Source organism: Taurulus bubalis (assembly GCF_910589615.1).
Source record: "Taurulus bubalis genome assembly, chromosome: 12".
Lineage (NCBI taxonomy): Eukaryota > Metazoa > Chordata > Actinopteri > Perciformes > Cottidae > Taurulus > Taurulus bubalis.
Genome location: NC_136600.1, coordinates 27,916,261 through 27,988,349, shown reverse-complemented (window position 1 = coordinate 27,988,349; position 72,089 = coordinate 27,916,261). Strand labels below are relative to the sequence as shown.

At 46.5% G+C, this 72,089-nt stretch overlaps 2 protein-coding genes across 2 annotated transcripts in view; both read right to left on the bottom strand.

Annotated features, from left to right (window-relative positions):
* Positions 1 to 9,915, bottom strand: part of aldh5a1 (aldehyde dehydrogenase 5 family, member A1 (succinate-semialdehyde dehydrogenase)) — a gene marked incomplete at its 5' end in the record, with an annotated part of 22,405 nt that extends 12,490 nt beyond the window's left edge. The window contains 3 exons of the mRNA XM_079227120.1: positions 2,708 to 2,878; positions 2,999 to 3,082; positions 9,631 to 9,915. Coding sequence (XP_079083246.1) covers positions 2,708 to 2,878; positions 2,999 to 3,082; positions 9,631 to 9,915 — 540 coding nt within the window. The remainder of the gene's footprint in view (positions 1 to 2,707; positions 2,879 to 2,998; positions 3,083 to 9,630) is intronic.
* Positions 9,916 to 34,271: 24,356 nt separating this feature from the next.
* On the bottom strand, positions 34,272 to 63,006 carry atp2c1 (ATPase secretory pathway Ca2+ transporting 1; the record flags this gene model as incomplete). Its single annotated transcript, XM_079227209.1, has 27 exons — positions 34,272 to 34,960; positions 35,218 to 35,359; positions 35,818 to 35,913; positions 36,034 to 36,181; positions 36,602 to 36,718; positions 36,810 to 36,878; positions 37,002 to 37,168; positions 41,434 to 41,484; positions 41,595 to 41,692; positions 42,352 to 42,522; positions 42,602 to 42,758; positions 42,848 to 42,952; positions 44,765 to 44,854; positions 44,997 to 45,092; positions 46,830 to 46,927; positions 47,312 to 47,436; positions 54,688 to 54,754; positions 54,838 to 54,913; positions 55,340 to 55,408; positions 55,869 to 56,018; positions 56,413 to 56,521; positions 56,606 to 56,667; positions 56,756 to 56,791; positions 57,259 to 57,348; positions 59,098 to 59,214; positions 60,384 to 60,485; positions 62,983 to 63,006. The coding sequence occupies 27 exons, from the start codon at positions 63,004 to 63,006 to the stop codon at positions 34,839 to 34,841; spliced, it is 2,754 nt and encodes a 917-aa protein (XP_079083335.1). The 3' UTR covers positions 34,272 to 34,838.
* Positions 63,007 to 72,089: the final 9,083 nt, after the last annotated feature.

Genomic DNA, 72,089 nt, shown 5'->3' with positions numbered 1-72,089 from the left:
GTTTGCGGTGGCCGAGTGCAAATCTTCAAAGAAGATCAAGTACGGGTCCCTATCTTACCCTATAACACATGGGTGTCCACACTGCTTGCTCGGGAGGCCCACCAAGAGAGTCATGATGGAGTGGCTGGAACCCTGCTCAAGATGAGAAGGAGGGCATGGGTCATACGAGGCCGAAGGATTGCCCAAAAGGTTGTTGATGGCTGCATAATCTGCAAAAAGGCAAAGGCAAGGAAATGTCAACAAGTAATGGGTGACTTGCCGCCGGAACGAACAGAACCTGCTGCGCCATTCAAGTTCACGACCATAGACCTCTTCGGACCGTACGAAGTCAAAGATGACGTGAAGAAGAGAGTGAGACTAAAGGTCTGGGGTGTGGTCTTCTGCTGCATGGCCAGTAGAGCTATCCACACAGAGTTGGTAAACACACTATCAACAGAAGGGTTCCTGATGGCCGACCAAAGGTTCACGGCGATCAGGGGGCATCCAAGGAAGATCTGGACAGATCCAGGCACCAACTTCATTGGAGCTAAACAAGTCTTGGAGGAGCTTTACAGATTTCTGGATGGCTTGAACAAACCAGCCTTGCAGGAGAACGCAGCAAAAAATGGGACTGAGTGGATGTGGAAAATCCACCCAGCCGATTCTCCACACAGAAATGGTGCTGCAGAAGCTGCTGTACGCATCGTAAAGAGAGCACTCCAGATTCTTGGAAAGGGGTCGGAGCTCACATACAGTGAGTTCCAGACAACTCTTCACATCGCAGCCAACCTGGCAAATGAGCGCCCAATTGACGCCAGAGTACAGAGCCGGGAAGACTGTATCCAGTACATCACACCCAACATGCTCCTTCTTGGGTGGGCATCTCAAACTGGGGATGTCCAAACATTTGACTTTGCTAGCTACCCCTACAAGAGACTAAGAGCAATGCAGTCAGAGGTGACCAAGTTCTGGAAGCATTGGAGCCAACTTGCTGGTCCCAACTTATTCGTGCGGAGCAAGTGGCATACTACAGAAAGAAATGTTGCTGTTGGGGACGTTGCCTGGCTAAGTGACCAAAATGCGCTAAGAGGGCAGTTCAAGCTTGGAAGGGTCATCAGTACGAATCCAGACAGTAAAGGCGTTGTGAGGGACGTCAACGTCAGAATCTTCCCAAGCTACAATGTTCCTGTGACGAGACCAACAAGGGAAGCAAGAGAAAGTCATCCGACCGTGAGCAAGCAGAACGGGAAGATCCAGGCTACCATCCTTCACAGAGACGTCAGGCGGTTGGTTGTCTTACTACCTGCTGAAGAACAGGACAACATCTCCAGAAGATGAGCGCTGAACTGGAGCAACAAAGTTTGCCTTTTTAAAGTTGGCGATCTTCACAGTGGTTCCATGGGAAGATCGAGTGGGAGGTGTCGAGTCAAACGTGTAGACTTTCTAGCAGAAATAAGATAAATAGAAAGTAAAACATAAAATAGGAACGGACAGGTGGATCGTAAGCAAAGTAATTGAAAACGGAACCGGAAATAACCACGGGGCGCACTTAAGAGGGGAGGAGCAAACGCCGCAAACAAAAAAAAAAGAGTACAAAGCAGATGATCTGCGGCAATAACGGGGCATCGACAAGTCCGGAGAGGCAGCCGGTAAGAGGCAAATTCTGAACGCTGACTGACTGACTTTCACTTTCACCGCCAGTGCGGGAGCGTCAGCGACGTCATGGGGCTCCGCAGCGCGCTCACTCACTTGTGCAGGGGTGAATTGTTTGGGACAGATATCGTTGGGGTTAAATGGTTGAGTTTGTCTTAGGTTGATTGTCTGGTGTCTCGTTATATTGTTTGCAATGTACATGTTGGTGGAAGCACAGCTGGGGATCTGTAGGTGGTGAAGGTAGGTTTTGTGCACGGGTGCAAATTGGAAAGATTTCTTTGCTGGCATATTTGAAATGGGGGTTTTCTGTTTTCCCTCCAAAGGTTTTTCACCTCTTTCGTTACCGTATGGCGTGAATGAAAATGACTGCAGTGGCTTGATTCCAGAATAAAAGGAGAAAGAAAAAAGGAAAAAGTTGTCGTCATTCTGAGTGAAACCCAGTTTAAATCCGGGTAGATGCACCAATCCCTATTAAGTGGGGAGGCGGATAGGTCCAAAGCCATAACTTGACAATCACTCTGCCTGTTTTACATCTATTGTCCACTTGGTGGCGCAGTAGAGCAAATGAAGCTCAATGAAGCTCCGGCCCATGAGCGAACCAATTGGATGGAAAGCTTCAAAGCTTCATCTCTCCCCATAATAACAGCTTATAGTCACTACATCCCATAATAACAGCTTATAGTCACTACATCCCATAATAACAGATAGACTTTAGACCGTTAGTTTCATTTCAAACAAACATGTTTGGTGTAAACTTTAATATTTTGGGGGGAATGACTTCTGATGAGAATGTCAGCGCACATTATGGCTCAATACAGTACACCATGTGACTCACTCTCAACCAATCAGAATGCTTGATTTGATCTACCTGTATTATACTAATATGTAATAATATCATATGATTGATATTAGCTTAGTTTGGGCTTCTGAACACGCTTTCCTGAAAGGTATCACGGTCACACACTAATCTCACTCTGGGGTCACCTCGAGCCCTTAGCATGTTAGCTTAGCATTAGCTAGCAGTCTTTGGTTCTGCAGGCGTTCGGTCAGAAGGAGCTTCTGATTGGCTGCTCACCGGTGTGATGATGGAGGCCACGCCCACCGGCTGCTTTAGCAGCAGGATCTTCCGGTCCTGAGCAGGCGACGGGACCAGGTCTCCGTAGACCCGCCTGGCCTCCTCCGAGAACCACTCCAGGAAGGAGGCGGAGTACGCCACCTCCCCAAGGGACTCCTGCAGGGGCTTACCCTGAGGACAGACAGGCAGGCAGAGAGACAGTTTAGTCCTCGGTGCTGGGGTCCTGGTCCAGGTCCTGGTCTTAGTCCTGGTCCGGGTCCTGGTCTTGGTCCGCCCCTACATGGTACTCACACATTCGAAGGTGATGAGTTGGGCCAGGTCCGCTCGGTGCAGCGTCAGCAGGTCGAACCACCTCCTCAAGACGCCGCCCCGCTCCTGCAGCAACCAATCACAGGACAGCTGGTCAGCTGACCGTGTGTTTGGTCAACAACAACAACCACCACCACCTTCCTCAGGGCGTGTCCCAGCATGTGTTTCATGGCATAACCTGAACTTTCACTGTGTGACGCCACACATGAGGGACTATTTTCTGTTGCTGAAGTGAGGGACTATTTTCTGTTGCTGAAGTGAGGGACTATTGTCTGTTGCTGAAGTGAGGGACTATTTTCTGTTGCTGAAGTGAGGGACTATTTTCTGTTGCTGAAGTGAGGGACTATTTTCTGTTGCTGAAGTGAGGGACTATTTTCTCTGTTGCTGAAGTGAGGGACTATTTTCTCTGTTGCTGAAGTGAGGGACTATTTTCTGTTGCTGAAGTGAGGGACTATTTTCTCTGTTGCTGAAGTGAGGGACTATTTTCTGTTGCTGAAGTGAGGGACTATTTTCTGTTGCTGAAGTGAGGGACTATTTTCTGTTGCTGAAGTGAGGGACTATTTTCTCTGTTGCTGAAGTGAGGGACTATTTTCTCTGTTGCTGAAGTGAGGGACTATTTTCTCTGTTGCTGAAGTGAGGGACTATTTTCTCTGTTGCTGAAGTGAGGGACTATTTTCTCCGTTGCTGAAGTGAGGGACTATTTTCTCTTTTGCTGAAGTGAGGGACTATTTTCTCTTTTGCTGAAGTGAGGGACTATTTTCTCCGTTGCTGAAGTGAGGGACTATTTTCTGTTGCTCAAGTGAGGGACTATTTTCTCTGTTGCTCAAGTGAGGGACTATTTTCTGTTGCTGAAGTGAGGGACTATTTTCTGTTGCTGAAGTGAGGGACTATTTTCTGTTGCTGAAGTGAGGGACTATTTTCTCTGTTGCTGAAGTGAGGGACTATTTTCTCTGTTGCTGAAGTGAGGGACTATTTTCTCCGTTGCTGAAGTGAGGGACTATTTTCTCCGTTGCTGAAGTGAGGGACTATTTTCTCCGTTGCTGAAGTGAGGGACTATTTTCTCTTTTGCTGAAGTGAGGGACTATTTTCTCTGTTGCTGAAGTGAGGGACTATTTTCTCTGTTGCTGAAGTGAGGGACTATTTTCTGTTGCTGAAGTGAGGGACTATTTTCTCTGTTGCTGAAGTGAGGGACTATTTTCTCTGTTGCTGAAGTGAGGGACTATTTTCTCTGTTGCTGAAGTGAGGGACTATTTTCTCCGTTGCTGAAGTGAGGGACTATTTTCTGTTGCTGAAGTGAGGGACTATTTTCTCTGTTGCTGAAGTGAGGGACTATTTTCTCTGTTGCTGAAGTGAGGGACTATTTTCTGTTGCTGAAGTGAGGGACTATTTTCTCCGTTGCTGAAGTGAGGGACTATTTTCTCCGTTGCTGAAGTGAGGGACTATTTTCTCCGTTGCTGAAGTGGGGGACTATTTTCTCCGTTGCTGAAGTGGGGGACTATTTTCTGTTGCTGAAGTGAGGAACTATTTTCTGTTGCTGAAGTGAGGGACTATTTTCTCCGTTGCTGAAGTGGGGGACTATTTTCTCCGTTGCTGAAGTGGGGGACTATTTTCTGTTGCTGAAGTGAGGAACTATTTTCTGTTGCTGAAGTGAGGGACTATTTTCTGTTGCTGAAGTGAAGGACTATTTTCTCTGTTGCTGAAGTGAGGGACTATTTTCTGTTGCTGAAGTGAGGGACTATTTTCTGTTGCTGAAGTGGGGGACTATTTTCTGTTGCTGAAGTGAGGGACTATTTTCTGTTGCTGAAGTGGGGGACTATTTTCTGTTGCTGAAGTGGGGGACTATTTTCTGTTGCTGAAGTGAAGGACTATTTTCTGTTGCTGAAGTGAGGGACTATTTTCTCTGTTGCTGAAGTGAGGGACTATTTTCTCCGTTGCTGAAGTGAGGGACTATTTTCTCCGTTGCTGAAGTGAGGGACTATTTTCTCCGTTGCTGAAGTGAGGGACTATTTTCTCTTTTGCTGAAGTGAGGGACTATTTTCTCCGTTGCTGAAGTGAGGGACTATTTTCTGTTGCTGAAGTGAGGGACTATTTTCTCTGTTGCTCAAGTGAGGGACTATTTTCTGTTGCTGAAGTGAGGGACTATTTTCTGTTGCTGAAGTGAGGGACTATTTTCTGTTGCTGAAGTGAGGGACTATTTTCTCTGTTGCTGAAGTGAGGGACTATTTTCTCTGTTGCTGAAGTGAGGGACTATTTTCTCCGTTGCTGAAGTGAGGGACTATTTTCTCCGTTGCTGAAGTGAGGGACTATTTTCTCCGTTGCTGAAGTGAGGGACTATTTTCTCTTTTGCTGAAGTGAGGGACTATTTTCTCTGTTGCTGAAGTGAGGGACTATTTTCTCTGTTGCTGAAGTGAGGGACTATTTTCTGTTGCTGAAGTGAGGGACTATTTTCTCTGTTGCTGAAGTGAGGGACTATTTTCTCTGTTGCTGAAGTGAGGGACTATTTTCTCTGTTGCTGAAGTGAGGGACTATTTTCTCCGTTGCTGAAGTGAGGGACTATTTTCTGTTGCTGAAGTGAGGGACTATTTTCTCTGTTGCTGAAGTGAGGGACTATTTTCTCTGTTGCTGAAGTGAGGGACTATTTTCTGTTGCTGAAGTGAGGGACTATTTTCTCCGTTGCTAAAGTGAGGGACTATTTTCTCCGTTGCTGAAGTGAGGGACTATTTTCTCCGTTGCTGAAGTGGGGGACTATTTTCTCCGTTGCTGAAGTGGGGGACTATTTTCTGTTGCTGAAGTGAGGAACTATTTTCTGTTGCTGAAGTGAGGGACTATTTTCTCCGTTGCTGAAGTGGGGGACTATTTTCTCCGTTGCTGAAGTGGGGGACTATTTTCTGTTGCTGAAGTGAGGAACTATTTTCTGTTGCTGAAGTGAGGGACTATTTTCTGTTGCTGAAGTGAAGGACTATTTTCTCTGTTGCTGAAGTGAGGGACTATTTTCTGTTGCTGAAGTGAGGGACTATTTTCTGTTGCTGAAGTGGGGGACTATTTTCTGTTGCTGAAGTGAGGGACTATTTTCTGTTGCTGAAGTGGGGGACTATTTTCTGTTGCTGAAGTGGGGGACTATTTTCTGTTGCTGAAGTGAAGGACTATTTTCTGTTGCTGAAGTGAGGGACTATTTTCTCCGTTGCTGAAGTGAGGGACTATTTTCTCCGTTGCTGAAGTGAGGGACTATTTTCTCCGTTGCTGAAGTGAGGGACTATTTTCTCTTTTGCTGAAGTGAGGGACTATTTTCTCTGTTGCTGAAGTGAGGGACTATTTTCTCTGTTGCTGAAGTGAGGGACTATTTTCTGTTGCTGAAGTGAGGGACTATTTTCTCTGTTGCTGAAGTGAGGGACTATTTTCTCTGTTGCTGAAGTGAGGGACTATTTTCTCTGTTGCTGAAGTGAGGGACTATTTTCTCCGTTGCTGAAGTGAGGGACTATTTTCTGTTGCTGAAGTGAGGGACTATTTTCTCTGTTGCTGAAGTGAGGGACTATTTTCTCTGTTGCTGAAGTGAGGGACTATTTTCTGTTGCTGAAGTGAGGGACTATTTTCTCCGTTGCTAAAGTGAGGGACTATTTTCTCCGTTGCTGAAGTGAGGGACTATTTTCTCCGTTGCTGAAGTGGGGGACTATTTTCTCCGTTGCTGAAGTGGGGGACTATTTTCTGTTGCTGAAGTGAGGAACTATTTTCTGTTGCTGAAGTGAGGGACTATTTTCTCCGTTGCTGAAGTGGGGGACTATTTTCTCCGTTGCTGAAGTGGGGGACTATTTTCTGTTGCTGAAGTGAGGAACTATTTTCTGTTGCTGAAGTGAGGGACTATTTTCTGTTGCTGAAGTGAAGGACTATTTTCTCTGTTGCTGAAGTGAGGGACTATTTTCTGTTGCTGAAGTGAGGGACTATTTTCTGTTGCTGAAGTGGGGGACTATTTTCTGTTGCTGAAGTGAGGGACTATTTTCTGTTGCTAAAGTGGGGGACTATTTTCTGTTGCTGAAGTGGGGGACTATTTTCTGTTGCTGAAGTGAAGGACTATTTTCTGTTGCTGAAGTGAGGGACTATTTTCTCCGTTGCTGAAGTGAGGGACTATTTTCTCCGTTGCTGAAGTGAGGGACTATTTTCTGTTGCTGAAGTGAGGGACTATTTTCTGTTGCTGAAGTGAGGGACTATTTTCTGTTGCTGAAGTGAGGGACTATTTTCTCCGTTGCTAAAGTGAGGGACTATTTTCTCCGTTGCTGAAGTGAGGGACTATTTTCTCCGTTGCTGAAGTGAGGGACTATTTTCTGTTGCTGAAGTGAGGGACTATGAGGGACATGGAGGTGACCTGATGGTGAACATGGAGGTGACTTGATGGTAAACATGGAGGTGACCTAATGGTAACCTGATGGTAAACATGGAGGTGACCTGATGGTGAACATGGAGGTGACCTGATGGTGAACATGGAGGTGACCTGATGGTGAACATGGAGGTGACCTGATGGTAACCTGATGGTAAACATGGAGGTGACCTGATGGTGAACATGGAGGTGACCTGATGGTAAACATGGAGGTAACCTGATGGTGAACATGGAGGTGACCTGATGGTAAACATGGAGGTGACCTGATGGTAAACATGGAGGTAACCTGATGGTAAACATGGAGGTGACCTGATGGTAAACATGGAGGTAACCTGATGGTAAACATGGAGGTAACCTGATGGTGAACATGGAGGTGACCTGATGGTAAACATGGAGGTGACCTGATGGTAAACATGGAGGTGACCTGATGGTAAACATGGAGGTGACCTGATGGTAAACATGGAGGTGACCTGATGGTGAACATGGAGGTGACCTGATGGTAAACATGGAGGTGACCTAATGGTGAACATGGAGGTGACCTGATGGTAAACATGGAGGTGACCTGATGGTGAACATGGAGGTGACCTGATGGTAAACATGGAGGTGACCTGATGGTGAACATGGAGGTGACCTGATGGTAAACATGGAGGTGACCTGATGGTAAACATGGAGGTGACCTGATGGTGAACATGGAGGTGACCTGATGGTAAACATGGAGGTAACCTGATGGTGAACATGGAGGTGACCTGATGGTAAACATGGAGGTGACCTGATGGTAAACATGGAGGTGACCTGATGGTAAACATGGAGGTGACCTGATGGTAAACATGGAGGTGACCTGATGGTAAACATGGAGGTGCCTGATGGTAAACATGGAGGTGACCTGATGGTAAACATGGAGGTGACCTGATGGTAAACATGGAGGTGACCTGATGGTAAACATGGAGGTGACCTGATGGTAAACATGGTGGTGACCTGATGGTAAACATGGAGGTAACCTGATGGTAAACATGGAGGTGACCTGATGGTAAACATGGAGGTAACCTGATGGTAAACATGGAGGTGACCTGATGGTAAACATGGAGGTGACCTGATGGTAAACATGGAGGTGACCTGATGGTAAACATGGAGGTGACCTGATGGTAAACATGGAGGTGACCTGATGGTAAACATGGTGGTGACCTGATGGTAAACATGGAGGTAACCTGATGGTAAACATGGAGGTGACCTGATGGTAAACATGGAGGTAACCTGATGGTAAACATGGAGGTGACCTGATGGTAAACATGGAGGTGACCTGATGGTAAACATGGAGGTGACCTGATGGTAAACATGGAGGTGACCTGATGGTGAACATGGAGGTGACCTGATGGTAAACATGGAGGTAACCTGATGGTGAACATGGAGGTGACCTGATGGTAAACATGGAGGTGACCTGATGGTAAACATGGAGGTAACCTGATGGTAAACATGGAGGTGACCTGATGGTGAACATGGAGGTGACCTGATGGTAAACATGGAGGTGACCTGATGGTAAACATGGAGGTGACCTGATGGTAAACATGGAGGTGACCTGATGGTAAACATGGAGGTGATCTGATGGTAAACATGGTGGTGACCTGATGGTAAACATGGAGGTAACCTGATGGTAAACATGGAGGTGACCTGATGGTAAACATGGAGGTAACCTGATGGTAAACATGGAGGTGACCTGATGGTAAACATGGAGGTGACCTGATGGTAAACATGGAGGTGACCTGATGGTAAACATGGAGGTGACCTGATGGTAAACATGGTGGTGACCTGATGGTAAACATGGAGGTGACCTGATGGTAAACATGGTGGTGACCTGATGGTAAACATGGAGGTGACCTGATGGTAAACATGGAGGTGACCTGATGGTAAACATGGAGGTGACCTGATGGTAAACATGGAGGTGACCTGATGGTAAACATGGAGGTGACCTGATGGTAAACATGGAGGTAACCTGATGGTAAACATGGAGATAACCTGATGGTAAACATGGAGGTGACCTGATGGTAAACATGGAGGTAATCTGATGGTGAACATGGAGGTGACCTGATGGTGAACATGGAGGTGACCTGATGGTAAACATGGAGGTAACCTGATGGTGAACATGGAGGTGACCTGATGGTGAACATGGAGGTGACCTGATGGTAAACATGGAGGTGATCTGATGGTAAACATGGTGGTTCTCAGAGAGCAGCCGGGTCAGGAGGCGTACCTTGGCGCTGCACCGCTTCCAGGACTGAAACGCCCGGTGCGCCGCGTCCACGGCCCGCTTGGCCTCCTCGGGGCCGCAGTCGGCCACCCGGGCGATCTCCTCCCCGGTGGCCGGGTCCAGGACCGGGAACTCCGAGGCGGCGGAGACCCAGCAGCCGTCCACGTAGCCCCGCGTCCGGAGCAGCGGCGCGGACACGTCCAGGCTGTAGAGCCGCTGCATGGCGGGGGAACCGGGCACCAGCTGCCGCAGGAAGGAGCGGGGCCTCAGGGCAGCGAGCGCGGACATGGAGGACGAGGTCTGCGGGAGCAGTGTCACTGCGAGCCGCCTGGAGGACGAGGTCTGAGGGACGTGCTTCTCCCGAGGCTCCGCAGCAGAACTCCGGCGCTTTCTGTCGGTTTGAACCGGTCCGGAGGAAGAGGCGTGCACCACGTGACTCCACACAAACAACCGGGCTGATGCGTTCAGGGTCCAACGGTCACACAAACACAACCTGTGTGTGTTTGTGTGTGTGTGTGTGTGTGTGTATAAAATAATGTATTTTCATCATAATACATTTAAAATAAAATAAATACTATGGTATGCTTTTATTATTGAAACATGTAAAATAAAATGAATGTTTACAAACACCAATAGTTTTAAGCTGTTGAAATAATTAAAATACTTTTGTCCAGAAATGTTCATGTTTTATTTTGAAGTGGAGTGCAGCATTAACAGACTTTTATTTTGAAGTGGAGTGCAGAGGAGTTAACAGACTTTTATTTTGAAGTGGAGTGTAGAGGAGGTAACAGACTTTTATTTTGAAGGAGTGCAGAGTTAACAGGATGTTGCATCATCAAGAGACTCACCATCTGCCATCTGTGGCTGAGAGAAAAGATTAGTAGATCTCTGAAATATTGATTAAATATCTACTTTAACTTACAGGTAGGGTGGTACACTTTTCATGTCAAGTCATACAACCAATCTAAAACTATAAATATTGTATTTTATCATAAAACTCTTTATCGTATTAACAAAGTATATGAATGAAGTTGGTAACTGGTAGAGACCCCGGGGAAGACCCAGGACACGCTGGAGGGATCATATCTCCCGGCTGGCCTTGGAACGCCTCGGGATCCCAGAATGAGCTGGAAAGTGTTGCGGGTGAGAGGGAAGCCTGGGTCGGCCTGATGGACCTGCTGCCACCGAGACCCGACCCCGGATAAACGGCTGATAATGGATGGATGGATGGATGAATGAAGTTGCTAGCGAGAACAAAAGCTAATGCTAGCTGCTACTATATACCTCTTTAATTTGAAATTAGTTGCAAAACTCAGGCAACGCAACCAGATGTCAAATGTCACAAGTGCAAGAAATGTCACGATATGAATCGTTATCTGACGCTTGAGATCATTTATTACATGTAAATGTTTAACAGTGTTAAGTTAAATATATTACACACATTCAAACCATTTTCATGATAATATTGAATATTATTTAACTCTTTAAGAAGCCACAGTGAGTCAAGAGGAATCAGCCCACAGGAGATAACATGTCAGGTCTCATTGATGAAGGTCAGGTGGTGCAGCAGATAAAATGTAATTAAACAATAAATAAAAGGTTGAAGTGAAGAAATGGTTGCTGAATATGATTTGAAGAACTATTGTATTGAATGTATTCATTTCTATATTTGTATTATTATGTTTCTCTATTTACTTGTAAAATAAAATGTTAAATATACTAAATACCTAGAGAACGCAATTATCTTACATTATTATATTTATATTAGGGCTGGACAAAGTTGAAAAAAATTAACTGATTAATCGCATTATTTTTCTGAGATTAACTGTGACCTCATTATGCGCCAAATTCAATAAGGACGTAAAAACTAGTGTATCGCACGCTTTTATTTTAAAGTAATGTTATCAGAACAATATAACACTCTGGAGCCACAGCAAGTTAACAACAGAATATAAATCAGTTTTCCTTTTTTTGTGAACAGGTACCAGAAGAAACATTTGTCTTTTATGAGGAACAACATAAACAGTCTGTCCAGTAGTAAGGGTCCCTGTGAGGGATAAGCCCCTCCTTCTTTTGTCATGTTCAGTAGTAAGGGTCCCTGTGAGGGACAAGCCCCTCCTTCTTTTGTCATGTTCAGTAGTAAGGGTCCCTGTGAGGGACAAGCCCCTCCTTCTTGTGTCATGTTCAGTAGTAAGGGTCCCTGTGAGGGACAAGCCCCTCCTTCTTTTGTCATGTTCAGTAGTAAGGGTCCCTGTGAGGGACAAGCCCCTCCTTCTTTTGTCATGTTCAGTAGTAAGGGTCCCTGTGAGGGACAAGCCCCTCCTTCTTTTGTCATGTTCAGTAGTAAGGGTCCCTGTGAGGGACAAGCCCCTCCTTCTTTTGTCATGTTCAGTAGTAAGGGTCCCTGTGAGGGACAAGCCCCTCCTTCTTGTGTCATGTTCAGTAGTAAGGGTCCCTGTGAGGGACAAGCCCCTCCTTCTTTTGTCATGTTCAGTAGTAAGGGTCCCTGTGAGGGACAAGCCACTCCTTCTTTTGTCATGTTCAGTAGTAAGGGTCCCTGTGAGGGACAAGCCCCTCCTTCTTTTGTCATGTTCAGTAGTAAGGGTCCCTGTGAGGGACAAGCCCCTCCTTCTTTTGTCATGTTCAGTAGTAAGGGTCCCTGTGAGGGACAAGCCCCTCCTTCTTTTGTCATGTTCAGTAGTAAGGGTCCCTGTGAGGGACAAGCCCCTCCTTCTTTTGTCATGTTCAGTAGTAAGGGTCCCTGTGAGGGACAAGCCACTCTTTCTTTTGTTATGAACATGGACCCTGTTACAGGATGTCAGTAGTGTCAGTAGATGTGTATGATGTCATAACTTTTTTAACTGTTTTAATGTTTTCTTAAATGTTTTTAAATCCTGTTTTCTCTGCATTATGTTTTGATGGTTTTGATGGTTTCATGTGAAGCACTTTGAATCGCCTTGTTGTTGAAATGTGCTACACATAAACTTGGCTTGCCTTACATTTCCCTTCTTGAGAAGAGCTCTAATTTCCTATTTTCCTCCTGGGCTCCTGAAGGGTTCTCCTGTACTGCATCTCAGAGGTACTGGTGGTACTTGTACTGTTCAGTCTATTCATAGCCTCAGTCCCTGCAGACCTCATGGGGGTTCATCTCCTGACCGCTCTGCTGGACCGGCACCGGGTCTACCGGGACGTCCGCTTCACGGAGAGCCGGCTGCTGATCGACGGCTGCAACCTCCTCTACATGCTGTACCTCGACTCCGGTAGGACACAGCAAGTAGTACCAAGTACTGCAACAAGTACTGGGTGTTTTGTGTTTTAATTGCCTGCTGAGTCTGATCAGTCATCAATAACTATCACGTGTGTCACAACGTCAGGGCCGTGATGATGAAGAAGAAGTCTGATTTCTATGTTTGACAGAAGTTTAAATAGTTTCAACGCTTCTTTCAGATCATATTTCATGAAGATCATTATGATACCATATGCTATTATGATCCCTCAGCAGGGTCTTACAGGCTGTACAGCAGAGAGGGTAAAGTGCAACAAGAGGCACACAATGGTTTGTTGTCTTTGAGCCATGTCATAAACCAGTAAAACATTAGTCAAACTAACACATCCACAGTTTCCACTTCAGGACAAAGAATCATTTGACCAGGTGGTGATTCATCAGTTTTTATTATGCAACAGGAAAAGTTACGCAACAGGAACTTTGACTCTGGTGGTTCTGGCGCCCCCTGGGGACTAAAGTGGTAGTGTCCACCATGCCAACCGCCTTGAGGAGTGAAACAGAAATTAATCCCAATATATATATATTGTAACATATGCAACCCTGTGGACTCACCACCCGCGGGGGGAAGCATCGGGGTCGGGTGCTATGCAGACCGGGCGGCGGGCCAGGCAGGAGACCTGGGCGAGCCGATCGCCGGCAGCATAGACTAGCTCTAGGGACGTGGAACATCACCTCGCTAGCGGGGAAAGAGCCGGAGCTGGTGCAGGAGGTGGAGCGGTACCAGCTAGATTTAGTTGGGCTCACCTCCACGCACAGCATGGGCTCTGGAACCAAGCTCCTGGAGAAGGGTTGGACTTTGTCCTTTTCTGGAGTTGCCCAGGGTGAGAGGCGCCGGGCGGGAGTGGGGATACTCACGAGCCCCCGGCTGAGCGCTGCTATGTTGGAGTTTTCCCCGGAGAACGAGAGGGTCGCCTCCCTGCGCCTACGGGTTGCAGGGAGTAAAGCTCTGACTGTTGTCTGTGCTTATGCACCGAACAGCAGTTCGGAGTATCCGGCCTTCTTGGAGTCGGTGGGAGGGGTCCTGGAAAGGGCGCCGCCTGCCGACTCCATAGTTCTCCTGGGAGACTTCAACGCTCACGTGGGCAATGACAGAGAAACCTGGCGGGGCGTGATTGGGAGGAACGGCTTGCCCGATCTGAACCCGAATGGTGTTTTGTTGTTGGACTTCTGTGCTAGCCACAGTTTGTCCATAACGAACACCATGTTCGAGCATAAGGTGGCTCATAAGTGTACCTGGTACCAGAACACCTTAGGCCGGAGATCAATGATCGACTTTGTAGTCGTATCATCTGATCTGCGGCCGTATGTCTTGGACACTCGGGTGAAGAGAGGAGCAGAGCTGTCAACTGATCACCACCTGGTGGTGAGTTGGATCAGATGGCGGGGGAGTCGGCTAGAAAGACCTGGCAAGCCCAAACGTGTAGTGAGGGTGAACTGGGAACGTCTGGCGGAGGGTCCTGTCCGGGAGGTCTTCAACTCCCACCTCCGGAAGAACTTCTCACAAATCCCGAGGGAGGCTGGGGACATGGAACCCGAGTGGACCATGTTCAAAGCCTCTATTGTGGACGCGGCTGCTCGGAGCTGTGGCCAGAAGGTCATCGGTGCCCGTCGTGGCGGCAACCCAAGAACCCGGTGGTGGACACCGGGGGTGAGGGAAGCCGTCAAACTGAAGAAGGAGGCCTTTCGGGCCTGGCTGGCCCAGGGGTCTCCTGAAGCAGCTGACGGGTACCGGCAGGCCAGAAGGGCTGCAGCTGCGATGGTCGCGGATGCTAAAACTCGGGCATGGGAGGAGTTCGGGGAGGCCATGAGAAGGACTTTCGGTTGGCCTCAAGGAAGTTCTGGCAAACCATCCGACGGCTCAGGAAGGGAAAGCAGGGCCTACCCCAGGCTGTTCTCAGCGGGGGGGGGGGGAACTGCTGACCCGGACTGGGGACATCGTCGGGCGGTGGAAAGAGCACTTTGAGGAACTCCTAAACCCGGCTAACATGTCCCCCGGAGAGGGGGCAGCGCCGGAAGTCTTTGGGGTGGTTTCTCCCATATCCCTGGCAGAGGTCGCTAAGGTAGTCAAAAAGCTCCTTGGTGGCAAGGCGCCAGGGGTGGATGAGATCCGCCCTGAGATGCTGAAAGCGCTGGACATTGTTGGGCTGTCTTGGTTGACACGCCTTTTCAGTGTCGCATGGGGGTCGGGAACAGTGCCCATGGACTGGCAGACCGGGGTGGTGGTTCCCATCTTCAAGAAGGGGGACCGGAGAGTGTGCTCAAACTATCGTGGCATCACACTGCTCAGCCTCCCGGGAAAAGCTTATGCCAGGGTGCTGGAAGGGAGGCTCCGACCGCTTGTCGAACCTCAGATTCAAGACGAGCAGTGCGGATTCCGTCCCGGTCGTGGAACAGTGGACCAGCTCTTTACCCTTGCAAGACTACTGGAGGGGTCCTGGGAGTTTGCCCAACCAGTCTACATGTGCTTTGTGGACTTGGAGAGGGCTTTCGACCGGGTCCCTCGGGGGTTTTTGTGGGGGGTGCTGCGGGAGTATGGGGTGCCGGACCCGTTGGCACGGGCTATCCGGTCTTTGTACGCCTGCAGTAGGAGCTGTGTTTGTATCCTCGGTAGTAAGTCAGACACGTTCCCGGTGGGTGTTGGCCTCCGCCAGGGCTGCCCTTTATCACCGGTCCTGTTCGTGACCTTCATGGACAGGATATCTAGGCGCAGCCAGGGGGCGGAGAGGATCCGGTTCGGGAGTCTCGGGATCGCCTCTCTGCTGTTCGCGGATGATGTTTGCCTCCTCGGATTGTGACGTCCAGCATTCACTGGGGCGTTTTGCAGCCGAGTGTGAAGCGGCAGGGATGAGAGTTAGCGCCTCCAAATCTGAGGCCATGGTGCTCTGCCGGAAACCGGTGGATTGCTCCCTCCAGGTGGGGACAAACTGCCTACCCCAAGCGAAGGAGTTCAAGTATCTCGGGGTCTTGTTCACGAGTGAGGGTAAGGTGGAGCGGGAGATCGACAGACGGATCGGTGCGGCTGCAGCAATAAAACAGGCGCTGTACCGGTCCGTCCTGGTGAAGAGGGAGCTGAGCCGGAAGGCGAAGCTCTCCATTTACTGGTCGGTCTATGTTCCAACCCTCACCTATGGTCACGAACTCTGGGTCGTGACCGAAAGAACGAGATCTCGAATACAAGCGACCGAAATGAGCTTCCTCCGCAGGGTGGCCGGGCTCACCCTTAGAGATAGGGTAAGGAGCTCGGACATCAGGAGGGAGCTTGGAGTCGAGTCGCTGCTCCTTCGTGTCGAAAGGAGTCAGCTGAGGTGGTTCGGGCATCTAGTCAGGATGCCTCCTGGACGCCTCCCATTAGAGGTTTTCCAGGCACGTCCAACTGGTAGGAGACCCCGGGGAAGACCGAGGACACGCTGGAGGGATTATATCTCCCGGCTGGCCTTGGAACGCCTCGGGATCCCCCAGAATGAGCTGGAAAGTGTTGCGGGTGAGAGGGAAGCCTGGGTCGGCCTGCTGAACCTGCTGCCACCGCGACCCGACCCCGGATAAGCGGCTGATAATGGATGGATGGATGGATGCAGAGGTCCTTCATTTAGTCTCTAAAGCTGGAGCCTTGTCCCAGTCTCTAAAGCTGGAGCCTTGTCCCAGTCTCTAAAGCTGGAGTCTTGTCTCTAAAGCTGGAGTCTTGTCTCTAAAGCTGGAGCCTTGTCTCTAAAGCTGGAGTCTTGTCTCTAAAGCTGGAGCCTTGTCTCAGTCTCTAAAGCTGGAACCTTGTCCCAGTTTAAGTCCAGTGTTCCAAAGAACTGGTGGATTCTCTATCCAGACAGCGATCTGGTGAAATCCTCCGTCTCTCCCCTGGGGAGCAGCTGAATAGACACAGAAGCAGTTCACTCCTCTTTTTCACCTGTCACACCTGCATCTACATCCTGTCTCTAAAGTCGACAACAGGAGGTTTGTTGACTTACACGGTAATATTACATGAAGGAAAATCATATATTCATTATGGGTTTCATAATGGACGGTAGAGGATCTGGTTGTAGTTAGTTAAACCTGATGGTTTAGAGCAGTGGTTCTCAACCTTTTTTCAGTGATGGACCCCTGTGACCCCTTGACCAGCACTGGGCTATCAGATTAAATCTGTCTGATTAAATATAGAATATATACAATTCCCTGGTGATCCTGCTTGTTGCCCAGAGGAACAAGAGGAGGTCTTGTTCCTCTGGGCAACAAGCAGGATGTCTGTCTGTTACTAACGTGGTGTTCAATGTGTTCCTGGTTGATTGGTCAGGTCTGGACCAGAACCACGGCGGGGAGTATGCTAAGTTTGAGTTCCTGATTGAGAAGTTCTTCAAAGCCCTCAGAGAATGCCGGATCTCGCCGTACGTGGTGCTGGACGGAGGCTCGGACCACACCGACAAGAAGCTCCAGACACTGACGCAAAAAGCCAAGCAGACGCTGGCCCGGCTGGAGGTCCCACTGGCTCAGTGCTATGAAGAGGCTGACCAGGAGATCGCCGGCCTGGCCAGGGACTGGCGGTGCCCGGTGCTTTCCAACGACAGTGACTTCTACATCTTTGATCTCCCGGCGGGGCTGCTGCCGCTCTCTGGCTTCCGGTGGAAGGCGCTGGGACAGAGTGGCTCGCGGAGCTACATCTCCTGCAAGAACTACACCGCCTCCAGCTTCTGCACCTTCTTCAGTGTGCAGCAGCAGCTGCTGCCCACCTTTGCCACCTTGGCCGGGAACAACTACGTGAAGCTGAGGACCGGCTCCATCGGCTGGGCTCAGTTCGCCCCCGACGGCAGCGGCGGACGGGCCGCCTGGAGGGGCTGCTCTGCTGGCTTGGGGGCTTCAGACGACCTCAGGAGGCCTTTGAGGCGGCGCTGGGGCTGATTGGAAATCTGAGCAGCTAGAGGAAGGCAGAGCTGCTGAAGGACTTGTATCTGGGGATGGAGGAGTACCAGCTACCCCCCTGCTCCCTCAACCAGTTCTTCATCCACGGGGAGGCACCTCCTCTACCACTAGAAGTAATTATAATCTTACGTTACGTTCCCTTTCAGGTAGTAGGTCCTCAGGTAGTAGGTCCTCAGGTATAAAGACCTCAGGTAGTAGGTCCTCAGGTAGTAGGTCCACAGGTGGTAGGTCCACAGGTAGGTCCTCAGGTAGTAGGTCCACAGGTGGTAGGTCCACAGGTAGGTCCTCAGGTAGTAGGTCCTTAGGTAGTAAGTCCTCAGGTATAAAGACGTCAGGTAGTGGGTGTTATAAAGATAGTGTTATAAAGGTAGTAATTGTCCTCTGTCCTCCTGGAGGTGGCAGGTCTCGTTCCAGACTGGATCCGGCTCCCCCTGATTCGGGCCCAGCTGAGTCAGGACCTCCTGGACGTGCTGCTGCTGCAGAGGATGCCGCTCAGCTTCCCCGTGAGCCACGCCCACCTGCCCATCGTTCACCTGGTCTCCAGGCCGCTTCGACAGGTGATGTACGGGCTGCTGCTGGGAGGCGGGAGGCAGGTGATGGAGAGAGACAGAGACGGCCTCCAGCTCACCTTCATCCCCGTCCAGACTGCCTTCACCGGGGCCTCCAGGCAGCTGCTGCTCCTCTACCTGGACCAGGTGAGGTTGCTACACAACTACCTCAGAGACCCAGAAGCAGGCGACCTCAGAGACCTTGAAGCAGGCGTCCTCAGAGACCCAGAAGCAGGCGACCTCAGAGACCTTGAAGCAGGCGTCCTCAGAGACCCAAAAGCAGGCGTCCTCAGAGACCCAAAAGCAGGCGACCTCAGAGACCTAGAAGCAGGCGTCCTCAGAGACCCAGGAGACGGCGTCCTCAGAGACCCAGGAGACGGCGTCCTCAGAGACCCAAAAGCAGGCGACCTCAGAGACCTTGAAGCAGGCGTCCTCAGAGACCCAAAAGCAGGCGTCCTCAGAGACCCAAAAGCAGGCGTCCTCAGAGACCAAGAAGCAGGCGTCCTCAGAGACCCAGGAGACGACGTCCTCAGAGACCCAGAAGCAGGCGTCCTCAGAGACCCAAAAGCAGGCGACCTCAGAGACCCAGAAGCAGGCGTCCTCAGAGACCCAGGAGACGGCGTCCTCAGAGACCCAGGAGACGGCGTCCTCAGAGACCCAGAAGCAGGCGTCCTCAGAGACCTTGAAGCAGGCGTCCTAAGAGACCAAGAAGCAGGCGTCCTCAGAGACCCAGGAGACGACGTCCTCAGAGACCCAGAAGCAGGCGTCCTCAGAGACCCAGGAGACGGCATCCTCAGAGACCCAGAAGCAGGCGTCCTCAGAGACCCAGGAGACGGCGTCCTCAGAGACCCAGGAGACGGCGTCCTCAGAGACCCAGAAGCAGGCGACCTCAGAGACCTTGAAGCAGGCGTCCTAAGAGACCAAGAAGCAGGCGACCTCAGAGACCCAGGAGACGGCGTCTTCAGAGACCAAGGAGACGGCGTCCTCAGAGACCCAGGAGACAGCGTCCTCAGAGACCCAGAAGCAGGCGACCTCAGAGACCTTGAAGCAGGCGTCCTCAGAGACCCAGAAGCAGGTGTCCTCAGAGACCCAGAAACAGGCGTCCTCAGAGACCCAGGAGACGGCGTCCTCAGAGACCCAGAAGCAGGCATCCTCAGAGACCCAGGAACGGCGTCCTCAGAGACCTTGAAGCAGGCGACCTCAGAGACCTTGAAGCAGGCGTCCTCAGAGACCCAGGAGACGGCGTCCTCAGAGACCTTGAAGCAGGCGACTTCAGAGACTTTGAAGAAGACGTCCTCAGGGACCCAGAAGAATGCATTCTCAGGAACCCAGAAAGAGGCGTCCTCAGGGACCCAGAAGGAGGCATCCTCAGGGACCCACAAGGAGGCGTCCTCAGGGACCCACAAGGAGGCATCCTCGGGGACCCAGGAGAAGGCGTCCTCAGGGACCCACAAGGAGGCGTCCTCAGGGACCCAGGAGAAGGCGTCCTCAGGGACCCAGAAGGAGGTGTCCTCAGGGACCCACAAAGAAGCGTCCTTGGGGATCCAGAAGGCGCCCTCAGGGACCCACAAGGAGGCGTCCTCAGGGACCCAGGAGACGGCGTCCTCAGGGACCCAGAAGAAGGCGTCCTCAGGGACCTAGAAGAAGGCGTCCTCAGGGACCCAGGAGAAGGCGTCCTCAGGGACCCAGAAGAAGGCGTCCTCAGGGACCCAGAAGAAGGCGTCCTCAGGGACCCAGGAGAAGGCGTCCTCAGGGACCAAAGAGAGAAAACCACCGGTGCAGGAACCCAGAACTGGCCCGCAAAGAGAAATGCCGGCGCCAGGACCTCCACTGACCTCAGAGTCTTGTTCTCTCTGAACCCGAGACTAACCCCCCCCCATATCTTGATTTGGGTTCAGAACAATCAGAAACCAACGCAGTGCATTCTGGGAAAAACTGTTAAATTGTATTCAATTAAACTGACTAAAGAAGAAGTAAGCGATAAATGAAAGAGATTCCAACTACATTTACTCCAGTAGTGTACTAATTATGATACTACTCTGACTTTGAGGTACTTTATACTTCTTCTCGACTGAATTTCAGAGGGAAATATTGCACTTTATCTTCTTTTAGATGATCTGACCACAAACTCTATTAAAGGACACCTCTTGTTTCCTGTTTTATTGCGAATGTCGACTCCACGACTCTTTTTTAATTATTATATGATGAGAACCTGGTCACTCAAGTATCTGTTTATATGATGTGTGGAGGGAAAATGTTTTATAATAATGTGGAATATTAAGTATTGTGTTTAGATTGTTTTATGCATGAAGTACAACTGCAGACATACCATGAGCTCATGTAACATTACACGTTCATACGAACAGGAGAGCAGGCCGGAGTACACAGTCAGCAGAAGATATGGTTCATGTGAGTTCAACAGGGTGCAGAGAGTCGCAGTGGCCTTGTTCTGCTCCAGGATCAGCCAGGAGAAAGTGGGCTTCAGGTGCCAGAGGAACCAGGACCGGGGAACCCAGACCAGAACAACGATGTGGGAAGACGTCAGCAAGCAGCCACCTTTAAGTCACCGGCTTGGACCAGTCTGCTGAGGAGAGTGGTGACGAGGAATATGTAATGAGGGGGTTGGAGGCAGGGTGGTACCTAAAACTGTTTATTACTGAGGTCCTGAGTGATATATATATAGGATATATATATACATATATACATACATACATACATATATGTCCCTGTGGCGTCTCACGAGCAGTAAGATAGGAGACAGATCCACGTTCATACAGCATCAGGTTTAGAATCATCATCATCGATCCAGAAGAAGGAAATCAGTCACAACATCATCACAACGATGAGGCCTCGATGACCACCACCGTTCGTCATGGAGTTCCACAAGGTTCTGTGCTTGGACCAATTTTTTTTTCACCGTATGTATGCTTCATTTAGGCAATATTATCAGAAAACACTCCATAAACTTTCACTGCTATGCCGATGATACTCAACTATATCTGTGGATCAAGCCAGATGAAACCCACCAGGTCGCTGAACTTCAAGCGTGTCTTAAAGACATCAAGACCTGGATGACCTGCAACTTCCTGCTGCTGAACTCGGACCCTAACCCTAACCCTAACCCCACTAGAGAGCTCATAGTACCATATTACCCCACGAGAGCATTACGCTCACTGAATGCAGGGTTACTTGTGGTTCCCAGAGTCTTAAAAAGTGGGTTGGGGTCTAGAGCTTTCAGTTATCGGGCTCCTCTTCTGTGGAATCAGCTTCCACTTTCAGTCCGAGGGGCAGACAGTCACCTCATTTAAGCGTAGACTTAAGACTTTCCTCTTTGATAGTGCTTATAGTTAGGGCTGTTTCAGGTTTATAGTTAGGGCTGTTTCAGGTTTGCCCTGGTCCAGCCCCAAGATATGCTGCTATAAGCCTAGACTGCTGGGGGATCTTAGGATACACTGAGCTCCATGCGTATACTACTGTCCTCAGCGTCAAAATGACCCGCGTACAAGTGTATATTTATGTGTGAATATCCCTCCCATTGTCTTGGGGTCAAAATGACCCGCGGACGAGTGTATATGTACAGTCATTTGTATGTATGTATGTGTATATATGCAGCCCGTTGTCCTGTGGTCAAAATGACACACGTACGATTCAACGTCTCGCCAACCATAACTCTTGTCCCGGGGGTCAAAATGATCCAGAGTGTATTTCCACATCCTCCCGCGGTCCTCGTGGTCAAAATGACCCGTGTACGAGTGTATATGTATGTGTGTGTGTGTTTATATGTATTTGTATACATGCAGTCTGTTGTCCTGGGGTCAAAATGACCACCTTAAAAGTGTACGTCTCCCCCAACCCTAACTCTTGTCCCGGGGTCCAAATGACCCAGTGTATTTCCACATCCTCCCACGGTGCTTATGGTCAAAATGACCCGCGTACGAGTCAACATCTCCCCAACCCTTAATCTTGTCCCCAGGGGTCAAAATGACCCAGAGTGTATTTCTACATCCTCCCGCGGTCCTCGTGGTCCAAATGACCCACTCACGAGTTTATATGTATGTATATTTACATGCAGCCCATTGTCCTGAGGTCAAAATGACCTGTGTACGAGTGCACATGTATGTGTATGTATACATGCAGCCCATTGTCCTGGGGTCAAAATGACCCACGTACAAGTCAACGTCTCCCCAACTCTTACTCTTGTCCCCGGGGGTCAAAATGACCCAGAGTGTTGAAGTAGATAATTGAACGCCTATTTTGCTGACGATCGGCCTCACCGGGCCGGTGAGCGTCCCGCCAATGGATAACGCTCTCGACTTGTTACTGAGTACTACTCAACCTGAGTCCGACGGGTCACTCAGGAAATCCACATGACTTCACAGATGCACAGAGACAGAATGATGTATATGATCCACGTCAATTTATTCACAAACAGCAAGTTTATGAACAAAACGATTGGTTCCGGCCGGCAACAGAATAACAGAGTACCGGTTCACCCGCAATTCCAATGCCCCAAATTTCGATGTTTTCACAAACACCTAGTTTATACTCAATTGCACGTCACCAAACCCTCCTTCCTTCTTGTGCCAGAACCAACGGCTTTCCTTCTGTCAACCTTAACCAATGCCTGATAACTTAGTTACGGCTTTTCCCGGCAATGTGATCGCCGGCTCACTCCCCCCCAGTTCGTGGAAAACACGCTGTTATTGTGACTCTGCAACCCCTTATCCTGGTGTTTAACCATTGTGCAATTTCCAGATGCTACGGACGTCGCCGAGGCCTGCATTCTTCCCCCGCTAAATCCCTTCATGGCTGTATCGTACCAGGTCACAGTGACCTGGCAGGCTCAGCTGCTTACCTTCTGCCAAAACCCTTTGGGTAAACAGCCTGACTCTCACCAGGCCTGTCGTGGGGAGGCCTGAGTTGCTAGTGTGACCTTCTTCTTCTCTGATATTCAGCCCTTTTCCTTAAACGCCAGTGAATATAGCTTGTGGATTAATGGATCTTCCTATAACTACGGTATAACCCTTGATTACATCAACAATTTCCTCCAACAGTGTATTTGCACATCCTCCTGCGGTCCTCTGGGTCAAAATGACCCGTGTACGAGTGTATGTGTATGTAGACATGTGGCCCGTTCTCCTGGGTCAAAATGACTTGCTTACGAGTCAACGTCTCCCTAACCCCAACTCTCGTACGGTGCTTTCGAGAGTCCGATCGGCTACAGAGGACGTCGAGAAGCCAAAGATTGTTGTACCGCTCAATGAAATAAAACATTTCCTTTTCCAAAACGTACGTCTCAGCAGCCCGTTTGTTTCAACGATTTTATTCATTCTTTATTTTCTCGACCACGAAAAGCTGAGAGTTTCACACCACCCCTGGTCACAGGAAGCCTCTGGCGCCTTTCCGCAAACACTCTGGTTGACTGGGCTGTCACGGAAAGGCGGCAGACGCTCCCGCCGACCGACACGTATCAAGATGTGAAAGCTTTGCACGCAAAAAACAACGATCGCAGGACACAGAGAGTTTTATTTTTTTGAAACCTCGGTTTATTTTATTTAGTCAGCACCTCCAGTGCTTTTACAAGCAACGACACACATCTCAGACACGGGGTCAGGAGTTTAAATGCAGGTGTCCAAGAGTATGTTCGACGCGTCAAGTTTAAATTTAAATTATGCAAATTTAAAAGTTTTGAAAAGTGGGTGTAACTGTATGTATTTTAGAGGTGTGTCATAACATTGGTGTGTCTTTAAATATTTGTATGTATAGGGGTCTGTGACCCATGTAATTTCATTCACTTCTGGACCTTCTGACTGCTACTGCTGCTGCTGCTGCTGCCGCTGTTTTGCCGCTGTTGCTACCGCTACTGCAACTATTGTTACCGCTATTACTATTGCTATTGCTACGGCTGCAGCTGCTGCAATTGCTGTTTGTATTTGTTGTGTTCCTTTGGATGTCGTCTGCCGGTTATCTGGAAAAGACTCCAACAGGCAGTGCTGTAGGTATGTCTGCAGGCCGTAGACCTGACGGGTGTGGAAGCGCCCGTGGCCAAGAGACGCCGGACGGATCTCTCATCACCGGCTCAGGAGGGCGGGACTGCATAGCCATCACAGCAGACCTGCCCCTCATCTCCGCCCCCATCTCAGCAGAGCTCCCCTACATCACCGGCTCAGGAGTGCGGGACAGCACCTCCATCTCTGGCGTCACCTCAACAGAGCACAGCCTCGACCGCAGTCGCCGACTTGCCCGGCCACTGACTCGCCCAGCTGAGAGCGTTCAGCCCTGGTCTAACTTTCTTTTACCCCGGTGGAGCGTGTGACGCGGGAAATTGCTCTTTGCAAGCACTTGATCTCTTCCGCGTCCGCCCTGTGGCGGTAGACCACACGCCGGACAACATGCGTCATGTTTCTCTACGTGAAGAGTAGACCAGGTCATTTAAATTGCATGTAAAACCGATGCTGTTTGGTCTATTTTGTTTGGCCAGTAGGTGGCGCTATGACAATTTGAACATACACTGTGCATCATGTTTCTCTACGTCACAAGTAGACCAGGTCATGTAAATTGCAAGTAAATCCGATGGTGTTTGGCTGATTTAATTTGGCCTGTTGGTGGCGCTATGACAATGTGAATATTTCTTCATGTACATGTACTCAGGCCTGGACCGGCATCATACATGAGGAGTATTGGGTAGATTGCATCATGTATCTAGGAGTTCCAATAGCCTTCTCTCACATAGCGATTAGCACAAATTTGTGTTTGGATCCACGTCACGTCGAGGCCGTTGGCGGCGTTCGCGAAAAAAGCACACCCTATACTCACGAGGGTCTTGGGATCATCCTTGAACAGAAATTAAGTCGATTGCATAAAAATTGTAGGAGTAGGCTTTGGCAGAAAGGCAAATATAGGCAAAAAAGGACAAAACTAGCCCAAAAATCCCAAATTGCCCGAATTACTGTAGCGCCCCCTAATGTTTGATTTACTACAAGTTGGGGGATGCAATGGGCACATATACCCCAAGTTTGGAGTCGCTTGGCCAAATCGTTTTAATGTTATGTGTTTAAAAACAAGACACGCCCCTAAGAGGTTGATTGGTTGATATCTCCTAAACGTAGTGAGATATCTGATAAATCATTAAATTCAAAATGGCGGAAAATATTCATAGGCAGACTTTATGGGTCTGAGAGGCTATTTTTGTAGAGCAGGTGGAGATGGACATGTGTGAATTTTTTTAAGTCAAAAAAACATTCTGGGCGAGGGGCGTCGCCGGTCCAAATTCTAGGGGGCGCTAGAGAGTCATTTTTTTGAACATTTTTTCCAGCTTTAATACATTGCTATTTTCACCAGACCTGACAAGCGTTCCAAATTTGGTGAGTTTTTGAATATGACAAGTCCCCCAAAAAGCAGTCCAATGTACAAAAATAAGGATCATGGAGAAAAATACCCTATACAATATCAATAGGGTCCTCTCGGGACTGACTCTGTCAGTCGCTCGGACCCTAATAATGCATTTCATTTTTATTGCACTCTTCCTTCAAAAGAATCTCAGAGTGCCACACATATAGTAAAAACAAATAAAACCGATTAAAATATAGTTAAAGCAACCCATAATAATAAAAAATAGGAATGTAATAGCTGACAATAAATTAACTTAAGGTAAAAAATGCCTTCCTTAATAAAAAGGTTTTTAGGCCAGTCTTAAAAGAGCTCAGTGTCTGAGTTGCCCTCAGGTGGTCAGGAGACCGTTCCACAAGCATGGCGCCGCTGAGCAAAAGGCCCGGTCGCCCATGGTGGAGCTTGGTGTTGGGGACCCAAAGGAGTGATATGTGAAGGAGTGATAGGTTCTTGCAGGTAGGGGGGTGCATGTCCATTGATGCATTTATAGGTGAGAACTAGGACCTTGTAGTTAATCCGGAATGAAACACGGAGCCAGTGCAGTGATTGGAGAATGGGTGATATGTGGTCATATTTCCGGACTCCGCTCAGGACCCTGGCAGCGCTGTTTTGGATATTCTGTAGTTTCTGGATGTTCTTGTCAGTGATCCCAGTGCAGAGTGAGTTGCAGTAGTCCAGTCTTGAGGAGATAAAGGCGTGGACGAGCTTCTCTGCGTCTGACAGGGTTAAAGTGGGGCGGAGTTTGGAGATGTTTTTTAGATGATAAAAGGAGGTTTTGCACAGGAATTTGATATGGTCAGTAAAGGTCAGGTGAGGGTCAAACCGAACTCCCAGATTGGTGATTGTGGAGGAGAGGGGTATGACCTGCCTGTCAAAGGTGAGATGAGTTATGGAGGATGACTGAACCTGGTGTGGAGTGCCAACAAGGAGGGCTTCAGTTTTGCTGCTGTTTAACTGGAGAAAGTTGTTGCTCATTCACGCCTTTATCTCCCCAAGACAGGCGGTGACACATGACATAGCTGCAGAGGGGTTTGGGGCAGTTTTGATGTAAAGCTGTGTGTCGTCAGCATAACAATGGAAGGACATCCTATGTCTGCTGACGACACGGCCGAGAGGGAGCATGTAGATAATGAAGAGGAGAGGGCCGAGCACCGACCCTTGTGGAACACCACAGGAGACTGGGAGCCGTCTGGACCTGCATCTTCCCAGTGAAACATATTCAGTTCTGCCAGAAAGGTAGGACTGGAACCACTGGAGTGCAGAGTCTGATGTTCACAGGGCTCTCAAGTGTCACGCATTGAGCGTGACTGTCACGCATTTCGGTCTCCCGCCACACATCGTATTTCTCACGCTGAAAAAAAGCTCTAGGCTATTTAATGTGCCGCAGCGCACAAACATGACCTGGTCGCTGCCCTCACCATGGAGGAATCAAGCACGTCTCCCCCGAATCCCCTGCCAATCAAAAAAAAGAAATGGGCTACACGAATAGCCAATCAGAAAAACATATCTGTTGTATCTGGGTGAAATGTATGCCAGCAACCAATGAAAATAAAGCTAATATTAATATGGGGGGGGAGGGGACTGGTCTGTGGGCATACGGCATGGGCGGAGGCGCGGCCGGGGGGGTGAGGGAGGATATGTCACTCTTACCTGTCTTAAAAACTTGAGAGCCCTGTGTTCATGAGTCCAATGGTGGTGTGGAGGCGCTCTAGGAGGATAGTGTGATCCACTGTATCAAATGCAGCAGTCAGGTCAAATAAGTTGTTGTTTTTGAGATGGTCTTGAAGTTGAGAAGCAACTACCTTCTCTAACACCTTGGACAGGAAGGAAAGGTTGGACATAGGCCTGTAGTTGGCTAGAACCTCCGGGTCCAGGGTGGACTTCTTCAGAAGGGGACGGATGACAGCAACCTTGAGAGCAGGTGGGACACAGCCAGAGCGAAGGGAAAGGTTAACAACTTTGGTGATGAAAGGACTGAGAGTGGGGATATGTGACTTGAGCAGAGCAGTGGGAATGGGGTCCAGGGTACAGGTACAGGATGTACACTCTCAAGTCATCATGACAGCGCATCGATTCACCAGAAGTCAGCTTGTCGAAATGTTGGTCGACCCAGTGAGCTATGCGTCACCGTCATTAGCCCTTTGGGGGCGGAGCCCACTTCGAAGCAGCGGCAGACGTTTACGTTTTTAATAAAATCATATTTTAGCAATAATACGTCACAGAGATATGGTTTCAAATCTGGCGGATATGGTTTCCACTTCCGCGTCTGAGCATCTAAACATGGACGTGTCTTACGACGTGTGCAAAGCTTCAGTGTGAGTCAGAAGATGCCAAGCAAAGAGTCCTGAGCAAATATATTGGAGGGGACAGACGGCGCAGCTCCAGTGCCTGAAGGATTCGCTAACAAGGAGCTATCCGGAGCTAACGGGCCAGATAGCTGGCTACAGCGTTTCTGTGAGACTGAACGGTGAGTAATCAATTGTTGCCCCTATCACCGTTAACTTTCTTACAGTGAACTTAGTACGACCAGTAGTGTTGGACCTCCATTATGTGTTTGTAAGACCGTAACTAACGTTTGTTTGTTGACGATATCTTCGTAGCGTTAGCACGTCACTACATAGCCCCGTGTTAGATATTTCCTTCCGTGTCTACGACTGAACGGTGCATACTCAACTGTTGTCTCTATCACCGTTAACTTTCTTTCAGTGAACTCATACTGACTTGTATTAATGTATTTTACAGAGTGGATTCAGAGCTGCGAGGGTCCAGAGGACAACATGCAGCTGCAGCAGTCTCCAGTCCGTCTGCCTGCCAACACATCACCATAGCAGGCCTCAAAGCCAGCCACAGCTCATCATCCCCACCATATAATAATACATTTGGTTTTTGACATTTATTTACATGTGTCTACCATTTTATTGGGACAATGGTGCCTCATTATATAGATAGCTGAGATTGTTCTGTAATGTTTGATATACAACAAATGTATGTATCATATGCAAGTGACTTTAAAAATTATGTAAAATCGAAAAAATGACCCCAGACCCCAGAGTGTTAGAGGAAGAAGAAGAGGAAGAGGAAGAAGAAGAAGAAGAAGAAGGTGGTCGCGGTCGTGGCGGTTCTCTCCACCGCTCTCCCAAAGTCATCACGACAGCGCGTTGTTTCACCAGAAGTTAAGTTGTCAACCTGGTGCCCGATGGACCACCGTCAGGCGAAGAAGAAGAAGAAGAAGAAGAAGAACGTGGTCGCGGTGGTCCTCTCCACCTCTCTCCCAAAGCCGACACAGCTGCACTTCGTTTCGCCAGAATTCAGGTTGTCAGAATGCTGGTAAACCCAGAACAAGAACAAGAGCAAGAAGAACAAGAAGACAATGAAGACGAGTAAGTTGACTATGAAGACGAGGAAGTGGACGATGAAGACGATGATGACGACGAGGAAGTAGACGATGAAGTTGATGGGGGAGGAATCCGGCCAAGTGCACGATACGTCGTCTTTTTCTTCTTCAGAAGAAGAAGACGACGTATCGTGCACTTCTTCAGAAGAAGAAGCAGATGCTGCGGCAGACAGAGACGGCGCATCTCTGTCTGCGGCAAAGACAGACCTTCCCATGAAAATAAAAAAAACAAGAAATAACGCTGTGCTCGACAGCGTACGATCGAGAGGGGTGCACGGTGCGAAACGCTACGCCGACGTCCCACGCCCGTGACGTCGCCTCAACGCATGTTTGTCACGCCGGCCGTAGAAAGAATCGTCCTGGACATGACCAATCTGGAGGGCTCGCGAAAATAGGACGACGACTGGAAAGGGATGGACGAGACCGACCTGCGCGCCTACACAGGACTGCTGATCTTGGCGGCGTGTACAGGTCCCGGGGCGAGGCCGCAGCCAGTCTGTGGGACGCCGTGCCATATTCCGTGCCACGATGTCACTCAAACGCTTTCACACGTACTCTCGACTGCTGCGCTTCGACGACCACGAGACGAGAGCCGCGAGACGCTTGACGGACAAACTGGCAGCCGTGAGAGAGCTCTGGGACGCCTGGGCGGAGCGGCTGCCGCGCCTCTGCAACCCGGGCCCGAAGTGACGGTGGACGAGCAACCGGTTCCGTTCAGAGGTACTTGGCCGGCTCCCGCTTTGCGTAACAATGATAATAATAATAATAATAATAATGATTGTGATGATAATATACATTACCCTCACTCGTGAACAAGACCCCGAGTACAGGAAGTCATCATGATGTGAGCTCATACAGGAAGTCATGATGATGATGTGAGCTCGTACAGGAAGTCATCATGATGATGTGAGCTCATACAGGAAGTCATCATGATGATGTGAGCTCATACAGGAAGTCATCATGATGATGTGAGCTCATACAGGAAGTCATCATGATGATGTGAGCTCGTACAGGAAGTCATCATGATGATGTGAGCTCATACAGGAAGTCATCATGATGATGTGAGCTCGTACAGGAAGTCATCATGATGATGTGAGCTCATACAGGAAGTCATCATGATGATGTGAGCTCATACAGGAAGTCATGATGATGTGAGCTCATACAGGAAGTCATGATGATGTGAGCTCATACAGGAAGTCATCATGATGATGTGAGCTCATACAGGAAGTCATGATGATGTGAGCTCATACAGGAAGTCATCATGATGATGTGAGCTCGTACAGGAAGTCATCATGATGATGTGAGCTCATACAGGAAGTCATCATGATGATGTGAGCTCATACAGGAAGTCATGATGATGTGAGCTCATACAGGAAGTCATGATGATGTGAGCTCATACAGGAAGTCATCATGATGATGTGAGCTCATACAGGAAGTCATGATGATGTGAGCTCGTACAGGAAGTCATCATGATGTGAGCTCATACAGGAAGTCATGATGATGTAAGCTCATACAGGAAGTCATCATGATGTGAGCTCATACAGGAAGTCATCATGATGATGTGAGCTCATACAGGAAGTCATGATGATGTGAGCTCATACAGGAAGTCATGATGATGTGAGCTCATACAGGAAGTCATGATGATGTGAGCTCATACAGGAAGTCATGATGATGTGAGCTCATACAGGAAGTCATGATGATGTGAGCTCATACAGGAAGTCATGTGATGTGAGCTCGTACAGGAAGTCATCATGATGTGAGCTCATACAGGAAGTCATCATGATGATGTGAGCTCATACAGGAAGTCATGATGATGTGAGCTCATACAGGAAGTCATCATGATGTGAGCTCATACAGGAAGTCATCATGATGATGTGAGCTCATACAGGAAGTCATGATGATGTGAGCTCATACAGGAAGTCATGATGATGTGAGCTCATACAGGAAGTCATGATGATGTGAGCTCATACAGGAAGTCATGATGATGCGAGCTCATACAGGAAGTCATGATGATGCGAGCTCATACAGGAAGTCATCATGATGTGAGCTCATACAGGAAGTCATCATGATGATGTGAGCTCATACAGGAAGTCATCATGATGATGTGAGCTCATACAGGAAGTCATCATGATGATGTGAGCTCATACAGGAAGTCATCATGATGTGAGCTCATACAGGAAGTCATCATGATGATGTGAGCTCGTACAGGAAGTCATCATGATGATGTGAGCTCGTACAGGAAGTCATCATGATGATGTGAGCTCTTACAGGAAGTCATCATGATGATGTGAGCTCTTACAGGAAGTCATGATGATGATGTGAGCTCATACAGGAAGTCATGATGATGATGTGAGCTTATACAGGAAGTCATCATGATGATGTGAGCTCATACAGGAAGTCATGATGATGTGAGCTCGTACAGGAAGTCATCATGATGATGTGAGCTCATACAGGAAGTCATCATGATGTGAGCTCATACAGGAAGTCATCATGATGATGTGAGCTCATACAGGAAGTCATCATGATGTGAGCTCATACAGGAAGTCATGATGATGTGAGCTCATACAGGAAGTCATCATGATGTGAGCTCGTACAGGAAGTCATCATGATGATGTGAGCTCATACAGGAAGTCATGATGATGTGAGCTCATACAGGAAGTCATCATGATGATGATGTGAGCTCTTACAGGAAGTCATCATGATGTGAGCTCGTACAGGAAGTCATCATGATGATGTGAGCTCATACAGGAAGTCATCATGATGTGAGCTCATACAGGAAGTCATCATGATGATGTGAGCTCATACAGGAAGTCATCATGATGATGTGAGCTCATACAGGAAGTCATCATGATGTGAGCTCATACAGGAAGTCATCATGATGATGTGAGCTCGTACAGGAAGTCATCATGATGATGTGAGCTCATACAGGAAGTCATCATGATGATGTGAGCTCGTACAGGAAGTCATCATGATGATGTGAGCTCGTACAGGAGGTCATCATGATGTGAGCTCATACAGGAAGTCATCATGATGTGAGCTCATACAGGAAGTCATGATGATGTGAGCTCATACAGGAAGTCATCATCATGATGTGAGCTCATACAGGAAGTCATGATGATGTGAGCTCATACAGGAAGTCATCATGATGATGTGAGCTCATACAGGAAGTCATGATGATGTGAGCTCGTACAGGAAGTCATCATGATGTGAGCTCGTACAGGAAGTCATCATGATGATGTGAGCTCATACAGGAAGTCATGATGATGTGAGCTCGTACAGGAAGTCATCATGATGATGTGAGCTCATACAGGAAGTCATCATCATGATGTGAGCTCATACAGGAAGTCATCATCATGATGTGAGCTCGTACAGGAAGTCATGATGATGTGAGCTCATACAGGAAGTCATCATGATGATGTGAGCTCATACAGGAAGTCATGATGATGTGAGCTCATACAGGAAGTCATCATGATGATGTGAGCTCATACAGGAAGTCATCATGATGATGTGAGCTCATACAGGAAGTCATGATGATGATGTGAGCTCATACAGGAAGTCATGATGATGTGAGCTCATACAGGAAGTCATCATGATGATGTGAGCTCATACAGGAAGTCATGATGATGTGAGCTCATACAGGAAGTCATCATGATGATGTGAGCTCATACAGGAAGTCATGATGATGTGAGCTCATACAGGAAGTCATCATGATGATGTGAGCTCATACAGGAAGTCATCATGATGATGTGAGCTCATACAGGAAGTCATCATGATGATGTGAGCTCGTACAGGAAGTCATCATGATGATGTGAGCTCATACAGGAAGTCATGATGATGTGAGCTCATACAGGAAGTCATCATGATGATGTGAGCTCATACAGGAAGTCATGATGATGTGAGCTCATACAGGAAGTCATCATGATGATGTGAGCTCATACAGGAAGTCATCATGATGATGTGAGCTCATACAGGAAGTCATCATGATGATGTGAGCTCGTACAGGAAGTCATCATGATGATGTGAGCTCAGACAGGAAGTCATGATGATGTGAGCTCGTACAGGAAGTCATGATGATGTGAGCTCATACAGGAAGTCATCATGATGATGTGAGCTCATACAGGAAGTCATCATCATGATGTGAGCTCGTACAGGAAGTCATGATGATGATGTGAGCTCATACAGGAAGTCATCATCATGATGTGAGCTCGTACAGGAAGTCATGATGATGATGTGAGCTCATACAGGAAGTCATCATCATGATGTGAGCTCGTACAGGAAGTCATGATGATGTGAGCTCATACAGGAAGTCATCATGATGTGAGCTCGTACAGGAAGTCATCATGATGATGTGAGCTCATACAGGAAGTCATCATGATGATGTGAGCTCATACAGGAAGTCATCATGATGTGAGCTCATACAGGAAGTCATCATGATGATGTGAGCATATGAGAACATGAGGAGAACCTGGTCACTAAAGTATCTGTTTATATGAGAACATGAGGAGAACCTGGTCACTTTTATTTATATGAGAACATGAGAACCTGATGAGAGAACCTGGTCACTAAAGTGAGGAAAAAAAATCACAACACTTAATTTCAGTGTTTGAAAAAGTATAATTAATGCCAGAATGAAAATTACTTTAATAATCAATTGACAGATATCCTTCATAAACATAGGCCTGGCTTTGTAGTAATAATAATAATCATAGTAAAACAGACTTAAAATGGTCAGATAATACATTTAAATTACAAACTGAATATAAACTGGTTTATTACTCGTTTAAAACCAGCTGCTGCTCCTATTCAGAGAAACTAAACAAAGGAAATAATCAGGAGAAGAGAAACCATCCAGGACCTCGTGGCTTCACTTTGGTTGAATCAACGCTGGTGGAAGAGGGCGGGGCCACGTCGCTCCACTTCCTGTTTTCCACCAGGGCGTTGATCCAATCAAAAGGAAGCCGACAAAGACCTTGTCAAATCTTTAGTGTTTTCTCAGAATCATTTTCATAGACATGAAAATAAATTATATAATATATATATATATATATATATATATATATATATATATATATATATATATATATATATATATATATATATATATACACACATACATACACATACACACACACACACACACACACACACACATTTACCTAGAACGGCTCCACTATGACGTCATGAAGAAACCAGCAGATTAAAGCTCCACATGTTCTAAGTCCATAGACCGCCTCAGGGCCTCAAGGAGGACCAGAAAGAAGCTGAAGCCGTTTGTCCCACTAACCCCAAACCCTAAACCTCTACGGGAACCAAAGCCGGCAGAATAGTGGTCCACACCTCACCAGAAGACTAAAAAACAACCATTGCACAAGTCTCTTCACAGGGTTCCTCCAGAGAGCTGATCCTGAAGAAGGGGGATCCTCCAGAGAGCTGGTCCTGAAGAAGGGGGATCCTCCAGAGAGCTGGTCCTGAAGAAGGGGATCCCCCAGAGAGCTGGTCCTGAAGAAGGGGGATCCCCCAGCAGCTGCTGGGGACCCGGTACTGGCTCAGATCCACCAGGTGCTTCCTCCGGTCCCAGACCAGAGTTTCTCCAGAGGACCTCTCGGTCTCAATGAACCACAACACTCATCCTCCTCTTCATCCTCAGAGTCCCTCAGAGGGGGGCGGGTGGGGTGGGGGTCTGGGGGGGTCATACCTCGTGGAAGCAGTCGGAGGTCGGAGTCCTCTCGGCTCCCCTCCACCTCTCCATCATCTTTATGGCCTCAGAGACCAGACACACCGAGGAGGTCAGCGTCACGAGGAACAGCAGGTCTGAGGAGGATCAGGACCGTTAGAATAAAGACCAGCAGCCTTCATTCTAACGTCTGTTCTATAGAATAAAGGCTGCTGGTCTTGTTATTTGAAAGTCTTATTATAAGAACCTTTAGGGGTCTCTAAGTTGGAGTTTGTTCACCAGATGTCATTCTACACAGAACATTCATGTTTTAGTAGTGCACTAGAAGTAGAAAGTAAGATACATGGAAATACTGAAAGTACTAAAAGTACCTCTAGGTTGTACTAGTACTCACCAAAGATGCTGAGGCTCTCCGTCTGGAAGACCCTCTGCAGAGGAGGGAAGTAGATGACGAGCAGCTGACCCATGATGGAGGCCAGGACGGCGTAGCAGAAGGTCCGGTTGCTGCACAGACCCAGTTCATGGACCATACGGGTCTGAGAGAGACCAGAACCAGAGGTCAGGACTAGTACTGATCATCGGTATCGGGATCAAACAGCTGAACCAGAGACACCATTTCCCTTCCAACATGGCTGCCTGGTTTATTATGGTTTCACAGTTCTAATAATGTTCATGTTCATCCAAACGACAACAAACGAGTTAGGAAAGACAGACTGGAAGCTACCAGCTAACTGAAGGCTACAAGCTAACTGAAGGCTACCAGCTAACTGGAGGCTATCGGCTAACTGAAGGCTACCGGCTAACTGAAGGCTACCGGCTAACTGGAGGCTACCGGCTAACTGGAGGCTACCAGCTAACTGGAGTCTACCAGCTAACTGGAGGCTATCGGCTAACTGGAGGCTACCGGCTAACTGGAGGCTACCGGCTAACTGGAGGCTACCGGCTAACTGGAGGCTACCAGCTAACTGAAGGCTACCAGCTAACTGAAGGCTACCTGTGATCGAGAGCTCAGAGCGTTGAACATGTCGAAGAAGACGAAGCAGGTGAAGGTCATGGTTGTGTCTCGAGGAGTGATTACGTTGTCCTGCAGCTGGAAACCAACAAGCACAACATTCACTGAACCAGTTCAGTATTACTGCGTGACGTCTTCATGTTGTACTATCCCAGTGCTTCCTCATGAACACCAGGAGGTAAACAGGAAGTGACGCACCTCCCTCCAGAAGACGAACAGCGTTCCACAGACGATGACCAGCGCCGACACCAGCACTTTGACCAGCAGGCTGCGGGTGATGATGCTGTCTCGCACGTTGCGCGGCGGCTGCCTGATGACGTCGGGGTCCACCGGCTCCACGCCCAAACTGACACAAACAGGAAGTCATAACACTAGTCGGCCTCAGATGGCCAGAGAACAGAGAGGAAACGTCTGGCGGGCTCCAGATCACAAACATCTACTCATCGGATGGACGCCACCAACCAGAGTTTTAGAAACAGACATTATTTAACATTTTATTCATTGAGAGATGAGTCTCGGATTCTCCTTCTACACATTTAATGAGCATTATTGGTCCGAAAACTACAATTGTGCGACTGATTCTCTGTAAAAGTTGTGGTTATGAAAATAAATGAACGCTTCACCTTTTAGTCGGGAACAGATTACGTCATTAAGGAGCTCAACACGACATTCAGAGGATTTCTATTGCGGCGGCTGATGCTAGCTAGCAGCTAGCTGTAGAGGGCGTTAACTCTTTATCACTACACTTCCCATGATGCCTCTGTACCTCTGAGCAGGGGGCCCGTCCATGATGATGTTGATCCACAGGATCTGCATGGCGTTCAGCGGGTTGGGGAAGTTCATCAGGGTAGCCAAGGAGATGAGCGTCAGCGCGGCGATGCTCCTGAGGGGCAAACCAAGGGCTCAGAGTTTGTTTCACGTGTTTGTTGTGTTACGTTATCTAACAAAGGGAGAACACGTCTGTTTTCACTCACGTGCTCAGCTGGAAGCGCACAAAGTTTTTAATGTTGTTGTAAATTCCTTTTCCTTCCTCGATGGCTGACCTGGAAGCAGAGAACAAACCCTCAGGGATTCACCACCGTACGGCGGCTCTAAGCCGCATGGAGCTGTAATGCTGACCCTAGTGAAGCGTTTGTACTGTCTCTTTAAGGCCAGGACGGACTCACATGATGGTCTGGAAGTCGTCGTCCACCAGGATCATGTCGGCCGCCTCCTTGCAGACGTCGGTCCCCGTCTGGCCCATCGCCACGCCGATGTCAGCGGCCTTCAGGGCCACGGCGTCGTTCACCCCGTCGCCCGTCATGGCGACCACGGCGCCGATGTTCTGGAGCGACTGCAGAGAGGACGCTTCAATGTTTACCACGCACGAGTCATACCACCTGATTAACCTCATACCACCTGATTAACCTCATACCACCTGATTAACCTCATACCACCTGATTAACCTCATACCACCTGATTAACCTCATACCACCTCATTAACCTCATACCGCCTCATTAACCTCATACCACCTGATTAACCTCATACCACCTCATTAACCTCATACCACCTGATTAACCTCATACCGCCTGATTAACCTCATACCACCTCATTAACCTCATACCACCTCATTAACCTCATACCACCTGATTAACCTCATACCGCCTCATTAACCTCATACCACCTGATTAACCTCATACCACCTCATTAACCTCATTCCGCCTGATTAACCTCATACCACCTGATTAACCTCATACCACCTGATTAACCTCATACCACCTCATTAACCTCATACCACCTCATTAACCTCATACCACCTGATTAACCTCATACCACCTGATTAACCTCATACCACCTGATTAACCTCATACCACCTCATTAACCTCATACCACCTCATTAACCTCATACCACCTCATTAACCTCATACCACCTCATACCACCTCATTAACCTCATACCACCTCATTAACCTCATACCACCTGATTAACCTCATACCACCTGATTAACCTCATACCACCTGATTAACCTCATACCACCTGATTAACCTCATACCACCTCATTAACCTCATACCACCTGATTAACCTCATACCGCCTGATTAACCTCATACCACCTCATTAACCTCATACCACCTCATTAACCTCATACCACCTCATTAACCTCATACCACCTCATTAACCTCATACCACCTGATTAACCTCATACCACCTCATTAACCTCATACCACCTCATTAACCTCATACCACCTCATTCTGCCTGATTAACCTCATACCACCTCATTAACCTCATACCACCTCATTAACCTCATACCACCTCATAAACCTCATACCACCTGATTAACCTCATACCACCTCATTAACCTCATACCACCTCATTAACCTCATACCACCTCATACCACCTGATTAACCTCATACCGCCTCATTAACCTCATACCACCTGATTAACCTCATTAGCGTCATGTAACCTCATACCACCTCATTAACCTCATACCGCCTGATTAACCTCATTAACCTCATACCGCCTGATTAACCTCATACCACCTCATTAACCTCATACCACCTGATTAACCTCATACCGCCTCATTAACCTCATACCGCCTGATTAACCTCATACCACCTCATTAACCTCATACCACCTCATTCCGCCTGATTAACCTCATACCACCTCATTAACCTCATACCACCTCATTAACCTCATACCACCTCATTAACCTCATACCGCCTCATTAACCTCATTCCGCCTGATTAACCTCATTCCGCCTGATTAACCTCATACCGCCTCATTAACCTCATACCGCCTCATTAACCTCATACCACCTCATTAACCTCATACCGCCTCATTAACCTCATACCACCTGATTAACCTCATTAGCGTCATGTAACCTCATACCACCTCATTAACCTCATACCACCTCATTAACCTCATACCGCCTCATTAACCTCATACCGCCTCATTAACCTCATACCACCTCATTAACCTCATACCACCTCATTAACCAAATGTAACCTCATGTAGCCTCATTAACCTCATGTAACCTCATTAACCTCATGTAGCCTCATTAACCTCATGTAGCCTCATTAACCTCATACCGCCTCATGTAGCCTCATTAACCTCATGTAGCCTCATTAACCTCATGTAGCCTCAATAACCTCATGTAGCCTCAATAACCTCATGTAGCCTCATGTAGCCTCATGTAGCCTCATGTAGCCTCATTTAACCTCATGTAGCCTCAGTAACCTCATGTAGCCTCATTAGCCTCAGTAACCTCATGTAGCCTCAGTAACCTCATGTAGCCTCAGTAACCTCATGTAACCTCATGTAACCTCATTAACCTCATGTAACCTCATGTCACCTCATTAGCCTCATGTAGCCTCATGTAGCCTCATGTAGCCTCATTTAACCTCATGTAGCCTCATGTAGCCTCATGTAACCTCATGTAGCCTCATGTAGCCTCATGTAACCTCATGTAGCCTCATGTAACCTCATGTAACCTCATGTAGCCTCATTAACCTCATGTAGCCTCATGTAGCCTCATGTAACCTCATGTAGCCTCAGTAACCTCATGTAGCCTCAGTAACCTCATGTAGCCTCAGTAACCTCATGTAGCCTCAGTAACCTCATTAACCTCATGTAACCTCATACCACCTCATGTAACCTCATACCACCTCATTAACCTCATGTAACCTCATTAACCTCATGTAGCCTCATGTAGCCTCATGTAGCCTCAGTAACCTCATGTAGCCTCAGTAACCTCATGTAACCTCATTAACCTCATACCACCTCATTAACCTCATTAACCAAATGTAACCTCATTAACCTCATACCGCCTCATGTAGCCTCATTAACCTCATGTAGTCTCATTAACCTCATGTAGCCTCATTAACCTCATGTAGCCTCATTTAACCTCATGTAGCCTCATGTAACCTCATGTAGCCTCATGTAGCCTCATGTAGCCTCATGTAACCTCATGTAGCCTCAGTAACCTCATGTAGCCTCAGTAACCTCATTAACCTCATTAACCTCATGTAGCCTCATTAACCTCATGTAGCCTCATTAACCTCATGTAGCCTCATTAACCTCATGTAGCCTCATTAACCTCATTAACCTCATGTAGCCTCAGTAACCTCATTAACCTCATTAACCTCATGTAGCCTCATTAACCTCATAACCCCTCATTAACCAAATGTAACCTCATTAACCTCATACCACCTCATTAACCTCATACCACCTAATTAACCTCATTAACCAAATGTAACCTCATTAACCTCATACCACCTCATTAACCAAATGTAACCTCATGTAGCCTCATTAACCTCATGTAACCTCATTAACCTCATGTAGCCTCATTAACCTCATGTAGCCTCATTAACCTCATGTAGCCTCATTAACCTCATACCATCTCATTAACCTCATACCACCTCATGTAGCCTCATGTAGCCTCATTAACCTCATGTAGCTTCAATAACCTCATGTAGCCTCAATAACCTCATGTAGCCTCATGTAGCCTCATGTAGCCTCATTTAACCTCATGTAGCCTCATGTAGCCTCATGTAGCCTCATTAGCCTCAGTAACCTCATGTAGCCTCAGTAACCTCATGTAGCCTCAGTAACCTCATGTAGCCTCAGTAACCTCATGTAGCCTCATGTAACCTCATTAACCTCATGTAGCCTCATTAACCTCATGTAACCTCATGTAACCTCATGTAGCCTCATGTAACCTCATTGGCCTCATGTAACCTCATGTAGCCTCATTTAACCTCATGTAGCCTCATGTAACCTCATGTAACCTCATGTAGCCTCATGTAACCTCATGTAGCCTCATGTAGCCTCATGTAGCCTCATTAACCTCATGTAGCCTCATGTAGCCTCATGTAGCCTCATGTAGCCTCATGTAACCTCATGTAGCCTCATTAACCTCATACCATCTCATTAACCTCATACCGCCTCATGTAGCCTCATGTAGCCTCATTAACCTCATGTAGCCTCAATAACCTCATGTAGCCTCATGTAACCTCATGTAGCCTCATTAACCTCATGTAGCCTCATGTAGCCTCATTTAACCTCATGTAGCCTCATGTAGTCTTATGTAGTCTTATGTAGCCTCATGTAGCCTCATTAGCCTCAGTAACCTCATGTAGCCTCAGTAACCTCATGTAGCCTCATTAGCCTCAGTAACCTCATGTAGCCTCAGTAACCTCATGTAGCCTCATGTAACCTCATGTAACCTCATGTAGCCTCATGTAGCCTCATGTAGCCTCATGTAACCTCATGTAACCTCATGTAACCTCATGTAACCTCATTGGCCTCATGTAACCTCATGTAGCCTCATGTAACCTCATGTAGCCTCATGTAGCCTCATTAACCTCATGTAGCCTCATGTAGCCTCATGTAGCCTCATGTAGCCTCAGTAACCTCATGTAGCCTCAGTAACCTCATGTAGCCTCAGTAACCTCATGTACCTCATTAACCTCATTAACCTCATGTAACCTCATTGGCCTCATTTAACCTCATGTAGCCTCATTTAACCTCATGTAGCCTCAGTAACCTCATTAGCCTCATTAGCCTCATGTAGGCTCATGTAGCCTCGCTGCAGTTTGGCTGCAGGTGTTTCTGCTCACCTTGACGATCTTCAGCTTGTGTCGAGGACTGGCTCGATAAAACACGGCAATCTGTGGAGACACGAGACGACTTTACCTCATGTCCTCTGATAGTTCATGTGAGACTTCGTGTGAGACTCACATGAGACTTCAGAGAGTGTGAGTGTGTGTGTGTGTCTCACTCTGGAGACGATGTGAGACAGCTGCTGCAGGTCCAGTTGGTCCACCTCGTCTCCAGACAAACACTGAGAGCCTTTAGAGAACAGGCCCAGACGACTGGCTGCAGAGAGAGACACGTGTTGTTAGAGGGCAAGGTCATGACGTGTTGATCAGAATATAAGGAAATGTTCTTAAAGTTCATTATAACATCTTAGAGACATTTTCAGGAAGCAAATCAAAGTGAGAAAGTCGTCCTGCAGAAGTTGAAGACAGCTCATTGATTATTGAGTTTTCCTGATCCGATGTCCTGGGACAGGAATGACTTTAAAACTCTGTACTGCTGCTTTTATTATAAAAATACATTATATATATATATATATATATATATATATATATATATATATATATATATATATATATATATATATATTATAATATAAATGGTAAATGGACCCGTAGAGATCTTTTCCAGTCTTGGACCACTCAGAGCTTCAACACTACATGACATCATTCACCCATTCACCCTGATGGGAGGAGCTACATGAAGGAGCCATATCATGATCGACATTCACATAGTAGAACAGGAGACACGGGCTTGAGGAGCGGGGATCGAACCACCGATCCTCTGATTGAAGGACGACCCTGCTCACCACTCAGTAATATTATATATATATATATATATATATATATATATATATATATATATATATATATATATATATATATATATATATATATATATATATATACATATATATATATATATATGCTGTGGCTCACCGATGGACACGGCTGTCTCCTTGGAGTCTCCGGTGATCATCTTGATGGCGACTCCAGAGCTGATGAGCGTCCCCACGGCCTCCTTGACCCCTGACCTGGGGGGGTCGATGATGCCCACCAGACCCAGGAAGGTCAGGCTCCCCATCTGAGACCCGGACGCAAAGGCTAGAACTACAGGAGGACACGGCCAGTGAGCTGGTGTGTGTGTGTGTGTGTGTGTGTGCCCTCTCACACAGTGGGTCTATAGTACCTCTGAGACCAGCAGAGCCCATGTAGCTGATCTGCTGCTGGTACAGCTCCCTCTGCTGGTGGCTCAGAGACAGAGCGCTCCCTCTGCTGTTGTAGGAGCTGCAGAGGCCGATCACCTGCTCGTAAGCTCCCTTCATGAAGAAGACTCCTGGCTTGTCCTGAAGGGGGAGGAGTCAGACATCAATCACTGATCGATGACTCAACGAGCTCACGTCAACACACACGGACGGCGAGAGAGTCACGTGACCTGCAGCGTGCGGTGGACGCAGCGGACAGACATCCACTTCTGCTCCGAGGTGAAGGGACGCTCCTCCAGACGGACGTACTCCTGCTGCAGGCTCTCCAGACCCATCTGCAACGTCATGTATATTATATATATATATATTAACCCCATCTCCAGACCCATCGGCAATGTCATATATATTATATACACTCACCTAAAGGATTATGAGGAACACCATACTAATACTGTGTTTGACCCCCTTTCGCCTTCAGAACTGCCTTAATTCTACGTGGCATTGATTCAACAAGGTGCTGAAAGCATTCTTTAGAAATGTTGGCCCATATTGATAGGAGAGCACCTTGCAGTTGATGGAGATTTGTGGGATGCACATCCAGGACACGAAGCTCCCGTTCCACCACATCCCAAAGATGCTCTATTGGGTTGAGATCTGGTGACTGTGGGGCCATTTTAGTACAGTGAACTCATTGTCATGTTCAAGAAACCAATTAGAAATGATTGGAGCTTTGTGACATGGTGCATTATCCTGCTGGAAGTAGCCATCAGAGGATGGTACATGGTGGCCATAAAGGGATGGACATGGTCAGAAACAATGCTCAGGTAGGCCGCGGCATTTAAACGATGCCCAATTGGCACTAAGGGGTCTAAAGTGTGCCAAGAAAACATCCCCCACACCATTACACCACCACCAGCCTGCACAGTGGTAACAAGGCATGATGGATCCATGTTCTCATTCTGTTTACGCCAAATTCTGACTCTACCATCTGAATGTCTCAACAGAAATCGAGACTCATCAGACCAGGCAACATTTTTCCAGTCTTCAACTGTCCAATTTTGGTGAGCTCTTGCAAATTGTAGCCTCTTGTTCCTATTGGTAGTGGAGATGAGTGGTACCCGGTGGGGTCTTCTGCTGTTGGAGCCCATCCGCCTCAAGGTTGTGCGTGTTGTGGCTTCACAAATGCTTTGCTGCATACCTCGGTTGTAACAAGTGGTTATATCAGTCAAAGTTGCTCTTCTATCAGCTTGAATCAGTCGGCCCATTCTCCTCTGACCTCTAGCATCAACAAGGCATTTTCGCCCACAGGACTGCTGCATACTGGATGTTTTTCCCTTTTCACACCATTCTTTGTAAACCCTAGAAATGGTTGTGCGTGAAAATCCCAGTAACTGAGCAGATTGTGAAATACTGAGACCGGCCCGTCTGGCACCAACAACCATGCCACGCTCAAAATTGCTTAAATCACCTTTCTTTCCCATTCTGACATTCAGTTTGGAGTTCAGGAGATTGTCTAGACCAGGACCACACCCCTAAATGCATTGAAGCAACTGCCATGTGATTGGTTGATTAGATAATTGCATTAATGAGAAATTGAACAGGTGTTCCTAATAATCCTTTAGGTGAGTGTGTGTGTATATATATATATAATATATTATATATATTAACCCCATCTCCACACCCATCTGCAACGTCATATATATATATATATATATATATATATATATATATTAATCCCATCTCCAGACCCATCTGCAACGTCATGTATATTTTATATATATATATTTATTATCTATATTAACCCCATCTCCAGACCCATCGTTGATGTGTCTATGCTGATGTTTTATTGTATAGTTAACATCGTTCCTTCTGATCGTGGCTCGTTCTCTTGAGTGTTTTAGTGCCGCAGTTTTGTTGGATTGTTTTGTTATGTTTTGTTATCACTAAATGTGATGGTTCTTGTTGACTACATGCACTGTCCGTTAATGACGCAGCATCCCATGCGCTTATTTATATGAACGATATCAGACGCAGAGAAGGCCCAGGTAGAACATGCACGGCCCGCCACTGTAATATACATATACAATATATAAATGATATACTATGTATTATTATAGAACATTATATATTCTCCAGGTGAGTCTCACCTTCATGGCGAGGGCGATGAGCGCTCCCTCCGTCGGTCGACCCAACAAATTATGATTCCTGATGACTGAGTCGTTACACACACATCCCACCTGAGAGAGAGAGAGAGACACACACAGAGAGAGAGAGGGAGAGACAACACAATATCATTATACAGGGTGACTGTGGGTCAGTGGAAGAGCCTTCAATCAGAGGATCGGTGGCTCGACCCCCGGTCCTTGGACATTGACTCACCTCAACGATCTTGCTGATGGACGGACAGGAGAAGCCGTGCACGACGTCCCCGTCAAGGAGGACTTCTCCTGCCCCGTTGTAGCCCACGCCCGACACCTGCAAGGCAACATGCGGGGTTTACAAACCACTACCTACTTTTACTTCCTGTTGCAGCTGGAAACTTGCGGACGTTAGACAGGGACGCATATGTTGTGTTTACAGACGGCATGTCGGCTCTGTGGACTATTACACCTCTATGGAAACAGGAGGCGAAGTCCAGTTGATGGTTCACATCACTGCTTTCCTAACAGGAAGTAGAGTTGAACAGGAAGTTCCTAACAGAAAGTAGATTTGAACAGGAAGTTCCTAACAGAAAGTAGAGCTGGACAGGAAGTTCCTAACAGGAAGTAGAGCTGGACAGGAAGTTCCTAACAGGAAGTAGAGCTGGACAGGAAGTTCCTAACAGGAAGTAGAGCTGGACAGGAAGTTCCTAACAGGAAGTAGATTTGAACAGGAAGTTCCTAACAGGAAGTAGAGCTGGACAGGAAGTTCCTAACAGGAAGTAGAGCTGGACAGGAAGTTCCTAACAGGAAGTAGATTTGAACAGGAAGTTCTTAACAGGAAGTAGAGCTGGACAGGCAGTTCCTAACATGAAGTAGAGTTGAACAGGCAGTTCCTAACAGGAAGTAGAGCTGGACAGGAAGTTCCTAACAGGAAGTAGAGCTGGACAGGAAGTTCCTAACAGGAAGTAGATTTGAACAGGAAGTTCTTAACAGGAAGTAGAGCTGGACAGGCAGTTCCTAACAGGAAGTAGAGCTGGACAGGAAGTTCCTAACAGAAAGTAGAGGTGGACAGGAAGTTCCTAACAGGAAGTAGAGCTGGACAGGAAGTTCCTAACAGGAAGTAGATTTGAACAGGAAGTTCTTAACAGGAAGTAGAGCTGGACAGGAAGTTCCTTTACAGGAAGTAGAGTTGAACAGGCAGTTCCTAACAGGAAGTAGAGCTGGACAGGAAGTTCCTAACAGGAAGTAGATTTGAACAGGAAGTTCCTAACAGAAAGTAGAGCTGGACAGGAAGTTCCTAACAGGAAGTAGAGCTGGACAGGAAGTTCCTAACAGGAAGTAGAGCTGGACAGGAAGTTCCTAACAGGAAGTAGATTTGAACAGGAAGTTCCTAACAGGAAGTAGAGCTGGACAGGAAGTTCCTAACAGGAAGTAGAGCTGGACAGGAAGTTCCTAACAGGAAGTAGATTTGAACAGGAAGTTCTTAACAGGAAGTAGAGCTGGACAGGCAGTTCCTAACATGAAGTAGAGTTGAACAGGCAGTTCCTAACAGGAAGTAGAGCTGGACAGGAAGTTCCTAACAGGAAGTAGAGCTGGACAGGAAGTTCCTAACAGGAAGTAGATTTGAACAGGAAGTTCTTAACAGGAAGTAGAGCTGGACAGGCAGTTCCTAACAGGAAGTAGAGCTGGACAGGAAGTTCCTAACAGAAAGTAGAGGTGGACAGGAAGTTCCTAACAGGAAGTAGAGCTGGACAGGAAGTTCCTAACAGGAAGTAGATTTGAACAGGAAGTTCTTAACAGGAAGTAGAGCTGGACAGGAAGTTCCTTTACAGGAAGTAGAGTTGAACAGGCAGTTCCTAACAGGAAGTAGAGCTGGACAGGAAGTTCCTAACAGGAAGTCCTGGTGGACAGATGTGACAGTGATAGTTTTGAAGATAGTAAAGCTTGTTTCATAAATGTGTACGATTGAATTTGTATCATGAAATGCGGAATATCTTCAACACTTCATAAAATTATGGCACTGTGGTTTTAACAGCCTGAGAGTGATGAAGACGAGGAAGAAGTAGCTCACCTCAGCGTGGAGTCCATCCGACGTGAACAGCTGAGTGACGGTCATCTCGTTCTTGGTCAGAGTTCCCGTCTTGTCTGAACAGATCACGTTACAGCAGCCTGACGAACAAGAAGACGACAGGAAGTCACAGACTTTGACTGACACTCGGCTAAGACCCGCCCCCAGAGACCAGATCAATGCTATGCCGCGATTGGTCAGTCTGTTTGATATATATATATATATATATATATATATATATATATATATATATAATGTAAGTGATAAACTGAAGGGTGAAGTGTTCCTTTATGTGTTGCTGATGAATGTTTGTGATCAACTGAAGGATGAAGTGTTAGTGATGAAGTCAGGTGAGATCCAGTGGTATTGTAGGTCACATGGCCTGAGAGCGTTGTTGGGTCACATGACCTGAGAGGGTTGTTGGGTCACATGGCCTGAGAGGGTTGTTGGGTCACATGGCCTGAGAGGGTTGTTGGGTCACATACCCAGTGTTTCTACGATGGGAAGCTTCTTGATGATGGCTCTTTTCTTCACCATGCGCATCACACCGAGCGCCAGCGTCACCGTCACCACGATGGGTAAACCCTCTGGGATGGCAGCGACCGCCAGACTGAAGACCGGAGAGACCACCGATCAATACATCAGATCCACCGATGAATACATCAGATCCACTTGGTATCAACGTGCTAGCATGACACACCTGCTCTATCAGACCTCCTCAGGTGGTTCTAATGAGATCCAGATCATAAACTGAGTCCACAACAGGAAACCTTCAGGCTGACTATGTGTTTCTATTGGTGGCTGCTCTTGTGTTGTGTTTCCATTGGTGGCTGTTCTTGTGTTGTGTTGTGTTTCCAATGGTGGCTGTTCTTGTGTTGTGTTGTGTTGTGTTTCCATTGGTGGCTGTTCTTTGTGTTGTGTTTCCATTGGTGGCTGTTCTTGTGTTGATGTTGCGTTTCTATTGGTGGCTGTTCTTGCGTTGCGTTTCTATTGGTGGCTGTTCTTGCGTTGTGTTTCTATTGGTGGCTGTTCTTGCGTTGCGTTTCTATTGGTGGCTGTTCTTGCGTTGCATTTCTATTGGTGGCTGTTCTTGCGTTGCATTTCCATTGGTGGCTGTTCTTGTGTTGATGTTGCGTTTCTATTGGTGGCTGTTCTTGCGTTGCGTTTCTATTGGTGGCTGTTCTTGCGTTGCGTTTCTATTGGTGGCTGTTCTTGCGTTGTTTTGCGTTTCTATTGGTGGCTGTTCTTGTGTTGTTTTGTGTTTCTATTGGTGGCTGTTCTTGCGTTGTTTTGTGTTTCTACTGGTGGCTGTTCTTGCGTTGCATTTCTACTGGTGGCTGTTCTTGCGTTGCGTTTCTACTGGTGGCTGTTCTTGTGTTGCGTTTCTACTGGTGGCTGTTCTTGTGTTGCGTTTCTACTGGTGGCTGTTCTTGTGTTGTGTGTCTACTGGTGGCTGTTCTTGTGTTGCGTGTCTACTGGTGGCTGTTCTTGCGTTGCGTGTCTACTGGTGGCTGTTCTTGCGTTGCGTTTCTACTGGTGGCTGTTCTTGCGTTGCGTTTCTACTGGTGGCTGTTCTTGCGTTGCGTTTCTACTGGTGGCTGTTCTTGCGTTGCGTTTCTACTGGTGGCTGTTCTTGCGTTGCGTTTCTACTGGTGGCTGTTCTTGCGTTGCGTTTCTATTGGTGGCTGTTCTTGCGTTGCGTTTCTATTGGTGGCTGTTCTTGCGTTGCATTTCTATTGGTGGCTGTTCTTGCGTTGCATTTCTATTGGTGGCTGTTCTCACGTTGCATTTCTATTGGTGGCTGTTCTTGTGTTGTGTTTCTATTGGTGGCTGTTCTTGTGTTGTGTTTCTATTGGTGGCTGTTCTTGTGTTGTTTTGCATTTCTATTGGTGGCTGTTCTTGTGTTGTTTTGTGTTTCTTTTGGTGGCTGTTCTTGTGTTGCATTTCTATTGGTGGCTGTTCTTGCGTTGCGTTTCAATTGGTGGCTGTTCTTGTGTTGTGTTTCTATTGGTGGCTGTTCTTGTGTTGTGTTTCTATTGGTGGCTGTTCTTGTGTTGTTTTGCATTTCTATTGGTGGCTGTTCTTGCGTTGTGTTTCTATTGGTGGCTGTTCTTGCGTTGCGTTTCTACTGGTGGCTGTTCTTGTGTTGTGTTTCTAATGGTGGCTGTTCTTGCGTTGCGTTTCTACTGGTGGCTGTTCTTGCGTTGCGTGTCTACTGGTGGCTGTTCTTGCGTTGCGTGTCTACTGGTGGCTGTTCTTGCGTTGCGTGTCTACTGGTGGCTGTTCTCGCGTTGCGTGTCTACTGGTGGCTGTTCTTGCGTTGCGTTTCTACTGGTGGCTGTTCTTGCGTTGCGTTTCTACTGGTGGCTGTTCTTGCGTTGCGTTTCTACTGGTGGCTGTTCTTGCGTTGCGTTTCTATTGGTGGCTGTTCTTGCGTTGCGTTTCTATTGGTGGCTGTTCTTGCGTTGCGTTTCTATTGGTGGCTGTTCTTGCGTTGCGTTTCTACTGGTGGCTGTTCTTGTGTTGTGTTTCTATTGGTGGCTGTTCTTGTGTTGTGTTTCTATTGGTGGCTGTTCTTGTGTTGTTTTGCATTTCTATTGGTGGCTGTTCTTGTGTTGTTTTGTGTTTCTTTTGGTGGCTGTTCTTGTGTTGCATTTCTATTGGTGGCTGTTCTTGCGTTGCGTTTCAATTGGTGGCTGTTCTTGTGTTGTGTTTCTATTGGTGGCTGTTCTTGTGTTGTGTTTCTATTGGTGGCTGTTCTTGTGTTGTTTTGCATTTCTATTGGTGGCTGTTCTTGCGTTGTGTTTCTATTGGTGGCTGTTCTTGCGTTGCGTTTCTAATGGTGGCTGTTCTTGCGTTGCGTTTCTACTGGTGGCTGTTCTTGCGTTGCGTGTCTACTGGTGGCTGTTCTTGCGTTGCGTGTCTACTGGTGGCTGTTCTCGCGTTGCGTGTCTACTGGTGGCTGTTCTCGCGTTGCGTGTCTACTGGTGGCTGTTCTCGCGTTGCGTGTCTACTGGTGGCTGTTCTTGCGTTGCGTGTCTACTGGTGGCTGTTCTTGCGTTGCGTTTCTACTGGTGGCTGTTCTTGCGTTGCGTTTCTACTGGTGGCTGTTCTTGCGTTGCGTTTCTACTGGTGGCTGTTCTTGCGTTGCGTTTCTATTGGTGGCTGTTCTCGTGTTGCGTTTCTATTGGTGGCTGTTCTTGTGTTGTTTTGTGTTTCTATTGGTGGCTGTTCTTGCGTTGCGTTTCTACTGGTGGCTGTTCTTGCGTTGCGTTTCTACTGGTGGCTGTTCTTGTGTTGTGTTTCTACTGGTGGCTGTTCTTGTGTTGTGTTTCTACTGGTGGCTGTTCTTGTGTTGTGTTTCTACTGGTGGCTGTTCTTGTGTTGTGTTTCTACTGGTGGCTGTTCTTGTGTTGCGTTTCTACTGGTGGCTGTTCTTGCCTTGCATTTCTACTGGTGGCTGTTCTTGCGTTGCATTTCTACTGGTGGCTGTTCTTGCGTTGCGTTTCTATTGGTGGCTGTTCTTGTGTTGTGTTGCGTTTCTATTGGTGGCTGTTCTTGTGTTGCCTTTCTACTGGTGGCTGTTCTTGCGTTGCGTTTCTATTGGTGGCTGTTCTTGTGTAGTTTTGCGTTTCTATTGGTGGCTGTTCTTGCGTTGCGTTTCTATTGGTGGCTGTTTTTGCGTTGCGTTTCTATTGGTGGCTGTTCTTGCGTTGCGTTTCTATTGGTGGCTGTTCTTGCGTTGCGTTTCTATTGGTGGCTGTTCTTGCGTTGCGTTTCTATTGGTGGCTGTTCTTGCGTTGCGTTTCTATTGGTGGCTGTTCTTGTGTTGCGTTTCTATTGGTGGCTGTTCTCGCGTTGCGTTTCTATTGGTGGCTGTTCTCGCGTTGCGTTTCTATTGGTGGCTGTTCTCGCGTTGCGTTTCTATTGGTGGCTGTTCTCGCGTTGCGTTTCTATTGGTGGCTGTTCTTGCGTTGCGTTTCTATTGGTGGCTGTTCTTGCGTTGCGTTTCTATTGGTGGCTGTTCTCGTGTTGCGTTTCTATTGGTGGCTGTTCTCGTGTTGCGTTTCTATTGGTGGCTGTTCTCGTGTTGCGTTTCTATTGGTGGCTGTTCTCGTGTTGTTTTGCGTTTCTACTGGTGGCTGTTCTTGTGTTGTGTTTTCATTGGTGGCTGTTCTTGTGTTGCGTTTCTACTGGTGGCTGTTCTTGTGTTGCGTTTCTACTGGTGGCTGTTCTTGCGTTGCGTTTCTACTGGTGGCTGTTCTTGCCTTGCGTTTCTATTGGTGGCTGTTCTCGCGTTGCGTTTCTATTGGTGGCTGTTCTCGCGTTGCGTTACTATTGGTGGCTGTTCTTGCGTTGCGTTTCTATTGGTGGCTGTTCTCGTGTTGCGTTTCTATTGGTGGCTGTTCTTGTGTTGTTTTGTGTTTCTATTGGTGACTGTTCTTGCGTTGCGTTTCTACTGGTGTCTGTTCTTGTGTTGTGTTTCTATTGGTGGCTGTTCTTGTGTTGTTTTGCATTTCTATTGGTGGCTGTTCTTGTGTTGTTTTGTGTTTCTTTTGGTGGCTGTTCTTGTGTTGCATTTCTATTGGTGGCTGTTCTTGCGTTGCGTTTCAATTGGTGGCTGTTCTTGTGTTGTGTTTCTATTGGTGGCTGTTCTTGTGTTGTGTTTCTATTGGTGGCTGTTCTTGTGTTGTTTTGCATTTCTATTGGTGGCTGTTCTTGCGTTGCGTTTCTATTGGTGGCTGTTCTTGCGTTGCGTTTCTACTGGTGGCTGTTCTTGTGTTGTGTTTCTAATGGTGGCTGTTCTTGCGTTGCGTTTCTACTGGTGGCTGTTCTTGCGTTGCGTGTCTACTGGTGGCTGTTCTTGCGTTGCGTTTCTACTGGTGGCTGTTCTTGCGTTGCGTGTCTACTGGTGGCTGTTCTCGCGTTGCGTGTCTACTGGTGGCTGTTCTTGCGTTGCGTGTCTACTGGTGGCTGTTCTCGCGTTGCGTGTCTACTGGTGGCTGTTCTTGCGTTGCGTGTCTACTGGTGGCTGTTCTTGCGTTGCGTTTCTACTGGTGGCTGTTCTTGCGTTGCGTTTCTACTGGTGGCTGTTCTTGCGTTGCGTTTCTACTGGTGGCTGTTCTTGCGTTGCGTTTCTATTGGTGGCTGTTCTTGCGTTGCGTTTCTATTGGTGGCTGTTCTTGCGTTGCGTTTCTATTGGTGGCTGTTCTTGCGTTGCGTTTCTATTGGTGGCTGTTCTTGCGTTGCGTTTCTATTGGTGGCTGTTCTTGCGTTGCATTTCTATTGGTGGCTGTTCTCACGTTGCATTTCTATTGGTGGCTGTTCTCGCATTGCGTTTCTATTGGTGGCTGTTCTTGCGTTGCGTTTCTATTGGTGGCTGTTCTTGCGTTGCGTTTCTATTGGTGGCTGTTCTCGTGTTGCGTTTCTATTGGTGGCTGTTCTTGTGTTGTTTTGTGTTTCTATTGGTGGCTGTTCTTGCGTTGCGTTTCTACTGGTGGCTGTTCTTGCGTTGCGTTTCTACTTGTGGCTGTTCTTGTGTTGTGTTTCTACTGGTGGCTGTTCTTGTGTTGTGTTTCTACTGGTGGCTGTTCTTGTGTTGTGTTTCTACTGGTGGCTGTTCTTGTGTTGTGTTTCTACTGGTGGCTGTTCTTGTGTTGTGTTTCTACTGGTGGCTGTTCTTGTGTTGCGTTTCTACTGGTGGCTGTTCTTGCGTTGCATTTCTACTGGTGGCTGTTCTTGCCTTGCATTTCTACTGGTGGCTGTTCTTGCGTTGCATTTCTACTGGTGGCTGTTCTTGCGTTGCGTTTCTATTGGTGGCTGTTCTTGTGTTGTGTTGCGTTTCTATTGGTGGCTGTTCTTGTGTTGCCTTTCTACTGGTGGCTGTTCTTGCGTTGCGTGTCTACTGGTGGCTGTTCTTGCGTTGCGTTTCTACTGGTGGCTGTTCTTGCGTTGCGTGTCTACTGGTGGCTGTTCTCGCGTTGCGTGTCTACTGGTGGCTGTTCTTGCGTTGCGTGTCTACTGGTGGCTGTTCTCGCGTTGCGTGTCTACTGGTGGCTGTTCTTGCGTTGCGTGTCTACTGGTGGCTGTTCTTGCGTTGCGTTTCTACTGGTGGCTGTTCTTGCGTTGCGTTTCTACTGGTGGCTGTTCTTGCGTTGCGTTTCTACTGGTGGCTGTTCTTGCGTTGCGTTTCTATTGGTGGCTGTTCTTGCGTTGCGTTTCTATTGGTGGCTGTTCTTGCGTTGCGTTTCTATTGGTGGCTGTTCTTGCGTTGCGTTTCTATTGGTGGCTGTTCTTGCGTTGCGTTTCTATTGGTGGCTGTTCTTGCGTTGCATTTCTATTGGTGGCTGTTCTCACGTTGCATTTCTATTGGTGGCTGTTCTCGCATTGCGTTTCTATTGGTGGCTGTTCTTGCGTTGCGTTTCTATTGGTGGCTGTTCTTGCGTTGCGTTTCTATTGGTGGCTGTTCTCGTGTTGCGTTTCTATTGGTGGCTGTTCTTGTGTTGTTTTGTGTTTCTATTGGTGGCTGTTCTTGCGTTGCGTTTCTACTGGTGGCTGTTCTTGCGTTGCGTTTCTACTTGTGGCTGTTCTTGTGTTGTGTTTCTACTGGTGGCTGTTCTTGTGTTGTGTTTCTACTGGTGGCTGTTCTTGTGTTGTGTTTCTACTGGTGGCTGTTCTTGTGTTGTGTTTCTACTGGTGGCTGTTCTTGTGTTGTGTTTCTACTGGTGGCTGTTCTTGTGTTGCGTTTCTACTGGTGGCTGTTCTTGCGTTGCATTTCTACTGGTGGCTGTTCTTGCCTTGCATTTCTACTGGTGGCTGTTCTTGCGTTGCATTTCTACTGGTGGCTGTTCTTGCGTTGCGTTTCTATTGGTGGCTGTTCTTGTGTTGTGTTGCGTTTCTATTGGTGGCTGTTCTTGTGTTGCCTTTCTACTGGTGGCTGTTCTTGCGTTGCGTTTCTATTGGTGGCTGTTCTTGTGTAGTTTTGCGTTTCTATTGGTGGCTGTTCTTGCGTTGCGTTTCTATTGGTGGCTGTTTTTGCGTTGCGTTTCTATTGGTGGCTGTTCTTGCGTTGCGTTTATATTGGTGGCTGTTCTTGCGTTGCGTTTCTACTGGTGGCTGTTCTTGCGTTGCGTTTCTATTGGTGGCTGTTCTTGCGTTGCGTTTCTATTGGTGGCTGTTCTTGTGTTGCGTTTCTATTGGTGGCTGTTCTCGCGTTGCGTTTCTATTGGTGGCTGTTCTCGCGTTGCGTTTCTATTGGTGGCTGTTCTCGCGTTGCGTTTCTATTGGTGGCTGTTCTCGCGTTGCGTTTCTATTGGTGGCTGTTCTCGCGTTGCGTTTCTATTGGTGGCTGTTCTTGCGTTGCGTTTCTATTGGTGGCTGTTCTTGCGTTGCGTTTCTATTGGTGGCTGTTCTCGTGTTGCGTTTCTATTGGTGGCTGTTCTCGTGTTGCGTTTCTATTGGTGGCTGTTCTCGTGTTGCGTTTCTATTGGTGGCTGTTCTCGTGTTGTTTTGCGTTTCTACTGGTGGCTGTTCTTGTGTTGTGTTTTCATTGGTGGCTGTTCTTGTGTTGCGTTTCTACTGGTGGCTGTTCTTGTGTTGCGTTTCTACTGGTGGCTGTTCTTGTGTTGTGTTTCTACTGGTGGCCGTTCTTGTGTTGTGTTTCTACTGGTGGTCGTTCTTGTGTTGTGTTTCTACTGGTGGCTGTTCTTGTGTTGTGTTTCTACTGGTGGCTGTTCTTGTGTTGTGTTTCTACTGGTGGCTGTTCTTGTGTTGTGTTTCTATTGGTGGCTGTTCTTGTGTTTCTACTGGTGGCTGTTCTTGTGTTGTGTTAATACGTATTGCACAGACAGACGTCAGCTACCTGACTCCAATAGTGAACATGTCCAGGATCCTCTTCCCCTGCAGCCAGCCCATCAGCATGATGACCCCTGAGAACCAGACAACACTGTTAACACAGAGACATGATGACGAGGTTCGAAGAGGAGATGAAGAGGACTGAACACCAACACACCGATGATGCCGAAGGAGTAGAGCGACAGCTGCTTCCCCAGCAGGTCCATGCTCTTCTGCAGCGGAGTCTTAGGAGCCTGAACACAACACACAGGAAACAATGAAGAGAGAGGAGTCTAGTCTGTAGCTCTACATCAGAACCTGCAGCAGGTGAGTCTAGTCTGTAGCTCTACAAAGAGAACTTGCAGCAGGTGAGTCTAGTCTGTAGCTCTACATCAGAACCTGCAGCAGGTTGAATAGTGTTCTACTTTGGAATAGAGCGGTACCTGTCTGAACTGAAATGGAGCTACAACAGCTGCTTTGTTAGTGAAGCCTTTGAAGTCCATAACCAGAGACACGCTGTGATGCGTCCTCAGGTCTTAATGTCTGGACTTCACTTGAAGCTAAAAACAGACTGGAGGAACCGCTCTGCTAGAGTCCAGATCAGATTCAGATGTTCTGCTAGAGTCCAGTTCAGATTCAGATGTTCTGCTAGAGTCCAGATCAGATTCAGACCCACGTACCTCTTCTGCTTGCATCATCTTGAAAACCTCCCCAAACTCAGAGTTCTCTCCGGTCCCGATGACGATGCCCTGAGGAAGATATCTCATGTCAGTCCTGAGTTCTGTGTTCTGGTTCAGGACCGAGTTCAGATCCAAACCCAGACCACAGGAACCACTGCTCACGTGTGAGCTTCAGTCCACCGCCTTCATAAAGGGTTTCAACAACAACGTAGAATATTCAGAGGAATAACTTAAAGAATTCAAAATGTTCAACAACAACAAATAATAAAACCACAAAGATCATGAAACACTCCGACTGAAGAGGTCCGGCAGCATCGCGGCCACATGGTTTTATAAAAGCTGAAAGAGAAGAACCAGGACCAGAACCGGGACGTCACTCACTGGACTCACACAGAACCTCATTTTGCTGGTTCTAAAAGGTCTGCAGGGGAAGTCCTCACATCCACAACCAGGAAGCTGTTTACCTTCCAACAGGAAGGGGAGGAGGAGGAGCAGGAAGAGGAGGAGGAGCAGGAGGAGCAGCAGGTACCTTGGCTCTGCCGCAGCGCACCAGCGTCCCCATGAAGGCCACGTTGCTGCGGGAGGCGATGTCTCCGCTGGAGGGCTGGTGGACGGTGGACTTGGAGCACGGAGACGTCTCACCGGTCAGACTGGACTCATCCACACACAGGTCTGAGGCCTGGGGGCAGACAGGTCAGGGGGTCAGACAGGTCAGGTCCACCATGAGAGGGAGACAGGTCAGGTCCAAGAGGAGAGGGAGACAGTGTTGGTGCGTTCTGTCCCTGATGATGTGGTGCGTTCTGTCCCTGATGATGTGGTGCGTTCTGTCCCTGATGATGTGGTGCGTTCTGTCCCTGATGATGTGGTGCGTTCTGTCCCTGATGATGTGGTGCGTTCTGTCCCTGATGATGTGGTGTGTAAATGTCCTGTAGAGGTGAAGCTGCTCCTGAGATGAACTGTGAAGTTTTTGTCACACACTGGAGTGCCTTCCTGTCCTGAAGTTCAGTTTCATACCATGATTGAGCTGGTAAGAGAGAGAGAGAGAGAGAGAGTGTTATAGTGTGTGTGTGTACCTCCACCAGCCTCAGGTCTGCTGGGACTCTCTCCCCCACCGACAGACAGACGGTGTCTCCAGGAACCAGCTCTCTGGCCAGAAGGTGCTCCAGGTGTCCGTCCCTCACACTGAGAACACAAGGTTCAAACACGTCACAGTGTGTGTGTGTGTGTGTGTGTGTATATATATATGAAGAACAAATAAATTCTCACCAGTGACATTCTGGAGGCACCAGCTTCCCCAGTTCTTCTAGAGACTTCTCTGATCGATACTCCTACACACACACACACACACACACATTAATTTATTGTGGCCATAAGAATAAACATAAAACATGATTTTATTTTATAAACAGGACTCACCTGGACAAAAGCAACCGTCACTACTATGATGATGGCCTGAGAGAGAGAGACACAAAGAGAGAGAGAGAGAGAGAGAGAGAAGGAGACAGGGAGGAGAGAGAGACAGAGAGGAGAGAGAGACAGAGAGAAGGAGAGAGAGAGAGAGAGACAGAAGGAGAGAGAGAGAGAGACAGAGAGGAGAGAGAGACAGAGAGGAGAGAGAGACAGAGAGAAGGAGAGAGAGAGAAGGAGAGAGAGAGAGAGACAGAAGGAGAGAGACAGAGAGAGAGAGAGACAGAGAGAAGGAGAGAGAGAGAGACAGAAGGAGAGAGACAGAGAGAGAGCGAGAGAGAGAGAGACAGAAGGAGAGAGACAGAGAGAGAGCGAGAGAGAAAGGTTAATCTGGTCCCTCTAGTTCCACCATCTGATCTAGTGCTCAGTATTCACTTCCACGGTTCTCCATCAGCTGGTTCTGTTATACCTTCAGTCAGTCAAGGTTCTAGTGTTCTCCGTGTAGAACGTACCACAGTGATGCTGATGGCGTCATCAAACTGGTGCATGAGGACGCTGATGACGGCCGACGCCAACAGCAGCAGGATGAGAGGATCTTTGAACTGAGAGAGACGGCAGGGGGTTAGTGAGAACCAGGTCTTAGTCAAAGACCCGGTCCTGTACCAGGTCTTAGTCAGAGACTCGGTCCTGTACCAGGTCTTAGTCAGACCCGGTCCTGTACCAGGTCTTAGTCAGAGACCCGGTCCTGTACCAGGTCTTAGTCAGAGACCCGGTCCTGTACCAGGTCTTAGTCAGAGACTCGGTCCTGTACCAGGTATTAGTCAAAGACCCGGTCCTGTACCAGGTCTTAGTCAGAGACCCGGTCCTGTACCAGGTCTTAGTCAGAGACCCGGTCCTGTACCAGGTCTTAGTCAGAGACTCGGTCCTGTACCAGGTATTAGTCAAAGACCCGGTCCTGTACCAGGTCTTAGTCAGAGACTCGGTCCTGTACCAGGTCTTAGTCAGACCCGGTCCTGTACCAGGTCTTCGTCAGAAACTCGGTCCTGTACCAGGTCTTAGTCAGAGACCCGGTCCTGTACCAGGTCTTAGTCAGACCCGGTCCTGTACCAGGTCTTAGTCAAAGACCCGGTCCTGTACCAGGTCTTAGTCAGACCCAGTCCTGTACCAGGTCTTAGTCAGACCCAGTCCTGTACCAGGTCTTAGTCAGACCCAGTCCTGTACCAGGTCTATACAAATGTCCTCAGGCTGCCTTTGTTATGTGACAGTCGTGGTGCGTTCAGGTTTTTCCGGTATAGTGGGTCCTCTGACTCAGTATTTATTTCCAGCAACGCACTGAAAGACATTTGACGTCTTAAAGTACAAGGTGTGTCACATTCATCTTCCTCGAGGATCTTAAATCTGTAGCGCGGCGACAATCCTCCTGACTCAAATAAACTATTGTTATGTAAAGTCACACAGCTGGTTTGCAACTACCTTCTCCAGTATCTTAGAGAGGAAGGGAAGGTTAGAGATAGGTCTGTAGTTAGCCAACACCTCTGGATCCAGAGTGGCTTCTTAAGAAGAGGGTTCATTACAGCTACTTTAAAAGACTGAGGTCCATGACCCGTTACTAAAGACCCATTGATAATATCTAGTAGAGAGGCGCTAATTAAAGGTACAACTTCCTTAAACAGCTTAGTCTGAACAGGGTCCAGGAGACAGGTAGACGATTTAGAAGTAGAAACCATTGAAGACAGTTGGTCGAGGTTGATGGTAAAACATTCATCCAGACACACAACAGGGCCCACAGCCTCCTCCATGGCCATCCCACCTGAGGATGGACCGGCAGTACTCGAGGGCAGGAGATCACCGATCCTGCCTCTAATAGCCAGAATCTTACCATTGAAGAAGTTCATGAAGTCATTACTACTGAGGTCTATAGGAATACACGGATCCACCGAGCTGTGACTCTCAGCCAGCCTGGCCACAGTGTTAAAGAGAAACCTAGGGTTGCTCTTGTGTTTCTCTATTAGTGATGAGTAGTAGGCTCCTCTGGCATTACGGAGGACCTTCTTATATGTTCTCAGACTATCCGCCAAACCAACCAGGACTCCTCCAGACCGTTGGAACGCCATATGCCCTCAAACTTCATGATGCCTGCTTCAATATGCGGGTCTGAGGGTTGTTCCACGAGGACACAGTGGACCACGAGGACACAGTGGACCACGAGGACACAGTGGACCACGAGGACACAGTGGACCACGAGGACACAGTGGACCACGAGGACACAGTGGACCACGAGGACACAGTGGACCACGAGGACCATGAGCACCAGGAGGACTCTGGGTAGGCCCCTCAGAGGAGCAGGCTACCTGGGAGATGTATTTCCTCCATAGCGGCTCCTCTTCACTGATGTCGAACTCGTTCCAGCCGTGGTAAGTCCTCCTGCGGCTCACCTCCTCCTGGTTCAGGCCGAGCTGCAGGTCTGCCTGCAGGGACACCCACAGGTAAGGTTATTACACAGAGAGGACACAAAGAGGACACAGAGAGGACACAGAGAGGAGACAGAGAGGAGACAGTGAGGACACAGAGAGGAGACAGAGAGGAGACAGTGAGGACACATAGAGGACACAGAGAGGACACAGAGAGGACACAGAGAGGAGACAGTGAGGAGACAGTGAGGACACAGTGAGGACACAGAGAGGACACAGAGAGGAGACAGAGAGGAGACAGTGAGGACACAAAGAGGACACAGAGAGGACACAGAGAGGACACAGAGAGGACACAGAGAGGACACAGAGAGGAGACAGTGAGGACACAGTGAGGACACAGTGAGGACACAGAGAGGAGACAGTGAGGAGACAGTGAGGAGACAGTGAGGACACAGTGAGGACACAGAGAGGACACAGTGAGGACACAGTGAGGACACATATAGGACACAAAGAGGACACAGAGAGGACACAGTGAGGACACAGTGAGGACACAGTGAGGAGACAGAGAGGACACAGTGAGGAGACAGTGAGGACACAGTGAGGACACAGTGAGGACACAGTGAGGACACAGTGAGGAGACAGTGAGGAGACAGTGAGGAGACAGTGAGGACACAGAGAGGAGACAGTGAGGAGACAGTGAGGAGACAGTGAGGAGACAGTGAGGAGACAGTGAGGACACAGTGAGGACACAGAGAGGACACAGAGAGGACACAGTGAGGACACAGTGAGGACACATATAGGACACAAAGAGGACACAGAGAGGACACAGTGAGGACACAGTGAGGACACAGTGAGGAGACAGAGAGGACACAGTGAGGACACAGTGAGGACACAGTGAGGACACAGTGAGGAGACAGTGAGGAGACAGTGAGGACACAGAGAGGAGACAGTGAGGACACAGAGAGGAGACAGTGAGGAGACAGTGAGGAGACAGTGAGGACACAGTGAGGACACAGTGAGGAGACAGTGAGGACACAGTGAGGAGACAGTGAGGAGACAGTGAGGACACAGTGAGGAGACAGTGAGGACACAGTGAGGAGACAGTGAGGAGACAGTGAGGACACAGTGAGGACACAGTGAGGAGACAGTGAGGAGACAGTGAGGAGACAGTGAGGACACAGAGAGGACACAGAGAGGACACAGAGAGGACACAGAGGACAGCGTACCTGCAGGACACACACCACTTCGTGGATGGGGAGTTCGCTGGCTTTCCTGGAGGTTAGTACTGGGACCATGGTCTCATCTTCACTGAGTTGTCTTTGGGAAAGCTGCCACACACACACACACACACACACACACACACACACACACACACACACACACACACACACACACACACACACACACACATTAGAGCTCTGATCCTCAGCAACCAGGAAGTCACTGGTTTACATCTGATGATTCTATTAGGTGAGGGCCAACCTTCCAGTATGAACAGTCTCCCCCTGAGGCCCAGAGGCCCCGCCTCCCCCTGAGACCCCACCTCCCCTGAGGCCCAGAGGCCCCGCCTCCCCCTGAGGCCCCACCTCCCCCTGAGGCCCAGAGGCCCCGCCTCCCCCTGAGGCCCCACCTCCCCTGAGGCCCAGAGGCCCCGCCTCCCCCTGAGGCCCCACCTCCCCCTGAGGCCCCGCCTCCCCCTGAGGCCCCGTCTCCCCCTGAGGCCCCGCCTCCCCCTGAGGCCCAGAGGCCCCGTCTCCCCCTGAGGCCCCGCCTCCCCCTGAGGCCCAGAGGCCTCGCCTCCCCCTGAGGCCCAGAGGCCTCGCCTCCCCCTGAGGCCCAGAGGCCCCGCCTTCCCCTGAGGCCCCGCCTCCCTCTGAGGCCCAGAGGCCCCGCCTTCCCCTGAGGCCCAGAGGCCCCGCCTCCCTCTGAGGCCCAGAGGCCCCGCCTCCCTCTGAGGCCCAGAGGCCCCGCCTCCCTCTGAGGCCCAGAGGCCCCGCCTCCCTCTGAGGCCCAGAGGCCCCGCCTCCCTCTGAGGCCCAGATACTTCTCAGGTATTTCTCACCTACTTTCAAGAAGTCACAGACCGTCTGGAGGACAGGAGGTACAGCTTCTCTCAGTCTGTCCTCCTCAGTCTGCTTCCCGCTTCCTTATTCATTGGCATGTTATGTAATGTAGTGATACTAATATGGGATTTCTATGGATATGGATTGCTTTGTTAGACTCTAACAGACCGTACGTTACAGGATGTGTCTTTGTACATAGTACATGTACACCTGTACTAGTCTACATAGTACATGTACACCTGTACTACAGTCTACATAGTACATGTACACCTGTACTAGTCTACATAGTACATGTACACCTGTACTACAGTCTACATAGTACATGTACACCTGTACTAGTCTACATAGTACATGTACACCTGTACTACAGTCTACATAGTACATGTACACCTGTACTAGTCTACATAGTACATGTACACCTGTACTAGTCTACATAGTACATGTACACCTGTACTACAGTCTACATAGTACATGTACACCTGTACTAGTCTACATAGTACATGTACACCTGTACTAGTCTACATAGTACATGTACACCTGTACTAGTCTACATAGTACATGTACACCTGTACTAGTCTACATAGTACATGTACACCTGTACTAGTCTACATAGTACATGTACACCTGTACTACAGTCTACATAGTACATGTACACCTGTACTAGTCTACATAGTACATGTACACCTGTACTAGTCTACATAGTACATGTACACCTGTACTACAGTCTACATAGTACATGTACACCTGTACTAGTCTACATAGTACATGTACACCTGTACTACAGTCTACATAGTACATGTACACCTGTACTAGTCTACATAGTACATGTACACCTGTACTAGTCTACATAGTACATGTACACCTGTACTACAGTCTACATAGTACATGTACACCTGTACTAGTCTACATAGTACATGTACACCTGTACTAGTCTACATAGTACATGTACACCTGTACTAGTCTACATAGTACATGTACACCTGTACTACAGTCTACATAGTACATGTACACCTGTACTACAGTCTACATAGTACATGTACACCTGTACTACAGTCTACATAGTACATGTACACCTGTACTAGTCTACATAGTACATGTACACCTGTACTAGTCTACATAGTACATGTACACCTGTACTAGTCTACATAGTACATGTACACCTGTACTACAGTCTACATAGTACATGTACACCTGTACTACAGTCTACATAGTACATGTACACCTGTACTAGTCTACATAGTACATGTACACCTGTACTAGTCTACATAGTACATGTACACCTGTACTAGTCTACATAGTACATGTACACCTGTACTAGTCTACATAGTACATGTACACCTGTACTACAGTCTACATAGTACATGTACACCTGTACTAGTCTACATAGTACATGTACACCTGTACTAGTCTACATAGTACATGTACACCTGTACTACAGTCTACAATCACTTCATTTGCATATATATTCGCTTCCCTCCATACATATACATACACATAACCCAGGCTAACTATAACCCAGGCTAACCATAACCCAGGCTAACCATAACCCAGGCTAACTATAACCCAGGCTAACTATAACCCAGGCTAACCAGCAGAAGCGACCTCGGCGGCTCGCGCCAGCTGCCGCGGAGGTTCCGGGTCCCGGAGCTTCCGGTAGCGGCAGCAGCTCACCGGGAGCTGAGCTCACGGGTGTGACGCAGCTTCCGGTCCAGAGGACACGGACACGCGGAGACAACAGTCTCCGTGAAACCGAGAAACTCACCAGCAGCTCCCGGTTCTTCTGCATCTTCCGTCAAATCACACCGCGGAGCACTTCCTCTTACGGAGACGCGTCACCGTGACGCGCTTCCGGTAACCTGTCAAAAGAAGAGCCGTTTGTTTACGTAGGGATGGGCCGGAAATAATTCCTTCTTCTCCTTCTTCTTCTTCTCTTTCTCCTTCTCCTTCTCCTAATTCTTCTTCTTGTTCTTCACCTTCTTGTTCTTCGTTTTCTTTTTCTTGTACTTCTTCTCCTCCTTCTGCAGGTTTCAAAAGACCATTTAAAAGCTCTTACTTTGAAAGTCAACCCGTCTGACTTCCGGTGAAGTTCCCCTCTCAGTGCCAGAAAGTTCCTTTCTCTCCAAACAAAGATCTCATCTTTTAAACAGAATGGCTGACTTGGTGATGAAACACGGGACAACTCAGAGTTTGATCACAATAGAATATAAAACAAATAAATCGGATTTAGAATTATTTAGAATTGTAGATAAAATAAATAGATCAAATAAGATGACAGTAAAACACAGCAGGGAGCTTTGATCTGATATCACACATGTTCCTGACATCACACATATGTTCTGATATCACACATGTTCCTGACATCACACATATGTTCTGATATCACACATGTTTCTGACATCACACATGTTCTGATATCACACATGTTCCTGATATCACACATGTTCTGATATCACACATGTTCCTGACATCACACATATGTTCTGATATCACACATGTTCCTGACATCACACACATGTTCTGATATCACACATGTTCCTGATATCACACACATGTTCCTGATATCACACACATGTTCTGATATCACACATGTTCCTGATATCACACACATGTTCCTGATATCACAACATGTGTGTGATATCACACACATGTTGTGATATCACACATGTTCCTGACATCACACACATGTTCTGATATCACACATGTTGTGATATCACACATGTTCCTGACATCACACACATGTTCTGATATCACACATGTTCCTGATATCACACACATGTTCTGATATCACACACTGCTCGTTAGCTGACGAGCAACACTGCCACTTTAACAACTTGAACAAGTAGCTGAAGACACTTCTGCACTGCAGTAAGGTTTCAGAACAGTGTGTAGTAGTACTTGTATTAGTACTTGTAGTAGTACTTGTACTAGTGCTTGTATTAGTACATATACTTGTAGTAGTACTTGTATTAGTGCTTGTAGTAGTACTTGTACTAGTACTTGTATTAGTACCTGTAGTAGTACTTGTAGTAGTACTTGTACTAGTACTTGTATCTTGATAATATAACTTTAATTAGAAGATAAAGCCTTATTGATATCATACATACGAGAGGGAGTGATCCCTCTCTTAATAGACCATTTTTACAGTAACGTCAGGTGACCAGCAGGGGCGCTAGCGGGTTCTGTGTTTCCGGTTTGACCCGGAAGCACAACAACAGCTGCTCACCGAGCCTTTAGGCTGCTGCTACGTTAACGGTCAATATTCACGGTGAACGGTCCGTTTAACGTGTTGGCACCGGGACCGCGACATGACGACGACCGGAAGTCTGTCTCCGTTAGCAGCTTCCGCTTCACCGTCCACTGCTCGTTAGCTGAAAAAGCATCCTCCTCCTCCTCATTATCATCATCGACAACAACAACAACAACAACAGTAGCAGCGGTCCTGTCAACAGCAGCTGGTAACAATGCTACATTTAAAACAGTGAAACACGTACAAGTGTTGCTAAATAGTTTATTTACAGGAGCTAATAACGGTTAGCTAGCAGCTAGCATGCAACATTAGCACTGTTATGAGCTCGTGATGCGTCACATGACTGGTTTAAGATGTTACGTTTACATTAATGTAAACATGTAGACATGTAGACATGTCACTATATAAACATGTAGACATGTAGACATGTCACTATATAAACATGTAGACATGTAGACATGTCACTATATAAACATGTAGACATGTAGACATGTCACTATATAAACATGTAGACATGTAGACATGTCACTATATAAACATGTAGACATGTCACTATGTAAACATGTAGACATGTCACTATGTAAACATGTAGACATGTAGACATGTCACTATATAAACATGTAGACATGTAGACATGTCACTATATAAACATGTAGACATGTAGACATGTCACTATATAAACATGTAGACATGTCACTATGTAAACATGTAGACATGTCACTATGTAGACATGTAGACATGTAGACATGTCTACATGTCTACATAGTGACATGTCTACATGTTTACATAGTGACATGTCTACATAGTGACATGTCTACATGTCTACATAATGACATGTCTACATGTTTACATAATGACATGTCTACATAGTGACATGTCTACATGTCACTATGTAGACATGTAGACATGTCACTATGTAAACATGTAGACATGTCACTATGTAGACATGTCACTATGTAAACATGTAGACATGTCACTATGTAGACATGTCACTATGTAAACATGTCACTATGTAAACATGTAGACATGTTATTATGCAAACATGTAGACATGTCACTATGTAGACATGTCACTATGTAAACATGTAGACATGTAGACATGTCACTATGTAAACATGTAGACATGTCACTATGTAGACATGTCACTCTGTAAACATGTAGACATGTCACTATGTAGACATGTCACTATGTAAACATGTAGACATGTCACTATGTAAACATGTCACGATGTAGACATGTCACTATGTAGACATGTCACTATGTAAACATGTCACTATGTAAACATGTAGACACGTCACTATGTAAACATGTAGACATGTCACTATGTAGACATGTCACTATGTAAACATGTAGACATGTCACTATGTAAACATGTAGACATGTCACTATGTAGACATGTCACTATGTAAACATGTAGACATGTCACTATGTAAACATGTCACTATGTAGACATGTCACTATGTAAACATGTAGACATGTCACTATGTAAACATGTAGACATGTCACTATGTAAACATGCAGACATGTCACTATGTAAACATGTAGACATGTCACTATGTAGACATGTCACTATGTAAACATGTAGACATGTCACTATGTAGACATGTCACTATGTAAACATGTAGACATGTCACTATGTAGACATGTCACTATGTAGACATGTAGACATGTCACTATGTAAACATGTCACGATGTAGACATGTCACTATGTAAACATGTAGACATGTCACTATGTAAACATGTAGACATGTCACTATGTAGACATGTCACTATGTAGACATGTCACTATGTAAACATGTAGACATGTCACTATGTAAACATGTAGACATGTCACTATGTAGACATGTCACTATGTAGACATGTCACTATGTAAACATGTAGACATGTCACTATGTAGACATGTAGACATGTCACTATGTAGACATGTCACTATGTAAACATGTAGACATGTCACTATGTAGACATGTCACTATGTAAACATGTAGACATGTCACTATGTAGACATGTAGACATGTCACTATGTAGACATGTCACTATGTAAACATGTAGACATGTCACTATGTAAACATGCAGACATGTCACTATGTAAACATGTAGACATGTCACTATGTAGACATGTCACTATGTAAACATGTAGACATGTCACTATGTAGACATGTCACTATGTAAACATGTAGACATGTCACTATGTAAACATGTAGACATGTCACTATGTAGACATGTCACTATGTAGACATGTCACTATGTAAACATGTAGACATGTCACTATGTAGACATGTCACTATGTAGACATGTCACTATGTAAACATGTAGACATGTCACTATGTAAACATGTAGACATGTCACTATGTAAACATGTAGACATGTCACTATGTAGACATGTCACTATGTAGACATGTCACTATGTAAACATGTAGACATGTCACTATGTAGACATGTAGACATGTCACTATGTAGACATATCACTATGTAAACATGTAGACATGTCACTATGTAGACATGTCACTGTAAACATGTAGACATGTCACTATATAGACATGTAGACATGTCACTATGTAGACATGTCATTATGTAAACATGTAGACATGTCACTATGTAGACATGTAGACATGTCACTATGTAGACATGTAGACATGTCACTATGTAGACATGTAGACATGTCATTATGTAAACATGTAGACATGTCACTATGTAGACATGTCACTATGTAAACATGTAGACATGTCACTATGTAGACATGTCATTATGTAAACATGTAGACATGTCACTATGTAAACATGTAGACATGTCACTATGTAAACATGTAGACATGTCACTATGTAAACATGTAGACATGTCACTATGTAGACATGTCACTATGTAAACATGTAGACATGTCACTATGTAGACATGTCATTATGTAAACATGTAGACATGTCACTATGTAGACATGTCACTATGTAAACATGTAGACATGTCACTATGTAGACATGTCACTATGTAGACATGTAGACATGTCACTATGTAGACATGTCATTATGTAAACATGTAGACATGTCACTATGTAGACATGTAGACATGTCACTATGTAGACATGTAGACATGTCACTATGTAGACATGTAGACATGTCACTATGTAAACATGTAGACATGTCACTATGTAGACATGTCACTATGTAAACATGTCACTATGTAAACATGTAGACATGTCATTATGCAAACATGTAGACATGTCACTATGTAGACATGTCACTATGTAAACATGTAGACATGTAGACATGTCACTATGTAGACATGTCACTATGTAAACATGTAGACATGTCACTATGTAGACATGTCACTCTGTAAACATGTAGACATGTCACTATGTAGACATGTCACTATGTAGACATGTCACTATGTAAACATGTAGACATGTCACTATGTAAACATGTCACGATGTAGACATGTCACTATGTAAACATGTCACTATGTAAACATGTAGACACGTCACTATGTAAACATGTAGACATGTCACTATGTAGACATGTCACTATGTAAACATGTAGACATGTCACTATGTAAACATGTAGACATTTCACTATGTAGACATGTCACTATGTAAACATGTAGACATGTCACTATGTAAACATGTAGACATGTCACTATGTAAACATGTCACTATGTAAACATGTAGACATGTCACTATGTAAACATGTCACTATGTAGACATGTCACTATGTAAACATGTAGACATGTCACTATGTAAACATGTAGACATGTCACTATGTAAACATGCAGACATGTCACTATGTAAACATGTAGACATGTCACTATGTAGACATGTCACTATGTAAACATGTAGACATGTCACTATGTAGACATGTCACTATGTAAACATGTAGACATGTCACTATGTAGACATGTCATTATGTAAACATGTAGACATGTCACTATGTAAACATGTAGACATGTCACTATGTAAACATGTAGACATGTCACTATGTAAACATGTAGACATGTCACTATGTAGACATGTCACTATGTAAACATGTAGACATGTCACTATGTAGACATGTCATTATGTAAACATGTAGACATGTCACTATGTAGACATGTCACTATGTAAACATGTAGACATGTCACTATGTAGACATGTCACTATGTAGACATGTAGACATGTCACTATGTAGACATGTCATTATGTAAACATGTAGACATGTCACTATGTAGACATGTAGACATGTCACTATGTAGACATGTAGACATGTCACTATGTAGACATGTAGACATGTCACTATGTAAACATGTAGACATGTCACTATGTAGACATGTCACTATGTAAACATGTCACTATGTAAACATGTAGACATGTCATTATGCAAACATGTAGACATGTCACTATGTAGACATGTCACTATGTAAACATGTAGACATGTAGACATGTCACTATGTAGACATGTCACTATGTAAACATGTAGACATGTCACTATGTAGACATGTCACTCTGTAAACATGTAGACATGTCACTATGTAGACATGTCACTATGTAGACATGTCACTATGTAAACATGTAGACATGTCACTATGTAAACATGTCACGATGTAGACATGTCACTATGTAAACATGTCACTATGTAAACATGTAGACACGTCACTATGTAAACATGTAGACATGTCACTATGTAGACATGTCACTATGTAAACATGTAGACATGTCACTATGTAAACATGTAGACATTTCACTATGTAGACATGTCACTATGTAAACATGTAGACATGTCACTATGTAAACATGTAGACATGTCACTATGTAAACATGTCACTATGTAAACATGTAGACATGTCACTATGTAAACATGTCACTATGTAGACATGTCACTATGTAAACATGTAGACATGTCACTATGTAAACATGTAGACATGTCACTATGTAAACATGCAGACATGTCACTATGTAAACATGTAGACATGTCACTATGTAGACATGTCACTATGTAAACATGTAGACATGTCACTATGTAGACATGTCACTATGTAAACATGTAGACATGTCACTATGTAGACATGTCACTATGTAGACATGTAGACATGTCACTATGTAAACATGTCACGATGTAGACATGTCACTATGTAGACATGTCACTATGTAGACATGTCACTATGTAAACATGTAGACATGTCACTATGTAAACATGTAGACATGTCACTATGTAGACATGTCACTATGTAAACATGTAGACATGTCACTATGTAGACATGTAGACATGTCACTATGTAGACATGTCACTATGTAAACATGTAGACATGTCACTATGTAGACATGTCACTGTAAACATGTAGACATGTCACTATGTAGACATGTAGACATGTCACTATGTAAACATGTAGACATGTCACTATGTAAACATGTAGACATGTCACTATGTAGACATGTCACTATGTAAACATGTAGACATGTCACTATGTAAACATGTAGACATGTCACTATGTAAACATGTAGACATGTCACTATGTAGACATGTCACTATGTAAACATGTAGACATGTCACTATGTAAACATGTAGACATGTCACTATGTAAACATCTAGACATGTCACTATGTAAACATCTAGACATGTCACTATGTAGACATGTCACTATGTAGACATGTCACTATGTAAACATGTAGACATGTCACTATGTAAACATGTCACTATGTAAACATGTAGACATGTCACTATGTAGACATGTCACTATGTAAACATGTAGACATGTCACTATGTAAACATGTCACTATGTAAACATGTAGACATGTCACTATGTAGACATGTCACTATGTAAACATGTAGACATGTCACTATGTAAACATGTCACGATGTAGACATGTCACTATGTAAACATGTAGACATGTCACTATGTAAACATGTAGACATGTCACTATGTAGACATGTCACTATGTAAACATCTAGACATGTCACTATGTAAACATCTAGACATGTCACTATGTAGACATGTCACTATGTAAACATGTCACTATGTAAACATGTAGACATGTCACTATGTAAACATGTAGACATGTCACTATGTAGACATGTAGACATGTCACTATGTAGACATGTCACTATGTAAACATGTAGACATGTCACTATGTAAACATGTCACTATGTAAACATGTAGACATGTCACTATGTAAACATGTAGACATGTCACTATGTAAACATGTCACTATGTAAACATGTAAACAAGTAGACATGTTGACATGTAAACATGTAGACATGTCACTATGTAAACATGTAAACATGTCACTATGTAAACATGTAGACATGTAAACATGTCACTATGTAAACATGTAGACATGTTACTATGTAGACATGTCACTATGCAAACATGTAGACATGTAATCATGTCCACATGTTTACATAGTGACATGTCTTCATGTTTACATAGTGACATGTCTACATGTTTACATAGTGACATGTCTACATGTTTACATGTCTACATGTTTACATAGTGACATGTTTACATAGTGACATGTTTACATACTGACATGTCTACTTGTTTACATGTCTACATGTTTACATAGTGACATGTCTACATGTTTACATAATGACATGTCTACATGTCTACTTGTTTACATGTCTACATGTTTACATAGTGACATGTCTACTTGTTTACATGTCTACATGTTTACATAGTGACATGTTTACATAGTGACATGTCTACATGTCTACTTGTTTACATGTCTACATGTTTACATAGTGACATGTTTACATGTTTAAATAGTGACATGTCTACATGTTTACATAGTGACATGTCTACATGTTTACATAGTGACATGTTTACATGTCTACATGTCTACATGTCTACATAGTGACATGTTTACATAGTGACATATCTACATGTTTACATGTCTACATGTTTGCATTTCTACATGTTTACATAGTGACATGTTTACATAGTGACATGTTTACAAAGTGACATGTCTACATGTTTACATAGTGACATGTCTACATGTTTAAATGTTTACGTAGTAACATGTCTACATGTTTAGATAGTTACATGTTTACATAGTAACATAGTTACATGTTTACATAGTAACATGTTTACATGTTTACATGTCAACATGTTTACATGTATACATGTTTACAAAGTGACATGTTTGCATAGTGACAGGTCTACATGTTTACATAGTGACGTGTCTACATGTTTACATCGTGACGTGTCTACATGTTTACATAGTGACGTGTCTACATGTTTACATAGTGACGTGTCTACATGTTTACATAGTGACGTGTTTACATGTCTACTTGTTTACATGTCTACATGTTTACATAGTGACATGTTTGCATAGTGACATGTCTACATGTTTACATAGTGACATGTTTACATAGTGACATGTCTACATGTTTACATAGTGACATGTCTACATGTTTACATAGTGACATGTCTACATGTTTGCATAGTGACATGTCTACATGTTTGCATAGTGACATGTGTACATGTTTACATAGTGACATGTCTACATGTTTACATAGTGACATGTCTACATGTTTAAATAGTGACATGTTTACATAGTGACATGTCTACATGTTTACATAGTGACATGTTTACATAGTGACATGTTTACATAGTGACATGTCTACATGTTTACATAGTGACATGTCTACATGTTTACATAGTGAC